The sequence below is a fragment of the Scardinius erythrophthalmus genome (assembly GCF_964197995.2).
Source record: "Scardinius erythrophthalmus genome assembly, chromosome: 20".
NCBI lineage: Eukaryota > Metazoa > Chordata > Actinopteri > Cypriniformes > Leuciscidae > Scardinius > Scardinius erythrophthalmus.
Window position 1 is genome coordinate 33,441,494 of NC_138240.1, and position 72,089 is coordinate 33,513,582.

The 72,089-nt window shown below is 38.1% G+C and overlaps 1 protein-coding gene across 1 annotated transcript; it reads right to left on the bottom strand.

Moving 5' to 3' along the window:
* Nucleotides 1-3,155: 3,155 nt before the first annotated feature.
* On the bottom strand, nt 3,156-47,729 carry fgfr1a (fibroblast growth factor receptor 1a). Its single transcript, XM_081348665.1, has 18 exons — nt 47,042-47,729; nt 38,120-38,304; nt 27,473-27,730; nt 27,291-27,374; nt 26,657-26,829; nt 23,969-24,092; nt 21,479-21,669; nt 17,907-18,051; nt 13,055-13,245; nt 11,527-11,672; nt 10,654-10,775; nt 9,259-9,369; nt 8,806-8,996; nt 8,593-8,715; nt 7,196-7,266; nt 6,966-7,103; nt 6,768-6,873; nt 3,156-5,272 (listed from the first exon to the last, which is right to left on the bottom strand). The coding sequence occupies exons 2-18, from the start codon at nt 38,223-38,225 to the stop codon at nt 5,093-5,095; spliced, it is 2,460 nt and encodes an 819-aa protein (XP_081204791.1). The 5' UTR covers nt 38,226-38,304; nt 47,042-47,729; the 3' UTR covers nt 3,156-5,092.
* Between the last annotated feature and the right edge of the window lie 24,360 nt (nt 47,730-72,089).

Sequence of the window (72,089 nt, forward strand, 5' to 3'; positions counted from 1 at the left end):
GTAAAGCAGTAAATATATGTGGGTTTGTCCTCATCTAAAGTATTCAGGGAATAAACAAAAATCTCTTTCATGAGACCTTCATTTAGAGAGCGATCTGGGTCTGTTTGAAGATTAGAGATTAAATGCCCTCTTTATCTACAAACCCTACATTTCCTTTTCAGAGAGTAAAGATATCAGAGACTGTGATAAAGCCCCTGAACTCCTCCTCTGTTTCAGACAGAGAGATAGATTGGTCATGAGCAGATGCAGATGGCCTAAATGAGGTGAAATATTTATGTTGCTTAGTTAAGAGGGTTTGAATTGATGTTCGAATTACTTTTCAATTTACGAACACTACACTTTTGTTTGGGGTCGATAATATTTCTTTAAAGTGTTTTTGAAAGAAATCTCTTATGGTGACCACATTTCTATATGTGTTAAAATGTCATTTATTCCTGTGATCAAAGCGGAGTTTTCAGCATCATTACTCCAGTCTTCAGTGTCACATGATCCTTCAGAAATCAGTCTGATTTGATGCTCAAAAAACATTTCTTATTATTATCAGAGTTGAAAAAGTTGTGCTGCTTTTTGTGGAAACTGACACTTTTTTCAGAATTCTTTGATGGATAGAATTTTTTTCCCTCCAATTGTAGTATTGACTTTGTTACCAAAGTTATTGTAAACAAATTGGCTAGTTTAATATGTTTTATGAAAATATAAGTTTATCAGTACCTAAAAACCCATATTTGGTCCCAAAATATTTGCCTCTTCTTGCAACCTTCATAACCATTCTGGCATTTTTTAAAACAAATTGTTATTTAATTTTTGTTTGTGCATCTTATTTAATGCTTGAAAACAGAGAAAACACACTCACCCTAAAGACTCTCCCTGTGTTTTGACTTTATAATCCCTGAATAATTAAAAAAGCAGTCTATCCATTAATAAATCAACAAATGCACATAACTCACTGATTACTACATTAAAACTAATAGTTTGCTCTGCTTTTCTTGGCCACTCAGAGTCATTTTCACCCCAACATGTGTACTTGCCCTCAGCGTGACATGTAATGTTTGGAAGTACACAACTTACATTGGATTCCCTTCAACTTTTGTGCTGAAGGCTGAAATTGTGCTGACGTTGTTGAGTTCACACTTACAGGCTCAAGCACAGCTGTCCTGGACCATCTGCCCAGAGTGAGATAATACGATTCACTTCACATCCTCCACTTCCACCTCCGCTATTAACACTCCCGCTCTCGCTTTCACTCAGACAAGAACATTTAGATGATGCTGCAAGGATTTCTTGATGGAAGAGACAGATGCCTGACGTCATTTCCTCGTGTTGTTCTGTTGAGACTTACTTTCTTCCATGGAACACAAATGGAGAAATTTAGAAGAATATTCTTGCTGCTCTTTTCCATTCAATGAAAGTGAATGGCGACCAGAAGCTGTCAGGCTACAAAAAGGACAGAAAGCACCAATAAAGTGGTGTTCCACACACAAAGCTATCATGGCTTGAGAAGATTTGGAATATAGCGCATCAGTCATGTGAAATACTGTTGTGATACTCTTTGTTGTAACAGGCGTTTGTACGTTTTTACTTAAATTGGAACGTAAAAGTCCACATTAGAGGTTTAGTAACTAGTTAGTTTGTAATGTTGTACTTAATTTGGTTGTACACCATGAAAGTCACCATGAAATCAAATTCGATGGAATATTATAAAAATGCAGATCATTATTTTATTTTTACATAAATTTACCTTTGTAGTCCTTAATCAAAATAATTTCCCCTCCCTCTTTCAAAAACAACATCTCTTCTCTGATGATGTGTTTACTGGTGTGAGGGCGGGGCAACCTGTCACTCACATGAGATCCACCAATAGCAAACCACAACCATCCAATCAATTCCCCATGGATAAAATCCAGTCCCGCCCAACATTTGTTCTTGTTCCAGAAGACATTTCACTCGGATATACGATCTCATGAAAGTGCTTATCTATAGCACGAATTATATTTCTCGTATCATTTATATGCCAAAACGAGTTTTTGCGTACATATGATACGCAGTTTTCGCGTGCATATGATATTACGCACTTTATGGCGTGTAATACGCACGCACTACTCACCCCTAATCCTACCCAAGGGGTTTACAGTGCGTATCATTTGAACGCAAAAACTCTTTTTGGCGTATAAATGATACGAGAAATATAATTCGTGCTATAGATACGCACTTTCATGAGATCGTGTTGGATATACAGTACGTCACAATATGGCAACTTCCTTTTCGTGCCAACTATAAAGCAGAACGTAGTTAGCAGGTCGTAAGCTCTCCATAAATTAATGTGTGGTTGCATAATATTAAGTTAACCTTCAATGATCCAATGGAAGCCTTCAAAATCCTGAGCGGAAGTTGTGTTGAATTCCAGTTTATCCTGTTAAGGCTGATTCTAACTCATGTAACTTGCGATAAAAATAAATTTCCACTGAAACGATGCTTAATCATGAAATAATGTAATCAAGTATTTTATATGCAAATAACATTTTCAATCTATGGAAGCTTGTTTCTGCCAATAAATAATTCCTTAAATTCCTTTTTTTCTCCCAATTGTGAGTTTTATCTCGCAATTCAGACTTTTTCAGTGTTATAAACTCACCATTGCGAGTTATAAAGTTAGAATTCGATTGAGAAAAAAAGTTTTTTCCTCAGAATTGGACTTTATTTCACAATTTAGAAAAGAAGTCAGAATTGAAATCTGTCAATTTAAATTGAGATAATTGCAAAATTGCGAGATTTAACGCAATTGCGAGAAAAAAGTCAGAATTGAGAGTTTATATCTTGCAATACTGACTTTTTTCTTGCGATTCTGACTTTATTTCTTGCCATTCCCATAGAGCAAAAGTGTCGGCCCAGATCCCGCACACGTGGATTCCATACGGCCCAGATGTGGGCCGGATCTGGGCCGACATTACCTTGCCGTCTGGGTTGCGAGTTTACATTTTGCAATTCTGAGAGAGAAAAAAAGTCAGAATTGCAAGATGCAGTTGTGAGATAAAAAAGGCACATACATCTTTTAAATTGTTTTATTCTGTGGCGGAAACAAGCTTCCATACCAATCGGTATTTGAAATTAGTAGCAATAAATAAATACTGATACAAAAAAACCCCCAAGAAATGACATTTATGATTGATTGATTTTATTTGGCAAGCACATGGAGGGCGCACACAAACGTTCGCCGTTTAGATCGGGTTCGTGTTGAACAAGTCTTTTATTCACAATGTTCTCTCTATTAAAATGTAAACAAGTGTAAATGTCAACATATCGCCACGTCTAAAGGTAATTTGTCAGGTAATCAATCTGTGTATTTATTCCAACCATTACTTCAGAAGGCTTCTGTAAATATTTAGTTTATACGTAGGGTTACGTTTCAATTAAGTGTAAAAATATTTAATAGTGCGTGACTTTAGTGGCCCTGTACGTCGCAACGAAGTGCGACCAGTCACCAAAGAGCAACGCCAACATTGTGCCAAACAGCTCCTTCTGTGTAAATGATGATTTTAAGGTAAACGTCATTCGGTTTCAACTCGGAATAAGAATTCAACACAAGCCGTTGCATATCAAATAAAAGCTGATACATTTATTGATGCATTTGAGCTATAAATTTGGCGTCGACTAAACCGTAAAGCAACGGTCCCAGTCGTAATGCACGCCTTTGGAGAAAACAGACTCGCAAACCAGTGTTTCTAAAGTCCATATCTGTTGACCCGCGTTGTCTCTCTCAGAACAAAGCAATGTTCCACGAATTAAAATTTACTACAGCCGTCTCATAAACATCACAAACAATGTTACATTTAAACCGCTGTATACTCTGCGACCTTCAACCGTATTCTTCAAGCGTGTAAATCAAGGCTGGTGTTGCAGGAGTAAGCTGGGACTGGGAAGCGAGCCAGTCGCCACTGCTAACAGTCATGCATTTGTAGCGTAAGATGGGTCACACACACCGCTATAAATAAGGAGCTAACGGTTACACTCGGCTTTCAGCAGGAGACGGCATTTACACTCCGAGCTATGCATTATAATATTTAATCACCCCAACTAACCTGCAGTCAACTTCACTGTAAACACAATTTATGTTGTAAACTCGTCAGCAAGAGTGATGTTTACAAGCTTCTTTATGCGTTCGTGAACAGCATTTATTGGATGTAATCCTTGTAGAGGAACATAAGTGATCTGCAGATCTTACACACTGTTGATTTTAACATGCGAAGCGAAACATTTATAGCATCTCTTATTTTGGCCGATATGGAATTCATCGAGATTTATCATTATAAAACGCATCGACTCGGACTCGCTTTTAAGACATGAAGAGGAAAACCTTATGAGCCTTTTTAATACGTATATTTCTATAGCTTAAGTCTGACGCTGTATAGCAGCAGTTCTGAGCCACTTCTGCATCAATGATACGCCACAGCAACAACATTACGAAACAAAACTGGCCGTCGATCAGCTCTTAACAATAGCATTTCATCTACAATTCTCATGGTCACTTTCACAAAAACTACACTTCAAAAAGTTCTAGATAGACGCATCCTGGTACAAAAAAATGCAACAAAACTCAAATCGTGTAATAAAAAATAAGGGTAGAGTGTAAATATATATTCATATTTATACATTTCTAGATGTATTTACAAGAAAGGCTGTGAGTTGCCCGTTGTTAAAATACATTCGGGCAGACCGCTTAGTGGAATACATTTTCTTAAGAATTTGGTCTCGGAGGCAAAATAAAGGTCCTTGTTTAACACCGATAGAAGATATAAACACTCCCATCGTCCGTCGATCCGTCCCTCGTTCAACCACGGCAAGGGTTTCTCTACTACAGATGACAGACGCGGATATTTCATACTGAGAAGTCTGGAGAAGCAAACACGCACCACTTTCTGCTCAAGTGCCCTAGGACAGGTAAAGGGGTCAGTGAACGGCCGGTTTGTTCTCTTCCAGCCGGATCATTGCGTGATGTCCATCCCAAGCGCTTCATCTCTGAAGTGTGTGTGCTCTGTGGCAAAGCGTGTTCTCTGTGAGTTCATCCAGACAGTCACACACTGAAGAGTGAGGGAGCTCAGCGCTTTTTGAAGGCCACCCCGCGGTTGGGGTGCGGGGGGAATTTGGGCAGGCAGGGCTCGTCAGCGCCGGGGTCGTGAGAGAACACCGAGTCTTCGCCGGAAGAGCAGGTGGAGCTGCGGGTGTCCGGGAAATTTGGAGAAAATTGATCCAGAGACATAGACAGGTCCAGATACTCCTGCAAATGTAAAACACCCACAAAATGTATTATTTTTGATATTTTTCTTACCATAACAACCACAATTATCATTATTATTATTATTATTGAATAATAATAATAATAATAATAATAATAAACATTTTAATTGTTATTCTATTTAATATAAATAATAATAAAAAAAATAATCAACAACACTAATGTTGTTGTTCTTGTTTGATTATGATTATTATTATTATTAATAATTACTGACCAATAATAACAACAATAATTATAATTATATTATTTTATCTTGTTAATTCATTATTATTGATATTTTTAATTATTGAATAATAATTATTATTATGATTGTTATTGTTGATTTATTATTAATGACTGAATAATAATAATCATCATAAAAAAACAAATAACGTTCTTGTTTATTGTTATTATTATTGTTATAATTTTTAATGTTTTATTATTGATATTGTGGAATAATAAAAATTATTATAATTAATTATAAATTACTGTATAATGATAGTTATAATAATAATAATAATAATAATAATAAATTATTATTATTATTATTATTATCATTATTATTTGTTAATGTATTTTATATTGTTAATAATTATTGAATAATGAATTTTGATTGTGACAGCATAGCTCTAGGTGTATTAAATAACTATTGAATAATAATAATAATAATAATATATTAAAAATAATAATAACAATTATTTTATTTGTTAATGTATTATTACTGATATTATTATTGAATAATTATTATTATTATTGATGATAATTAATATTAATGATTGTATAATAATAGTAATAATTATTATTATTAGGTAATGTATTATCGGTTTATTATTAGTAATAATCTGAATAATCAATAATAATAATGTTCTTGGAGCATTGTTATTATTTTTTACTGATCAATAACAATAATAATGTTATTATTATTATTATATACTGATATATTGATATTAATTACTGAACAACAAAACCAACAATAACAATTATTTGTCAATGCATTATTATTGATATTAACTATTGAATAATAATAATGATAATTATTAACTATTATTAACTATTGAATAATAATAATAATAATGATAACTATTAATTATTATATTATTATTATTATTCATGGTTGAATAATAATTATCATTAATGTATTATTATTTGATTATCATTAATGATTGAATGACTAACAACAACGACAATAATTCTTAATCATTAATTAATTAATTAGTATTATTTAATAGTCACAATTATTGGAAACAATTATAATAATTAATTAAAATAAAATAATAATTATTTTCCAATTCATTGAAAAAAAAAAAAAAACTTGTTTTAAGCACAGCTGAAATGTCACGCAATGTATTGAAAGCTGATTTGTGGATTATAAAGCTGTTCTGGGCTGCGTTTCCCAAAAGCATCGTTAACCAACTCCGGTCGCCAGTTCCAGTGAACTCTACTGGTTCCGATGGAAGTTTGGGAAACGCAGCCCTGATCCGCTTCTGCTTCTGCTCACCTGACAGGACGTCATGGAGAGCGTGCGGTCCAGATCCTCCACCAGCTGTTTGAACGTGGGTCTCTGAGACGGGACGGCATGCCAACAATCCCTCATCATCATATACCTGCAAGAGGAACGTCATAAGATCATCATAAGATCTCCAGCACCATCATGACAGAAGTCATATCATATCATCACTACAATCACGGGTCTTACAGTTCATGGGTGCATGTGGAGGGCCGGTCCATGCGGTGGCCTTCCTTTAGCAGTTTAAAGAGTTCCTCGACTGGGACACCTGGGTACGGTGAGCCGCCCAGAGTAAAGATCTCCCACAGCAACACCCCGAAAGACCACCTGACACGCAAAGACACCATCACAATGACCATTATTAACAGACAAAGGCATTATGTATCAGAGTGTGTTTGAGAGAATATCTTCAGACGTACACGTCGCTCTGATGGGTGTAAATGCGGTCGAACAGAGCTTCAGGCGCCATCCATTTCACTGGTAAACGACCCTGTGAAGAACACAAACACTTTATTCACCAACTCATCACCTGTTCGAGATTATAGATCAGCATTTGTGACAATCCTGCAGAGAGGATTTTATAATTATGGCTCCAAAAAAATCAAGACTATGAGAATCATACTGTAGTCAATTTTATCCCTTAAAACTCACCTTTGATCACCAAAATGACATATTTAATTTTTTTTTTCCTTGAAAGAAGGAATGCCTTAAAACATCTTGAATATAACTCTACACCCTTGCCTCATTTAGTATAAGCGGTTCTATGAATATGCAAATGATCCCCGCCTCCACTCACTCACACCAGCTCAGAGATCCACTGGTTGACCTGATTGGTTACAAGCAGGGTTTGAAATTAACTTTTTCACTCACCGGCCAATTTGGCAACGAAATTTTTAAGTTACCGGCCATTCAGAACTTCTACTAGCCAAAAAAAGAAAGAAAAGAAATTAACCAGATAAACTACGTCACAACTTTTATATATATATATATATATATATATATATATATATATATATATATATATATATATATATATATATATATATATATATATAAAATTGGGATTTCATACATTAATTTCGTATTTAAACAAAATCCTGTCATCCAGCAATCTCCTCCCTTCCTCTTTCATCCTCATCCTTTTCACCAAAAATGTGTTTTAGGTGGACAGATCAATACAGTACAGAGAACATAAAAAAAATTATTAGGATTTTGGAAAATAATATATTTTCTGTTAACCAAATGCTTTTTAATCTTCGCTATTGCTTCAATGCAAATGAACAAGCGCGCCATTATTTTTTTGCGAAGTGACGTGTGTGTGTTCAAGTAAGCCAGATATGAGCAGATTATGCGTAATACACTGTATTTAATATATCATGATGACTTGCACGTTCAGTATTTGAGTATAAACATAAGTAATACGCCAAATTGGCTAGTGATTTGACAGCGTTACCCGCCACAGTTGATTATTGTTCATTTCAAACCCTGGTTACAAGGTAGTTTGTGACGTCAGAAACACCAGCGATTTCAAAGCGTGTTTTTGAGACTGTCTTTGGTTCACTGCAGTTTTAAGGAGAAAATACTCAGCAATGCTGTTGACTTGTGAATTTACACATGGTCTGTCTTAAAGCATATTAAAAACACCACATAGACATATAAACAACATTAAAAGCTTGATTTTCACCACAGGGGGACTTTAAAATCCAGATAGCATCAGATAGCACTCACTGCGAGAACTAAAAGCAGTGAAAGACCAGATTAAAAATTGTTTTTTAATAAAGTGATTTTTCTGATGTGTCTCAGTCTGAAATCTTACATTGGTGGTTTTCTTGTAGTAATCAATATGATGGATGTCCCTGGCCAGGCCGAAGTCGGCTATCTTCATCACGTTATCTTCAGTTACCAGGACATTACGGGCAGCCAAGTCTCTATGAATGCACTACAACAGTGAAAACACACATGTACATTACTCAAAGGAACAACTATAAAGACACCATTTGACTGCGATGAGAACAGAAGAGATGGCAACCTTCTTGGACGAGAGGTACTCCATGCCACGAGCCACCTGGTAGGCGCAGGAGATCAGGTCTTTGATTGACATGTTCTCCACGGGCACCTGGTCGGGGTTGTAGCAATACTCCATCCCAGGTGGACGGCGCACACGCAGATACTCTCTCAGATTCCCCTTTGCAGCAAACTCCACAAGGACGTAGAGCGGACCTGACAATGGCCACATGAAACATAATCAGTCTTTACCGGAGAGGCCACAGTTTTTGATACACTAATGTGCGATTCAATAAGGAAGTTAGGTTCAATTAATCTAGCCATGTGAAATCATAACAGCTGGACTGATGACAACCTTTTGAAGCCAAAAAGCAGTGAGCCTAACAGATTGATTTTGAAATGTGATTTACGCCCGTACTGCATTATCTCTAAATGCTTCCCTCCGCCCGTCCGCCTTCTTAATTCACCCTTTACTCACCATCTTGTGTGCAGGCCCCCAGCAAGTTGATGATGTTCTTGTGTTTGCCAATAATCTTCATCATTTCCATCTCGGAGATGAGATCTGACAGGTCCTTCTCTGTGGCGTCGGCTATAAAAGCAATATTGATGAACACACACATACCTTAGTACGACAGATCACGGAACCTTCAACCTCTATGCCGTGAGGGACAATCAGGTTATTATATTCATGCTTTCCTTTTTCATATATTTTCCGGTGTGGACTTGAAACCAACTTAACATTCAAGACAATGACATGAAAAAGCATTCAGAACATAATCGGATGCATTTCCCAGCTATACTAAATTCTCAGTGGAAAATAATGTAGCATAATTGATTTTATTGGATAGTAAAAAATTAGTCTATGCCACTACTAGGATTTTCAATAGAATAATGTGTATTGATGAACTGTGTACAAGTTCAGAAACATTGATTAATTTTTGTTTAGCCGGTTAATTCAGTTAGTGGTTTTTTTTTTACCATTTATAATGCGGATGAGATTAATACTGTCTATGTGTGATACATTAAAGTTCAGTGAGTGAGTCAAATGTGAATGCATTGAATAAATCAAATGGATAATGAGAGTCTGGGAGTTTGTTTCACCAAATCATCCACAGAATCGGTTCATAAGAGTCATTCATTTGTGAATTAGCCTACTGTACAGTGGTCACGCTCAATGCTTGCTAAGGCTCCCAGTTGCTTAGCACTTAAGACTAAGAGAAAACTTTTTTATTTATAATGTATATATTTGTGAAAAGGAGTTCAGTAAGGAGGTCAAAAGTTTTAGAAGCTCTTAAATCATGTACAGTTCAAAGGTCTGAAGAGACTCGTGTGAAATCATAGAGGAGAAAAGCCAGTCAGAGTTTGTGGCAAAACCTTTTACAGTGCTTGTATATTGTTGTATTTTACTGCATATGTTAATTCATACTCAAGAAAGTAGAACTGAAATGACAATGAACAGTTAAAACTGAAAATATAAAAATAAAAACTAATTTAAAATATTAATAAATACTATAACAGTACATAAATAAAACTAAAATAACACAGATGCAGGACACGTCAGCACACACTCCTGTGTGGCCGATGTTTGCCAATGTTTCCGGGCATTGACTCGCAAGGAGAGGACAGGAAACAGACAGACCCTGAATCAGAATAAACAAACTGCTGTGGTACGGTATGTGACACCAGAGCTCAAATAACATGCTTCAGGGTGAAGGTGGAATACAGACGAAAGCTCAGTGGACCATCAGATTCCTCATGAGATACTGAATTCCAGATACTGAATTCCATTTGCTGGCATATTTCCCTTTTTACACCCCACACACACACACACACACACACGTGTCAGCTAACAACGGTGGCAGAAAACACTTACATTTGAGCATCTTGACAGCCACTTTGGTGACACGACTGGGTTTGTCTTTATCCATTCCCATAGCCTCGGCCATCATCACCTGCCCAAAGCATCCCTCTCCAAGCGGCTTCCCAAGAACCAGCCTAACACACACACACACACACACACAATATCAATCACTGACACTGCACACTTCGCCAGGCCATTTTTGTGCATATATTAGGGCTGCACAATTTTTCGCAATTTACATGAAATCGCACTTAAACTGATTCGGCTTATCGCGATTGTGAAATTGCAAAGGCTGGGATTATTTGTTATGTGCAGCTTGTCACTGATGTACGGCTCTGTAAACGCTGCTCCATCTGAAAGCACTGCGAGTTTGAGTCGCTTATAATGTGCATTTGAAAAAAAAACACGCGTCAAACATCTTTCAAAAAATTAAAAGCGTTTATGAAACTCTTGTCCAACAAAAGACAACATTTAATAACATGCTTTTACTCCAAACTCACTTCATAACGACAGTTGAGCTCCTCCCTCTGTGAGATGATGTGCTTCTTACACAGAATAAGGCAGTCGTGTGTTTATTAGTCATGTTTAATCAATTAAAGCATTTCAATCTTCTGTTTATTCAGCTACAGTGATAGGGGTTTCCTGGAATGACGTGTGTTATTGTACTTCTGTGGCGGGGCATATTTGGCGTGTGTGTGTGTGAGATGCCCTCTGGTGTTCAGATGGATATGTGGTGTGTGTGCTGTTTAGCCGTTCTGCACTGACAAACTGTGCAGAAAATAATCGCAGACTTTACCAAATCGCGTGCGGTTTCATTGCGATTAATCGTGCAGCCCTAGCATATTTGCATCTTTAGTTAATAAATGAGTACAAAGTGTGTGTTACCTGTCTCTGTGTACCTCCCAGCGTGGGTCCTGGGGCAGTTCGTACTCGGAGACCCCTGAGAGCATAGGAGAGCCACTGGAGGATAAACGCGAGGGCCGGACCAGCATCCCACCAGAGTGCATAGATGAGCTGGAGTCCACTGACACCTGCACGGAAATACTTACAAATTACTCTCCACACAACACAGCAACACAAATACACATATAAAGACTGTGGTCTTGTGCGCTCAAATGGGTGTATGCGAGTTACTTGGTCAGGGGGCATCTATAGACACAGATGCAGAGAGACGCACTGATATTAAGAAATCAAAAATGAGCTCAACAAGAAAATAGTTGGAGAAATGAGAAAAGAAGTTTTACATTGGAATCCTGCACAAAATCTTGAGTTTAACTTAGGCATTATATTATTTTAAACAATATGATAGCTTCGTAAAGTTGGGGTCAAATTTGTCACATTGTTTGGCGAATTTTTATGGGCCAAATAAAGTCATTTCAATAAGAATCAACGCAATCCAAAATTTTGCGTGAGGGCGAAATATTTCCCCATGCTGGTCAAACAGATTCACAGCTGCTTGGTTTGAAACTGACTTTATACATCGCTGCAGGCGAAATCCTTTCAATCCACATGATTAGGAATTTCACAAGGGTGAAAGATTTCCTATGCAATTTTCCTCGACGGGTTCAAGTTGGGCACTGCTTGGTTTGAAAGCGCTTCAGACATCTAGACTACTGACAGACCTTTTTTGCCCATGAAATTTCACAAATGCAACTGCACCTTAAGGAACAGAGAAATTAAGTCTTCATTTACAAAATAATCTTGTTTTTACATGAAAACGAATGCTTTAAATGAAAGAGACAATATTATACCCTTTTACAACGTTTTGATTTTGTTTTTGGGCTCTGCTAGAATAGGTTTTCATGCTTGAATGTTCAAAAAACACATTATTTTTCACATATTCTTCATTGTTGCAGCTTCGCTCTTCCCAGTCTGTCGGTAACGCTCTGTTTAGTTCCTGTCTCCATGAAGCCCCTCCTTCTGAAAAGCACACTGTGCTCTGATTGGTCGGCTGGATCCGTGTGTTGAGATTGGTCGAGCGCTTCGAGTGTGTTCAAGAAATGTCCCGCCACTTACCATAACCACCAGTTTAACACACTACTAACTCACTCAACCAGGCCCCGTCCCTTAATTCTGCGTATGAATTATTATAATGAGGAATTTGTGACGTGTTCGTTCCCGGAAGAAACTCAAGACTACAATGGAGGCGTTTTTCAGGAAGTTCAGAAACACTGATATAGAGAATAACTGGAACTTTGCAGAGCTTTTTCATGCTCAAACAGCAACATTACACACTAAAGAAATATGAACATGTAAAAAAGCATAACAGGTCGTCTTTAACACTATTATAGTTAAATATCCCCACTATCAAATTAAATACTACAACACCCCAACATCAACATTAACATAGAAACATCATATTTCAACATGTTCAGTGGTAAAGAGATCAAACCCCCTATCTACTTTCTGTTACCTGTCTGCGCAGAGGGATGCTCTTGGCCAGCTTGTGAACCGCCAGCTGGCTGTTGAAGTCACTTTTCTTGGTGGAGCTGTGCATTTTGGCCAGCACGGCGGTCACCACCATCACACAGATGAGAAAGAAGCCCACGCAGTAGATCAGCACCTCCAGGTAGGTCTGGTTTGGCAGTTGAGTCGGGGGAATGGCTAGATTATGAAAGAAGGGAGCAATGCAAGGTGGCAGAAGGGAAGGGAATGAGCTTGCTGAACGCTAAAGGGATGATGTGTTTATTTACCTTTGTGTGCTAAGAATGACAAATCAGCCTGTACCAGCAGAGCTTGAATGTTTGACAATCACTGCAACTGACCCTTTGCTAAGTCCCGCCTTAATGTTGCCATCCGCCATGTTATCAGGCAAGCTTTTGGAAACCAATGTGTTCGAAAAGCTTTTAATGGAATTTTTCATAAATATCCCAAGACGTTGTTGGCGCTCTTATAATAGTGACTCTAGGTTTTTATTTATTTATTTATTTATTTATTAATATTCCCTCATTCCCAAATGACCATGTAACCCATCAGTAAAACACCTAGATTGGCTCCAAAGTAAATGAATATGAAGTAAATTCATTAAATAATTATGGAAGACCATTTCCTACACAGATTTAAAAAAGGGACTTTTTAAATCTCACAATTCAGAAAGTTTATACCTCACTATTTTGAGTTAACATCTCTCTCCCAACTTAATATCTCGTAATTCTGCCGTTTTTCTCAGAATTGAGTTTATTCTGACTTTATTTCTCACAATTCCGGGTTTATATCATTTGGAGTTAAAATCTCTCGATTCAGACTTTCTTTCTCTGAATGTGTGCGTTTATTACATGTTGTTTTAATACGGCAACATTACGCAAGCTGGAGGGGGGCTTAGCAAAAGGTCAGTGGGAGAGAATATTTCGCACAATGACTCAATATTGTATACATTCCTGCCAAAGTTAGAGTATCTGCCTGTTTAAGAGGCTTGAAATATCATATTAGCAGGAGACCTTTTTTAATGTACATTTATAAAACCACAAACACACTGATGCACACACACGCACATGCACATGCACAAAACAAAAATCCTCTAAATGGAGATGTCGTTGTTCACGTGAATGGTGAATTGCAATGAACACAAACTCCTTTTGTAGCATCATAATTACTTCTTTCATGGATCAGGTTTCATGGCACATTCTTCTGCTTATGTGACTAGCAGGAGAAGGAAACCACTGCTCATGATACTTGGCAGCCCTCGCTACGAGATTAGGCCAAAAAACTGCCTTATGTAAACTCATATGAGACATTAAATTTGCAACACAAATACAAATGTAAATTGAGAGGAATGGCTTATCTGGGTGGGTAGACAAAATCTGAGCGGGTATGCATTTCAGCAAAGTATAAATGGAGAGCTGGGTTATGGGGTAAAATTACATGAGAAGTCTGGCTGATACAGATATTTCCTATGCTATTTGGTTGGCGTTTGTCTGCCCCAAGGCTCTGGTTCTTTATACAGAGTTTCTTTCACACAGTTCATGCACACAAAAGATGTTATTGTATCATGTATACATTTCACACAACAATGCACATGCAAATGCATCTCATTGACTTCTCTTTGCCTTCTCTTTTAATAACTTAATGAACAATCAAATATATTGTAGCGTGAACATAAAGCTCAAATGGTCTTGAGTTATTATATTTACATAATGGTTTATGATAAAAGTAAGGCCCACAGTTTGCTGACTGCAACATGCAAATGCAAGAAGATCAACATTCAACATCCAGAATTAAATCTTATTCTCCATGTTGAATGTGTTTAAGGCTTTGACTGGCAAGCATCTTGATAAATCGAATCTATTTAAACCGCGAATAGATTCACCTTCTAGGTGAGGTATTTATCAAACCCGAGCCAAAGAGGAAATGATGTCAGCATAGTGCTTATGCGTAAAATCATGCTCTTTGGGATGCTTGTCCAGTGTTCAGGCACAGAGAAATGTTAATTGGAAACAGGTTAATCTTGAAAAACTAGGAAAAGGATTTTATAATATAAAAGAGTAAAATGGAAACAAAGCTTTGCCAAACCACTAGCCACAGTGTCCCATCTGTTCTCAGTTGTTATTTGATATACATTACATCATTTATTTTGCAGTGAAACTACAGCTCTTGTTCACAAAACATCTTTAAATTAGGAAACATTTATGGTGCACTCAGTAATTTTGCACTGGTCGGTATTTACACATACACCGATACCTAGTAGCAGGGATGCGACACTGTGTGCAACATCAATAGTTTTCTTTGTGGTAGGGGTGGGCGATCCGACGGCTTTAAATCGTTCGTGATGATCTACTTTTCAAATGAATCGCAGAGATTGTGATCTTTTATGTTCTCATAATAATGTTACAATACAGCAATGACTGCCTACTAGATGGCAGTGCTGACTAGCCAAATTATATCATGTGTCTTTCATGCGTGGTGATGCATTTGGGAAAACAGCAGTAGGGCTGTGTGATGAATAGAATTTTAGTTTTGGTTTCGATTTTGGCTTACAACACTTATGAAAACGTGATAATCAAGATAAAATGATCATTGTGCCGCATGCACAAGGCATGCGGTGTGCTTAAAAGCCTAAACTTAACGTCCAAATCAATCAAACCATGTAACGTGACTGTCATAAACTGCAGTCTACTGCGGGACATGCTTTATTTTTAAAGAGACTGATCCCCACACGCTTTCTGTGTGCGCTGCGAGAGCAGAACACGGACGAGCAAAGTATACTTGTGGTTTCAGGTGTGCGCCTAAACGGTCAAATATACACAAAAATAGGTCAAAATGTCTGTATTGGTGAGTATTTACATAAAGACAGTCAGTTTTAAGTGAATAAACAGTTGAGAAAGAAATAGAAATCGGATGCGTGTCATCATATTAGATCCGTGCATTCAGTCTTAAAGCCTAATGCAAATAACTGCTGCTGTCTGTCATTAATGTTAAACAAAAGACAGACTAAAGCACGCACTGCTCTTGACAGAATAACTAGTGGTTTAAATAAGAATCAATTTAATTCATACAGTGAAGATTATGCAGTGTTTTAGACTCCAGGTTTAATGACTATTTTGACAACATTGTTTAATGCAATATTGTGTTTTAAATTGTGAAAATAGATAAGTCCATAGGCTTGTTCCAGTCTGGATATTCTCAATAGTACATCTCAAAATTGGGAAGATTGTGATTTAGATTGTGGATCACGTTTGATTGTTATAAGATTGTGGTATGAAATTTTGGGAAGATCGCCCACTCCATTTTATTTTACATTCCTGTTTTACATGCATGTCCTATGTACTTACTATAACTAGGTACTAACCCTGAACTTAACACTAAACCTAAACTTAACTTAAACTTAACCCATTTTAAGTAGTTCACTTTTTGTATTACGCAGTACTTTCTTGTGTAAATACACCAAGAACACGTACTGCAAAATAAAGTGAATTTAGTGAATTTCTTTACAATGCCATTATTTATTTCGCAGTCGACCACAAATAATTACAGAAGTGAATAAACACCATGGGGTTCCCGAGATAAAGTGAGTAGTATTTGGCTGGTCATGTGACCTCAACATGACGCCCCCATGAGCCGACCCACTACAATTAATCAGCTTACATAAGGCCACTATTATGAGCCTTCAACTAATATTAGTGTAAAAGATTTTTCTAAAATTATGTTCCTGTCTTCGAGTAAATATATACTTATGTGCACCTCTAAATTCAATTGTGGTCAGAGACAGTGGGAGGTTTGGCTTGGCTTGATTCCACTTTTATAAAGAAGGACAACAAACATGTCATTTTGACATGCTTCAACTGACATTTCAAGTGTCAGTCAACACCCAGATGAATAACAAAACCACAAAGCAGACACACAGGGGTTGAAGAATGGTGCGGTTCACAAAGAATTGTTATTTGCTATAAAACCACTGTATTGCTTGTAATGGAAGTAAATTAAAGAGCTAGTGTTTACTAGCACTGACAATATCTTAACACTCATGTTCTGTTTAGAGACATTGAGGCTATTTTAATAGCTTAAAGAAATATTGATGGCATTCACGTTAAAATTCTCTTACAAAATACCAAAAATGGTTTATTTCTTTTATTGATTTTTGTCAAATTGCACCCAAATCTCAATAACTGCACTATATTAGACAGTCAAACTGTCTATACTACATTAGAAGTGTCTCCACAATAGTCATATTTATGAAAAGTGAATGTCCACTTTGTGCGAAAAATGGTGGTGGTATTTTGAGGTTTCTTGGACCTCAAAAATAAAAGTCAATTTCAACAGAAGATTTTTATGGAAACCAAAATTCAACCCCCAGTGTGAACTGCCGCTGTTAAGCCCAAAGTATACTTCAGTTTTGACGCAAACGCTTGGCGTATGTATACAGCCTTTCAAAGTACACTCCATTTGATAGCATGTGCGATAGAAACTATTATCCTCGTTCAGTGCTTCTCTAAAAATGTCTTTGTACTCGTTTAAACTGTGAACGGGTATGAACATTGTTGCATCTCCATTAGTTTGTTGTCGTTCCACGTCAGCGGTGAAACAGCGGCCTAGGCCAGTGTTGCCGCCTTGTGGACAAACTAACTAATGCAAAAATCCTCAATGCACATGTTCAAGCTGAACTTACATTGTATGTGCGGTTAGAAAAATCTGACTATATGCTGACGAATAAATTTGCATCACGCGCACAGAACGCATACTCTAGTCTACATGTAAACAACAAAATATACTTTGGGCTTTAGACAGGGAGAAACATCAACCAAAAAGAGCACCACAAGAACCACAGATACCTTTATAGACAGTCAACCATGCAGAGTGATGGGAGTGGCCGATAGAGTTCCCCGCCAAGCAGGTGTACTCTCCAGAATCCTCTAAAGACACATTCCTGATCTGCAGTACCTCCATCTCCTTATCCGTAGTGTTGACGCCTGCCGTCTAGAGAAAAGAACCACAGGATGAAGCCGGAGAGCTCCAGGAAAACCCACCAGATGAGAGAGAGAGAGAGAGAGAGTTTTTGGCTGAAGAACGGTAAAGATTTGACATCATGGAGTAAGAGAAGGGTGCTGGAGAAACACCCTTCACCGTCCTTAAGGAAAGCAGGACAGCTCCATGATCGGAAGTGGATCCTTCGATGACCCTGCTGGCAGATTGGTGGTTAGCTGGAGAACGGAGCACGCGGCTCCACCCGCTACAGACCCAACACCTGAAGACGAGGGTGACATCCACCCGCCTCCATCTCCACATGCACAAGATGGGCCACATGGAACATTACCCAGCAGAGACTGAACACAATCGCTCTCACATATGCACGCATTCAGAAAAGGAAGCAGTGGCATTCAGATTCGGAGATTAGAAAGGCTAGTCAAAGAATGCGTGAGAAATATGTGCGAGTAAGGATGTCAAAGGCACTGGCACTTTGCTTCAGGCGATGCTATAATACCTATTGAACAGCACTATTAAGAACATTTAGCCATCTACAGAAGTGGCCAGTGAGTCCTGTAGGCTGGAAAGGATAAAAAATAAAAGCTGGGGACTGTTTAAAAGGCTACACTAAGTCCGCAAAGCACAGCTTTCCCAATTAAGGTTTTATGCCCGCACATTAATCGTACTTAACATGATTAATCGCGATTAATCACAAAAAAACATGCAAGTTATTAGTACAATTTCTCGAATCGATTTGTTAAAACAATTATTGTTACAACTGCAATTATTATAATTATTTATTATTAATTACAATTATTATTAATACAATAAGTAAAATGACTAATGTCCTTGTTATTCTTGATAAAACCACAAGCTGTTATAGCGGCTGTTTACTACACATTATTTATTAGCAGTATGCAACCAAAAGTTTGAAACCCAATAGTCACAGATGAATTACCTCATTAAGCTTTTCAAGTATATACTTAAACTTGATAAATACATCAAGGCTATATGCCTTACATTTAATTATGAGACTTATATTTACATGTAGAGTTTAAAATAAAGGAGAGCATGTTAAATATCATTATAATTTTAGCTGTGACATCAAAAACTGTGAAATGCCAGTGGTATTTATGAGGAAGAAAGAGAGACTGCAGAATTTAATAGTCATGGAAACAAAGCAATAACTGAAGAGAAAAATAGCAGGTAAAGAAAAAGTCCTCGAGCGAGGTGAAGGAATTTAGACGGGCACATTCTCAAGGTGCCACTGAAATGCTTTTGAAGTGCAAGTAATCTTCAGAGGGCATGAAAAACACCCTTATTAGGAGGGCAAAGTGCTGCACGGAGATGGAGAGAAGGAAACGTCCAGTGTAAACACAAGCCAAAATACTTCCAGTTGCTCTGCTGGGATTTTCCATGGCGTCATTTGCGGCACCACAAGGGGCACCGCAGAAAACAAAAAAGAACGACGAAGTGGGAAGATGTGTTACGGTCACCTAAGAGCCCGATAACCGCTGTCTCTCTACCTCCGTCTAACATCTACATCTGCCTCTTTCTGCACTGATGTGTCTCTGTAGCAGGGGGCGTGCGTTACCTTGCGAGTGTTTAACGACGGTGAGCCATGCTGATTGGTTGGCTTGTCCTATATAATTGGCCACTTTACATATATACTCCCCACTTTCTTCTTCTGTCACGTTGTACAGCGTCAAGACCTGTGTGTTCGAGCTGTTGACCCCAGAGTGCTGCGGAGGTCAAACATATGTCAGAGGTCAAGCACAGTCAAACATTAAGGTCACTGTGATCCCTGCGGTCACTGAAGGACAACACCTGCCATTACAGCTCTTGTGAAATGGATTATGACAGCCTGCCAAGAATGTGGCTCATATTTTTTCCCAAAAGCTGTTAGTCCTGCTCCATTTGCTGAGGTGCTCCATCCATAGAGGTGAAGTAATAAGGTTAAAAACACACACTTTTAACAGCAACAGAAAAAGTAAAGAACTTTAGACAAGACTGATTTCTGATATTTAAAGGAAAGTTCCAGGTTACAACTAAAGTGCTATAAACTGTATCAGTGGCAGCATCAATTACCACAGGGACACATAATATATATATATATATATATATATATATATATATATATATATATATATATATATATATATATATATATATATATATATATATATACACACAGTATATAACCGTGTAATTTTTGGAGGAATTTAGTTTGTTTATTCCATAGACTTAAACTGTCAGCTTCTAACAACACTTTTTGTTAATTTTTATTTTAAACAAAATGTAGGGTAGTGTTGCTATTGTGAACTAAAACCAAAATATAGCTAAAATTAAATTAAAAACAAATATTAGATTACTAATTATTAGAGTATTAGACAAATTATTCAATTCTGAAAGAGTACAGAATCCTCCTGATCAAAACACATGCAAAAAAGGAGCAGAAACAAGCGATAAAACCATTGCTTTTGCACGTTGTAGTGTTTGAAAAAACAACAACAACATGAATATCTCAGCTTTTTGTTCAAAATGTTGTTTTTTTATGAAACTTACCCACATACAAGTGTTGATAAAGAAATAATGCATACAGCTAGAATATTTTTTTTTTTTTCTCTGTTCTTTCTTTTAATATTTTTTAATTAACTATGACGTGCATTCATATTCAACCCGACAAGCAATGAATGTTCATCTTCCCTATTATCATACAACTCTTGGTCAATTTTTCTTAAAATATAGAGGACCGTCACTTTGGAATACTATTCCCGGTTTTATTAAAACCAGCTCATCATTGTCAGTATTTAAGTCAAGAATGAAAAGACACTTGTGTGATTGTTAAAATTTTCTATATGTGTGGTGTCTTAAATAGTCTGCCATTATTGTGATGATTGTTGTTATTTATTATAATAATTTGGTGTGGTATTAACTGGAAAAACCAGAGGGGAGGTCTCATTATAAGCCCTTGGGGGTTTCGTACCTCTCCTGCATAATCCATATGAATTGTTTAAATAGCTATTTGTTTTATTCTTTTCTGTTCTTGTTTGTGCGAAATAAAAAAAAAAAAAAAAAAAAAAATATATATATATATATATATATATATATATATATATATATATATATATATATATATATATATATATATATATATATATATATTGCATGTTCAGATATTCATACAACAAAATATTCCAGCGGCCATTAAAGTTTTGTGAAAATGATCAAAAAAGCTGGCGCTGGCTGGCAACTAAAAAAAAAAAACACACTGGCAGGGAAAGAGTTAAATTATTTGACTCTTGATGAAATATTATAAACTTTGAGGCGTCACCACATTATTAGTATAGACAAAAAGACAGTTTTGTCCAATGGACAAAATACCTTGGTGTTTGACCAAACATTCAGAGCTTGACTAGTAAGAGGAAACGGATTTTACCTTCAAGATTCGAACGTACGGCAGTCCGTCAGGGCCGACTCTGCTGCCGTTCACCTCAATGTGCTTCAGCCACTGGATGTGTGGTTGAGGATCACTGAAGACTTTACACTCAAACTCCACGTCACTCCCCACCACTGCGGTACGGTTAGCAGGCAACCCGGCCTGGAGGATCGGCCTGTGTGGTGAACGCTCTGTATCACACACACACATTTATGTCAGTGAGGTTGAAATAAGCCTGATTAACAATTTTTTTAAATTCTTTTCCCCTCTTAAAGAAATCAAATGTGAATCTGTATAACGGCAAATGGGATCTTCAACAGGGCTCGACAATAAGGACTGCTCGATGGCCCGGGGTCAGCGTAAACGTCGCTCGGGACAGTTGACACAGCTGACACTTGCCCGATCGGGCCAGTGCTGCATTATGAAAGTTTATCATTTGCACTTGTTTTTAAGACTTGTCAATTTAAATATTCAAGCGCAAGAAGACACGAAAGAGATCTAAATTCAATAGTGTAAGAAGTTTTGTAAGCACACACATCTGAAGCGTGCGTCCAGAAAGCCGTTTCTCAGACAGCGTGCGAATGCTGAAATGGAGCTCTCGCTGAATTGACGTCTTCTTGCGCTTGAACGGATACATTCACACAGAATTACATCGGAAAATGCCAGTCTCGGTGAGTATCCTAGTAAATGTAGTCTGTTATATCTTAAAGTGACATAAACAGTTGAGAAATAAAATGCATGTGTGTCAGTATCTTCTTGGATCCGTGCAGCTCTTAAAGTGACAGAACCTTAATGAACCTGCAGCTGTCTTTGTTTTAATGTTAATCAAACAACAAGGACAAATAAAAAGAATCACTCACTGCTCTTAACTTTTGTAAATTTTCTATATTTAATTTATACAGAGAAGACTATTCCATTTTACATTTGATTATTCATTTTCTCTACATGAAAATTACTGTTAGACTTCATGAAAAGCAGTGTTTATTTCATTTGTATGTTCATTCTATTGTATTTGTGATATTGCTCGTAATTTGATTATTTGTTCTTATTTTATTGCTGACCGTTTGCTTGTCTTTAACAATTATATATATATATATATACATATATACACATATATATATATATATATATATATATATATATATATATATATATATATATACATACATATATACACATACATATATATATATATATATATATATATATATATATATATATATATATATATATATATATATATATATATATATATATATATATATATATATATATATATATATATATATATATATATATATATAGTTAGCAATAAGAGTTAGCAGTTTTTTAATTTATTAAGGTTATGGGTCAAAAAACAACAAAAACAATAAATAGGCCTAACTTTTTTTTATTTTAATTATTTACTACTTCTTTGTGGTGGGCCAGTGAAAATTTTGGCGGGGCAAGTAAAAATGTTAACGACTGGGAAAGTTGAGCGTTGAGCCCCGTGTTCATTAGATGCTAATATCACAGACAGAGCCTACAGGGAGCAGCCAATTTAACATGCAGACTAAAAAATCATTATAATTGCTGTAATTTGGTGGAAATGAGTGGAAATGTTATTTTAAGCCACAGCCCATCTCTCAGGCCTTCTGAACATAAGGCAGCAAGTCTATAAATCTACAAACAATCATAAAAAAATAGAGAAAGAAAAACGTACGAGTCCATTTTATTTTGATACAAATCGCACATGAACTCACATCGCAGTTACATCCTCTGAACTCATAAGTAGGAACTTCTCAAGTGGACTTGATGCCGTAGATGTGTGAGTGTTGTGTGTGTGTGACAAATTCAAATGGTGTCTTCTCATGAATGTGTATGTAGGGTGCAAATGATGTCACAGCAGCACTGATTTATTTGCTACTTAATGAAGGCATCCATCAAGTCCATGGCAGCCAATCAGTGTTTGAATTACTTTATTCCAAATACACTGATCTCATCTTGAGCCACTAACCACGACTCTTAACTCATCCACTGCATCACGTAAACACTTTGTATTTGCAATGGATCATTTAACACACACCATCAACAGAGTACACGTGCCTGTCCTTGACGAGCACGTACACACAGACACTCGCACGGAAAATGTAAAGCCAGCCGTTACTTCGGTTCATTTCAGGGAAGTAATGGTAACCATTAGTGGTGCTGCGCCAAAGCATTAGCTGCATGGTGAACAACACCCATTTGCATCTGATTGACTCAAGTAAACATTGCAGTGCTTCAGCGACCCTCCCTTGGGGATCATTTGCCTGTGCTAGCTAAAAACGTAAATCGATTTAATCAAAAGGGTTTGCAATAAATCACTGCAACTGAGCTGGTGGGGAAGGGAAGATCAACACAAATTTGCCCACAACCAAAGAATAACAAAAAAGTTGGGCTTGGGTGAAGAGGACATTTACATCGACCTAACTTTTAAAATGTAGAGGGAAGACAAGAAACAAGACTGACCGACTACGTCCAGCTGGTAGGTGTGATTGATGCTGCCGTATTTGTTTTCCACCTGGCAGGTGTAGTTGCCTTTGTCTGACGGTACCACCGACTCCATTATGATGGTCCACATGTGCTCCCGAACCTGTGCAGTAAAAGAAAAATATAAAAAAAAAGTGTACAGATTCTGTGTGCGCCTAAATGCAATCAAATTTACCACATAATGTATGATCTATTTAGAAAAATAGTGTCGGTTTACACTAAGTGCAGAGGCTATTTACACTAACTCCACCCACCAATGTCTGGTTGGGACAGACAAAATTACAAAAAACGCCTGTGGCCTGTTATCAGTACTAGCGTAGTTCGAATCCGCCTTTTGCCGAACTCGTTCTTCTCCCTTTTCCAACTGCATATCAGATTGAAAAGGCTTTTATTGTCAATAAATATGAAGAAAATATGTGAAAAGTGCCTAACCATTAATAATAAAGTGTTTAGGGTTAGGGGATAGGGAGGGCTTTATTGTCCCAATAAGGTGGCATTTATTTAATAAATATAATAATAGTATCTAACTAATTTAATTTACACTTTGCTAAGAAAATACTGCCATTTTCATTCAATGTAAACAGCCCTGCCTTTGCAAAATTGCTTGTACGGAGGCACAGAAGTGAATCTGATCCAAAAGTCTTAAATTAAAGACTTCTATAGACAAAATCTTCTTGCAGCTCAACATCTAAAAGCAGAAAACTGCTAAATGCATTAGAGGGCTGCTTGTCTTTTAAGATCATTTCTATGAAAGGCTGAGGAAGTTTAACAGAGCGAGCTGGCAGCAAATCCCCGTCAGGTCAGTTTAACATCAGTCAGGCACAAGAACAGAGCCGTGGAGAACAGCTTGTTCCATGGCGGAGAGTGGGAAACGGGCCGATCCCTGTCCACGGACACAGAGCTCTTCTCAAGCCAAGAGCTCTATAAACCGCCAGCAAACATCAAACTTCAGTCTATTAAACAACATACATCTGGTAAGCAACATGGACCTCCACAGTGGCGATTTTAATAAATACATTTTTTTTTTGTATTTTGTATATATTATATTGTATCAGCATATGGCAGAGATTGACAACATTTTTGTTATTTGTGAATTATGTACTATTTGTCTGTTTGACACAAAGAAGTACACAATTCTAATGTTACGGTACTAAATATTGATATTTTGTCCTCTCATTTTGTGTTCTACATTGAAATATGAATGTCATTACAGGTTTGGAATGACATAAAGGTGAGCAAATTATTTTAGGGTGAACTAAACCTATAAAAATCCAGCAAACAGAGCATGTGTTCTCTGCAGTAACAGCTTGATGAAATGAGCTTTAGGTTGGGCAAAATTAATAAGAGCTTATAGGCCTACAGAACCCCAGATGTGAGCTGCTACACTCACAGTCTGTCTGACTTCCTTTTCACAAACACTTAATGTAAATGAACAATTGTGCCAGACTCTTGTTAAACAAAAGAAACCACGAGAGACTGGGAAGAGTGCAGGGGGGAGGTTACTACCAAAAACTGCAGCAGGGCCCCTCAACGGAAGTCCTTCACACTCCTGGAGCTCAAACACACGTTTGGATGCATTTATGCACACATTACTATCCCTATGATATGGTACTGAGTCTGTCTCCACACACAAACACACACACACACACACACACACACACACACACACAAAAGAAAGCATATTTCTTATAGTATACTCAAATGTCTGTATAAAACCATGTCAATGCACATGTTACTGTGTGTGCGTGCATGTGTGTATGCATTGCAGTGGCCTCAAACACACTCCAGATGGTAAAGTGTGTATGCGGTGAGGGAGAGGAAGAGGACTAATATCTCCCAGCTGGAAAACACCTTGATGAGAAACACAGGTCCACAATGACACGAGCAGAGAACTGCGGAGAACACCACTATAATGTCATGTAGAAGGGAGAGGAATGGAATACATTTTTTTTTTTTTTTGATCTGTAGTATTTTTTTTAGAGAAATATTTAAACCCACAAATTAAAATAACCTGTCATTATCTACTGATTCACATTTTGATTTTCTAACAAGTGAGCTGTGGCCAAATCTCACTCAAAGCAGTTCTCCTAATGACGCGTTGCTAAGAAATCAATCTAAACGTTACTTTGGGTTTGTTGACATTCCTGATCAACATGGTTAAATGAGTACAAGGACAGAGCTGGTTTATCCTGGAGTTTATTCTCATCTGTCTGAGCACAGTTATGTAAAATAATGAGCCAAGCAATAGTAGGTCGCCTCCACCAGAAACCCACGGCTCCAATGTCTGCCTCCAGGCACGGTTATTCAACCTCTGTCATGCAACAGTGAGGTGTCTGGAAGACAAATCTGTTGAGGAGGAGGTGCCCTTTTAACCTCCAAATCACAGCAGCTGGGAACCAGTTTGTGACGTCAGAAAAACCAGCGATTTCAAACTGTGTTTTTGAGACTGTCTTTGGAACACTGCAGTTTTAAGGCGAAAATACTCAGAAATGAGTATTGAATTTATGAATTTTTGACTTATGAATTTACACATGGTTTGTCTTAAAGCATATTAAAAACAACACATAGACATATAAACAACATTAAAAGCTTGATTTTCACTACAGGGGGACTTTAAGATTAAGACATGGAAAGCATCTCTGAGATAGAATTGGGATGTTGTGTCACCTTGAAGCCTCCTATTCGCTGGTCTCTCTTAAACTCTTTGCCGTTCTTGAGCCACTTGAGAGTTGGTGTAGGGTTACCGTTGGCCTGGCAACGGAACTTGACAGTTTTGCTGGCGGGAACCGCGTGGAGCTTCTTCTCCATCTTATCAGGGTGAGCCCAAACAGGAGCCATTGCTGAGGAACCGATAGAAAGTACAAAAAAATAAGACTGAGAAAATTGCTATGAAACTACAATGTGAACAGTATCAGGAGGATGACCATCGTAGAACACTAATCCAAAGCAACGATACGAGCACGTTCCAGGAGAGTGATTGTACTAAGGTGACCTCAGATCAAAGTGTGCAAGATTTGGGTGTTGGTGGATGGTTTCGCTCCTTTTGACTGGCTTGATAGTGCCCTTGGGACTCAAAGACTAATCCATCAAAAGACATGAAGACTTACAGTCTAATAAACTAAAGCTCGGCACATTCCATAAGACGGCTGTGGTTTATAAAACAAAAATGTGCACTATTTCCTGTTATAATTCCTGCTTTGAAGGACAATCCTAACAATATTGATTCGCATTGACATTTGCATATCTTTGAGTCAGAGTTTCAAGCACAGAGAGTTTGACTAAGACAGCAACGGTGACTCACGAAGCAGCTTCTGGTCATTTGATAGCTTGGCCTCCTCTGAGGAAGACTCATCTTCATCATCATCTTCTGAGGATATCAATCCATCTGACCAAAGAACAGAAAATCAGGTTATGTTTTTGCTGTGTTTGTGAACAATACAAATGTCAACCTATCAGCAATTTTGAATTAAATTGGTTTCTCACCTGTAACGTTGACATTGAAGTAATCTGTATGGTTGCTGTTGGGTCCCTGAGCAAAGCAAGCATACAGACCAGAGTCGGCCGGCTCCACTGTTTCGATCTCCATCTGGTCGCTGCGCAGACGCGTGTGCTCTCCGTCAACCAATGGAAAATGGTCCTTAGTCCAGGTCACTTCCTGTGTCTCCTCTTTACCTTTACAGTTTAGCTCCAGTTTGTCCCCCGGATACAGAGTGTATGGCGTAGGATCAACCAGGGGTTCCACTAAGAACAAGATGAAAAAAATAATGAGTTATGTTAGGTTGTAATATAATTCAAATTCTTGAAAACAATGTACTTAAAAAAAATCATCATATCGAATTCTAAAGTTCCAATCCAACCATTAGGTAAAACCACCAAACTGGCGACCATTAGGATGACCTCCAACTTAGTTAAATCTAACTCCAACGTCTTAAATCTACAAAAGGTAAGATGTTGGGTTGTTTCAAATATTAAGCATTACAACACAAAACTAGCCACACATAATATGCATCACTATTACTAGGGATGTGCACGAGTACTTTTGAAGTGACACCAATGATTGATAATGTGAACAATGATCGGCCATAATGAGTAACGTGACTTTTTGCTGAATTTGAAATTCTGAAGAAAAAAAAACCCCAACAAAAACAAGTCAAATAGGGATTTTTCTAGAAAGATGGAGTGCAAATGGATGCAATATTTTGACATAATTTTGTGTGTGTGTGTGTGTCCATTCAAACGCAAGAAAATGCGAAAGAGGAATAAATTCGGTGTTTGAACGCTGTCACAAACTCGCCCCTCTCTCTCTGTTCGAGCGCAAGTCCCAATTTTCGTCGCCTCTTTCGCATTTAAAATCGCTTGAATATGTAAATTGGGAAGACAAAACACGTCTCAATTATAAACTTTCACTCTATGATGGTTAACTTAAACTTATCAATTAATCTGCGAATCACATGCTAGCCAAACCATGGGGCAGCTGGTCCGTACAGATCACGGATCAACTGCGATCAGTTGCATCCCTAATAATAAAAAGGGGAACTCCGGTCAATTTGAACATTGAGCTCTTTTTTTGTAAATTTGGAGTGCTGTCAGTACAGAGAACAACGACAAAAATCGGTGTTGCCTACATCGTATTATCCTCTTTTTAAAATTTGCACCCTGTTGACTTCAATGGGGCAAGTTTTAAACCTGCATTTAGCCTCTTAACATCCTTGATGTGTCATTACAAGTGCACAGCTATGTGAGTGATTCCTTCAGAGTGAACACGGGTGAATCTGACTGCAGTAGATGTGAAAGATATTAATAAAAATGATGTTTATTCAGCCAGCGCACATACCTGTATTTACATCCTGTTTTCGGTCGAAGTCCACAGTAGTCGATTATTGAGTTCACGCGCGTGATCATAGGTACTAAACCTATGCGCGTGAACTCGACAATCGCTATTGTTTCGCTATTGGTTCGGAAAAAACAACAACATTGAGCAAAAAATGCGTTTTTGTCACAGACTACATCCAGATCAGATTCAGATCGATGATCAAATCACAGATGGAGTAGATCGAGTCCATCAACACCCCTAAAGCTTCACAGTCCTAAAGCTCATCCTGGGTCGGCATTTCATTGAGTAACATTAGGCAGTTCTGATTTATAAGCTGTTTAATGTTGATGATTGCATTATTTTACATATGCATCTGCTAACAAATGATATCTCTTGTTTCTGCTTCTTTTTCATGTCTTTTACTTTTTCAGAAGATGTGTAATAACGCCCCCTAGCTTATAACAGTGAAAACAAGGAAAGCAGTCTTTTCCGTCAATGGCGAGGAAAAAGTTAAGAAAACATTTGAGAACTTAAAGTCCCCCTGTGGTGAAAAATCAAGCTTTTAATGTTGTTTATATGTCTATGTGATGTTTTTAATATGCTTTAAGACTAACCATGTGGAAATTCATAAGTTAACATTATTGCTTGGTGATCAAAGATGAGTTTTGAGGGATAAGATTATTGACTACAAGGGGACTTTATGAATGTTAATGAATGTCTCAGAATTTATCTAAAGAAACTTCTTTCTTAAAAAGATTTGTGCGTGTCAAACCCTTGAACATTGTTGCAATTGGCATCCTATAGATGAGCAGAAACACCTTCTAACGTCTATCAAAGATACCGGCTCAGTCACTGCTAAATCAAATCTGAGTTGGAATTAGTCAAGGGCCAATTGTCAGGCCAATTCTGAGATAGAGCTCAAATTTGATTATGGGATGCAAGGTCGGGGGCATTGCCTCGGATACCGCCACCTGAGACGACCCGTTGCTCCAGGCGACCAGTGGCGGGGGGGGGGGGGGGGGGGGACTAAATATAATTACGCAGATTCATTGTCCATCAACATGTCATTCATTCATCTGCACCTTTCAAGCTATTGGCTGTGCACTCTTAAAGGGGAAGTGCTTCTTGTGGAGCAGAGCACTAGGGGATTATCCCTGTTGGGGTTCCTCTTTAAAAGAATAGACTAATGTTGTCTAAGAGCACATTCTGACAACATATGCTAATTGGGACTCTATACTAACGGTAAGATGAGGTGAGATTTTCACATTTACAAAACAAATGGTGACTGCTTTGCATTCTAATGCTAATTGGATTAATTTCTGTTCAATAATGCATTTGACTTGCGCTGAGGGATTTGAATTACACCAACTGGTTTCCTGTAAAAGATGCACCAGGACTTGATGATTGTTCAAAAAAAGGTCAAATTTCCATGAAATCCTGCCACCTTGCAGAAGACGACATTTACACTATTGTTTTGAAATGTGAGTAAATCTAAAGAAACAATGAGTGGCCTACATCCCATTGAGCCACTTTTGGTAAAAAGTAATTGCAAAGTATAAGTAAGAGAAAACAAAAGAATTTCTTCTGAAAAGTCTGCCAAAGGTGTGCGGTTGTGAAAAAGTATTCAGCGCACATTTCATGAAAAGAAACCACTTTGGAGAAACTGGTATGCTTTTTTCCCCGACACGTTTTTAATAGTAAACGTAACCCAGGTTTCCTCTTGACTAGTTCTGCTGTGGTAACTCCGCCCATCACCACCATTAACTCTGCTAATAAAGGAGAGCGAGCGAGAGGCCTGTAGCAGCAGGTTTTTGGGATGGTATCCATGGTGACCTCAGTAGGGTCTAGTTAAGGTATTTCCTGCTTCGCATGTGTCTAACAGGCTCTTAATCCTGACAGGAACAGGGGGCCAGGGAGGGATCAACTTTCCCCACCAAAACACAGCAGAAAAGAATGAAGGAAGAGACAAGAAGATGAGCTAGTCTAGTCTAATTTAGACACAAATAGAAGCTTAAAATGAGGGCGAGTAACCACAGTTTAAATAAGTAAACACTTTTCAAGGTTGGATTGCTTTTAAAAGTTAATTATATACCTGGAATAGCAAAAAGCTATTATACATTTGCACCCACATTGCTTTGGGAAAAATATTTTAATTGGCCTTTTGTGACAACATGCCCCAACAGCAGGCATAATATGGGGTAAATAGTCACATTTTTGCACATAGTCCAACCATTGTTTTAAACAATACTATAATTAATGCATTTTTATTAATTTTATTGGTAGCACTATATTTTACAGTCCTGTCGCACATGGACATACTATGTACTTATTATAATAATTTCAATAACTGGGTAATAACTAGGTACTAACCCTAAACCTAACCTATTAAATTACCAGTACTTTCTTTGGTAAGTACACGCAAGTGCACATTCTGATTTTTTTTTTTTTTTTTTTTTTACTTTTTAACTGGTTCCCAACCTGACATTTACGAAAAATAGAGACCAGTTTCAACCTTTATATTTTCAACCAATATGACAGCATTCAAAGAAACTAACTTCAACCCTAAATAAGCACTTGACCTCAGTGTCAGTGAGCCAGAAATATTTCACATTATAATTGATGAATTCATATTACAGATACACAACTGACCATAAGTTCATGACAATGAGGTTCCAATTTCCTCTTGGCATTTTGAATTGAGCAGAACAGATGCCGAAAACATTTTGCACCAGTCACCAGAGAAGCTGTTTACTGTGAGGTATCAAGTGAGTATTCCGCAATAATCACACAGGGAGAAAACTATACAGCTGCTTTATGATTTATAGTCATTAATCGACATGCTTCCTTTCCAGGATATTAAATAGTGGCATGTTACCAAGCCATCAGTCACTTCAAAGCACAGAACTCCATGCAATACAAGCTGAGGACATGCACCGGTGTGCGAGCTATACAGTCCAGATGTCGTCTGGCACAACCACTACACTGGAAATAAGAGCATTAAATTGAAGAAAAAAAAAAAACTTATGATGGGGAAACAAATTTGGTGTAGAGGTTGTTTAAAAAAATAGGAAATAAAAAATGAAAGCCAAAGAGTTATATCTATTGAAATCTTTTTTTAATTTTTTTTTTATGAATATTTTAAAAAGGTTTATGTATATTAGGTCTGTCAATAGATGAAAAATTTCGACTTGGATAACATAAAAAAAAAAAAAACGTGATTAATCGCACGCGTATCGTGAAAATAAGCATATACAGTTTATCTTGTTTAACGCATTCTTTTTTCTTTTTTTTTTTGCTATCATTTGCTATATCCAGCAAAGTAAACCACCAGATTGACGATTCTCAAAAAACGAAATTTTGCAAGCCTTTTTTCCCCAGGTAAATTTAGAGGTCTTTCCAAAAGAGGAAACTTGGAGACTCCTAAAGGACACTAAATAACCAAATGAGTAACCAAAGCACCTAGAAGAAAAAAACATTACAGAAAAAAAACTTTCTCCAGCCAAGAAATGTAGTTTGCGTATCATCAGGCCCACACAGTGGTGTCCCGTTCAGTCTGTATTTAACTTGCGCTCTTCATAATCACAGAATATGACAGAGCTGTGTTTTAAAGTGAAACACACACTGGAATGAAGAATAGCTCTTTGTGTAAGTGTGCACACAACGTGACTGCACATTTAGCAGTCACCTTATAACGGTCTTGTTTGTATTATGATTAATTAAACAGCCCTACGTCTAACTCCACTAACTTTAAAATATGCACCCTGGCAAGCCGAGTCACTCCCCATGAAATCTCAAGACTGTTAATCTTCCAGATTCTCTGACCAGATTAGGTTGGATTTAAGTCCACATTTTTGGAAAAGCAACCCAGCTGGAATAGCCATTGCATTTTTTCTTTCCTGCTGCAATCCATTAGGAAAAAATGATTGACATGCCTGAAAATCATGTTAATTATGTTAAATCATGAAAGGGATTTTTTTTTTTTTTTGGGCGAAGGACAAAATGAGAGGTGAGCGAGTGAGACTGATATGGCAGAGAGGCCTTTCAGGATACAAGAGAGGAAGCAATACATGAAGAGAATGACCACAGGGATTTCCTTTCATGACAGAACGATGGTCAAGTAGAGAAGAGGAAAAGATGGAAGTAGGAAGCTAGAGCCAGAGCAACTGCAAAAAAGGCCAGAAAAAGACCAACCCTTTATCTCAGATCTGATCGGCAGGTGATTATATATACAGTAGTCATTTACATTTCATATACATTTGAAGAAAAAGTTCATCAAAGTTGTCCTAAGACAAGAACAGATATTGTTCATTCATTCATTCAATTCATGTATAACTTTGATGAAAGGTTTTGATCCACTTCGAATGTTGACTACTGTGTGTGTGTGTGTGTGTGTGTGTGTATATATATATATATATATATATATATATATATATATATATATATATATATATATATATATATATATATATATATATATATATATATGTATATATATAGTAAAAGTAAAAATCGGCATTGGCGAGTGTATGAAACAGCGTCAGTCGCCCATTGGCCAGTAACAATTTTTTTTAATTCAAACAAATGCAATGTTTTGATAACAGTTACAAATGTGAAGACTCTCTTTACAGTGCTTCATCACAAAAATGTCAGCCTTTCCAATGTAAATATTCAAGTGCTGGAACACGCGAAAGGGAATTTGTTACTGACGCGCTGTGTGGGAAGTTTAACATCTAAAAGCAGCGCCTCTCCGAGAGCGTGTGAAGTTCAGCTCTCTTTCATGCCTTCCTGTGCTTCAATGGACAAATTCACTCAAAACTCTACTCTCGGCGAGTATCCTAGTAAACATAGTCGGTTATGTCTTTAATGAACGCAAACACAAAACGCACGATGTGTGCGTGCATTCGCTCTTAAAGTGACAGTATCCTAATAATCCTGCTAGTGTCTGCATTTTTAATGTTAACCAAACAACAGAGGACAAAGAAGAAAAAAAAACACTCACTGCTCTTGAACTTTAAAAAGGATATGAAGACTATGCAGTGTTATTTATTTGATTAGCCTACTTTATTCAAATTTAGTAGCCGAAGAGCACTGTTTATTTCATTGGTATGTATTGTATTTATGTCAAGTTAAGTAAACTGACTGTTTACTTGTCTTTAAAAATGTAGGCTATTAAATGTATATTAAGCTAGAAGTTTGTGCTGTGGAATCAAACTGGTATAGAGGAATGTGAATTTTCACTGGTATCTATAATGTTGGTGTCATAACTGCCTGTTTTTGTGTCACGGCTGGTAAATTTTCTGAAGTCACCGGCCATTCACAGGTGTGGCAAAAAAATTGTTTTAGGCCCTGTATATATACACCGTATATATAGGAGGTTTAGTCTCAATAACAGATTGAAATGTGCACAGTCACAAAGAATACCACACAAAGAAAGTGGAATGTGACTAGTAAGTGACCAAATTTGATTATTCCTCTGACTATCAGTCCATTACTTGTGATTAACGAAGGTGTGGGCACAGTGTGACAGAAGAATACACACACACACACACACCTCCCCTACCATTAACCTGCCTTATGCTAGCCTGCGTCAATTAAAGCCCACATCAGGACTTGGATGCTAATGGCATTTGTTCACAATGGCCACGGTTGTACAAACATAATCACTGCTTGCCTACACGTAAATGTGCTCATGTACACGCAGGGGTAGGAATGAGATCAGCGTGCCCTGCTGAATCACAGCCATTGTTTCCCCCAAAGTATTTATTCATCTCCTTTTAGATGGTCAGCGTGTTTTACAGAAAGGAAGACTGAGAATGAGAGAATGATGTGGCAAGGATAAGAAAAGTGGCATACATTAAAGAGCATCAATGGACATTAATCATGAACAACAGGAATTAGATAGATGGAAACGCACATATTAACAGTATGTTTCTATATCCTTTAAGTAATTTAATGGGAATATTGGGAATACTATTGAGTGACAAGCAAATCAGTAAATTGTGTTTTTCAATATACTGATTCAAAACTGGTTCATTGATAAAGGTTTGAAGTAGGAAATTAATTTTACATCTATTGTAGTATCTGCGACCAGAGCAAGTTTTACAAATGTAGAGAGGAGTCATAGCCGGAGACTAGTAGTCGCCAACCAAAACAACAAAAATAATGAGCTTAAGTCTTGTTTAACTAATCTTAAAGTATTAAAAACAGTTTTTGTTAATTGAAATGAAGATGCAGTAAAATAAATCTGAAATATTAAAGGTAAACTAACTAATTCAACTAACCAAAATAAAATAAGCTGAATTTGAAGTACTAAAATTACTAGAACTAAAATACAAATACACTAAATAGCTAAATAGAAATATGAAATGACCATGATGATTATAATAACGAAACCTCATAACAAAATTACAAAGACTGAAATGTAACTTAAAATCTAAAAATAAAAGCTCATTTTAAGAATTATAAATACTACGTATTACATAAATACTAAAATAACACTAACAGTTTATAATCATTAACAATAGATAGTTAAATATTAATTATATAAAAGGCATAAAGTATCAAATAAGACAAAGGAAAAATAAAAAAATATTAAATGTTAAATATAAATACCTAGGTTATGATTTGCTAGAATTTTTCCTGCTTTCAATTAAATATGCCTTGGGCTTTTGAAAGTGTCTTCCGATCCCAAAACATTTAAAAGGGTTTAAAGTTAAAATGCTACTTAAGGAAGTCTGTTATTTGTGCAGGTTGTATTCCCACCTAGGGGGAAAAAAACAAATGTAACCAAATGCTGGAGTGTCAGTCACTCATCAACAGCTGAAACTATCATTTACGCCACAGGAGGCCTGAGGGGAGAGAAGGAAAAGTGCTCTCTGTCCTGACAGGAGGAAGAAGGGAGAGGAGGAGTAGAGGAAATGCTTACAGGGTATCAACACGCTCGGCCATTTGGCTGTCAAGCATTAAGTGGGTAAAAGGTAATTCATCAAGGGTCTTCCTCCCTTCATTATAGTCACAATAAAGTCTCTTAGGGAAGTGTTCAAACAAATGGCAAAAAATAAAATATATTATCAAAATAGTCGGATGCATGGGGATAAAAAATAACAACAACGTATTGTTGCGAACCACCAATTTGAGCATCTAGGGTGTTAGATCCGCACTAACTTGAAATATTGTTTAAAGTCTCCCTGTAGTCAATCATTTTATCCCTTAAAACTCATCTTTGATCACCAAAATGACATATTTAAAAACAATTTCCTTGAAAAAAATTATTCATGCCTTAAAATAGCTTGAATGTAAATCTACATCCTTGCTTCATTTAGTATACGCGGTTCTATGAATATGCAAATTAGCCACGCCTCCACTCACACCAGCCAGTCGTACGATAATTATCGTATTTATACAATGAAAAAAAATCCCATAATGTACGATAATTTCAGAATTTTTGTGACAAATGATGGTCGTTGTAATCATAGGGCTTCTATACTCATTTATCTAGCTGTGTACATCTACCGCCATGATTGTGAGGAGAACGTGTACGTGGTGTTACGAATGTCTCTCATCTCACATTACGTCTTCTCGGCCAATCATCGTGGAGAATGACTCTCTCACGAGCACAAGTTAACGTTCCTGCCGCTGCACTTAGTTGTTTCCAAGCTGAGGTTGATAGTTTAGCAATAAAGTAATTTGCAAGTCGCGCAAGTTTGGTCTTGATAAATAGCTGTATTCTGTACAATATTTTTCTTCAAAATACGATAATTTTGAGATTCTGGTATGATAATTGGACATTTCCAATCTGGCAACACAGACAGCAGCTCAGAGAACCACTTGTTGACGATCACACGTTGAACCGTGTTTTCGGTTCACTGCAGTTTTAAGGAGAATATACTCAGCAATGGTGTTGACTTATGAATTTACACATGGTTTGTCTTAATGCACATTAAAACCACCACATAAACATATAAACAACATTGAAAGCTGGATTTTCACCACAGGCGGACTTTTTCGTGCAATGCAAGTTTTCTTGAACAGCACTACAGTACCCACAGGGCTACGCTTCACAGCTCTGCACTCAAACGTGCTTCATTTTCCCAGAAACATGATCTCCACTGTGGAACCGCTCCACAGGGCGGAGTACTTTCTGTGTCTTCTTTTAAAAGCAGTAATTTATAGCGTCTCAGGTAGTCAACTCTTCCCCTTTACAACAAACACCTTTTCATTACAAAAGGAGGATGATGAGACAACGGAGAGGGAGAGAGAGAGAGAGAGAGAGAGAGAGAGGGGGAAGAGGTATCTCTGCATAGCCGGAGGATACAGATGGCAGCTATTTCACACCTCCAGCTCTGGGGTCCACGTTTATTTAAAGCCTTCACAGTCGGCCAGAGCAGAAGTGACCGCTCATTTTATAATGCAACGCAAGGCATTCAGAAGTCTCCCGGGAACACTGTATTTCCGAAACCCAAAAGACGGGGATGACGGTAAGGAAGCACGTTCGGGCCTGTGAGAGCCACAGGCACTCGCTCCGCTGGAATGATGCCAAAGGACACATTTTTCAGGGTTTTATTTCAGCTGCTGTTTTTTTGTGTGTTTTTTTTTTAACCCGTTTGCCTTTTTCACTCTCCGTCTATGACTTGAGCGCTTGAAAGTCGTTAGGGTTTTAAATGGCTATTTTGGATATGAGGTGGAAATGGAGAACAAATGGCATCCAATTGTAAACTTCCACAGCTTTCCCCCACGGCATACGACTGACATACACCAAATTGCAGACATGAATATGGTTTGTGAAAGTGCATATAGTGATACGGCATAGCTATACAATCATGTTGTACAATATTGACAGATATCAAAGTCTAGCTCATTTTAATGAGGACAAATTGTGGAAAACAGTATTTTACTTGCTCTTCAGAATAAGAATAATAACAACAACATGACGAAGATAGATGTTTGATGTACTATGTAGGCATAGTTTCCTGAATATACGCTTAAAAATAGGCCACTGAGATATCGTAATGACGTTCTTTTATATGAACACATCTTAATGGTACTATTGCAAAAGAAAACAAAAACAGCCTGTTTAATTCAGGCCCAGACAGAGGGTGGAAAACAATCACACCTGTTTTTGTTGAAAGAGAGCTTAAGCAACATTAAAGTGGGAGAAAAAAATTAAAATAGAAAAAAGCTGCCATAAACACGTAGGATATGGCCAATTTAAAAACTATTTCAGAGAGCTTAATTGCAAAGTGTCTGAGACATGGTTTATTGTTAACACGTCTTCAACTGAGATACAACAAGAGGACTACAAAAAAAAAACCACTTACTCTCTTCTTGGGTGGCTGGTCTGCAATGGGACTGAAGAGCCTGAGTTAGGAGCATTGAGATCAGCAGCAGCATGGTCTTCATCATCGTCATCATCATCATCATCATCAAGGGTTCTCTACATCTGAAGCCCAGCTCTCCATTAAAACAGCTAGGACATCCGCACTGCGTGTGAGGTGAAGAAAACCTGAAAGCGAAACAATTAAGAACATGAGTAGGGTTGGGTACCGAGACCCGGTTCCAATAGGGAACCGGTTCCGACGTAAACGGTAGTAACCAGACCGAATAAGAACGAAACTTTCGGTGCCTGATTTCGGTGCCTGACGTTTTTTACCGCCCCCTATAAAACATCTCGCGGCACGAATGATCCAATAATAAAACATCTCCAGTAAACCAGCAGAGCGAGCATTAATTTAGTTCGTTTGTTAAATAAGAGGCGATCTAGCGCTGAAATGCGTTTTTTAAATCAAGTGATCAAAGTGCTCGTTGCCGCTGCGATCAGTGGCGCGGATACAGTGTTTTCTCTTGTGGGACACCGCACTGTCACTCGGACGCGCGCTTCGTTGCGGAGATCGATCTATTTATGAGGCGCCGTCTATATGATTATGTGCGCGGAGAGTTTGTGTGTGTGTGTGTGTGTGTGTGTGTGTGCTCGCGTCTCAGATGAGTATGCGCGGAGAGTTCCGCGCGTCTCGTGTGTGTAGAGTTTGCGTGTTTGTGCGTGAGCGACTTTAGATGTGATGTTGAGCATTTCATATTAGTTTGAGCATTCAGCAGTATACATGTATGACTACTTAGTAGGCTTATGTGTATGCAAGGGTTTCATATGTGCGTGAATGAAGTTTGATTTAAAGGGATACTCCACTTTAAAATGAAAATTATGTCATCATATACTCACCCTCATGTTGTTTCAATTCTTTATGAATTTCTTTCTTCTGCTGAACAGAAAGGAAGATATTTAGAATAATATCAGTAACCAGACAGTTTCTTTTCTCATTTACTTCCATAGTATTTTTTTTCCTACTAGCCTATGGAAGTCAATGAGACCAGAAACTGTCTGGTTACTGATATTATTCTAAATATCTTCCTTCCTGTTCAGCAGAAGAAAGAAATTCATACAGGTTTGAAACAACATGAGGGTGAGTATATATATATATTGGTGAGTGGGATAGGTAGGTGGATGTAGGTGTATGTTAGGGAGAGAATCTGTGTATGAATGTGTTGTGTCTGAATGAATTTATGTGTTTTTGTAATGTTGTTATTTATTATTATTTTTTGTTTATGGTTTGTTTTGTATTCTGTATTTGTGTTTATAGGACCCTCTTGAAAATGAGATGTTGCATCTCAAGAGGCTATCCTTCAATAAATTCAAATTCAAATATGATGACAGAATTTTCATTTTAAAGTGGAGTATCCCTTTAAGCCCTAGACGACGCCTATCTATTCATTCTGGTGAAATCACAAAATATAATGGACACAAAGTGTCCCTGCTTGATATACAACCACTGATGAGCATAATCGTAAAATCGTCGCCTGACTAAAGTTCAAGTTCAGCTGCCAGTGTTCCTCTTCGGATAAGTCTAATATTTTAATGCCAACTGCAAATCTTGCATATCAAGTATGAAGTATATCAATATCAAGTATATTTATATGAGGCTATACTGTGTGTGTTAAATATTTCTGCTCAGTGTCAGATATTTCTCTGTTTTGTAAAAGTCATAATATGAGAAGACAAAATTTTGATGTTAACTCAAGTGTTTTCGGCTACATCAGTAGCCTTTTAAACGGCACAATTTTTCATTTAATCAGAAATCAGAAAATCTTTTTCAGAAAATCACACACACACACACACACACACACACACACACACACACACACACACACACACACACACACACACACACACACACACACACACACAGAGGTATTATTTTTTTGATAAAGTGTGTGCGGTTTAGTTTTGTTAAGTACCGTTTCAAGAACCGTTTAAGCACCGGAACCGTTTGAAAAATACCGAGTAGGTACTGGTATCGGATAAAACCCAACCGATACCCAACCCTAAACATGAGCCTTTCATAATGTGGCATTTATGTTAGCTGGTGATATTTTTCTCCACACACCAGTCCATTCTTATGCCAGCATTCATTTCAGATGCAAAAACCATACTAAATTAGTTAAACATACAATAACCTTCTCTTTAGAGTAACTTGAACTGAGGAATTGTACAAATTAGGGACGCTACTGCCGAAATTAATCTTATGGCTTAATAGAAAAGAATCCCTGACAGAGAGAGAATCCCAGTAAAACTCTATAATAAGAGTCACAGAAACCCCTACATGCTTGAGCAGCACAGATCAAAGTTTCTTATAAACAGCCTGATAAAACTCTCCATCCATTTGAGCTGTAACCATGAAGCAGACGAAAACATAACTTTGCTGAATAAGGTCAATACTGGAACAGCGCGTCCTTTAAGAACTCAAGGATTTTAACCTCAGACTTTTCCACTACATCATTGTGTCTTTAATGAGTTTGCTTTAACAAAATCACCTTGAACAGTCAGCTAACGTGGCACTCTTTCATTTTAGTTAAATTATTTATTGAAGACAATGCAAATGTGGAAATTTGATTGCATAAACCTTAAATATTTTTTAGTGGAAAGAACCGTTTCGTAGCGCAGATCTGCGGGAGATCTTACAAACACACGCAAGTAAAACGCACAGAAACACAAACACACTCTTCACAGATATCTGTCAACTCTGAGCTGGTTTAGACCCCAGCATGACCCCTTCACGCCATTTGTCCTAATAGCTATCGGAACTCCTCGTTCAAACATCATTTACACATTTCAACACACACCCCACTACGAGCGGATTGGTCTGAAAAAAAGCACCGTTTCACAATTCATCTGGCAGATGTTTTTCCTTCAGAATGTTTAGCTGTGGCAATGTGTGTGTCTTTGCTTGCATTTGGGATTTTGCTTCTAATTCACAAATTTAAATAAACTGGGGGAAAAAAAAATCTTAATATGGTTAAAGCTAAAGGTTATATGAACCCTAGACTTTCTAAAAAAACTAAATGAAAACTCAACTTACCATATAGTGTGGCTATTCAACATAACACAAGAAAAAAACCTCAAGAAATATCCTGGCGAGTCAGTGATGTCGTGAATCGTTTTTAATTCTCGAGAGAGATCAGGACCCGGTTGCACCAGCTGTGCGTAAGTTACAACTTAGCATAGCTTTGAAGAAAATGGGCAACAACTTATGCACTGCTAAATATTTTTGCATTTGCACCATTAAGCTTAGTTGAAGTGTAACTCTTCGTATAAACTAAACATTTACTGAAGCCTCCGATCTGGAGAAACGGGGAGAGATGTTGGAATAGCAGACAGACTGAACTGCATCAATACCCGACAGACTTCAAGTCTTTAGACATTTATGATAATTCTTACATTTACACTCACTAACATTTTAAGTAAGAGAACATTATGTGAAAAGATTACTTTGTTAGCGGCTCTTCAACACGAACCCATCCTAAAAGAGTGTCACTGTGTGCATAGATCACATCAATAAATGTCTTGCTTATGTTTTTTGTATCAGTATTTATTTAATGATCCTTATTTATTGCGTTTCAAATACAGTTTCTGAATGTTATTTACATAAAACATGTATTGTGTTATTCATGATTAAGTAGTATCGTATTTAGCTAATATTTGGAAGTTTTTACCGTTACGTGAGACAATTACCGTTAGTTACGTGAGAAGAAAAGTTAGAAGGAAGGATAAACTGAAATTCACAGCATTTCAACAGCTTCTGCTCACATATTTGAAGGCTGCTATTGGATCGTTGAAGGTAAACGTCATATTATGTGACTATGCATTACTTTACAGAGGGTTTACGACCTACTAGCTATGTTCTGCTTTAAGAACAAATTGTGCAACTGAATAAAGTACAGAGTTAGTTACAAACTAGCTAGTAGTTACTAAGCCTCTAGTGTGGGCTTTATGTTCAAATTTAAGAAGAAACTTACGAACGGCTGGAGCAATCCTACCTAGAAGCATCATGCCTATTCAAACTGGACACATGCCATTCAAGCCAAGCCAAGTGCATTTCGAATGTAACTTCTATAAATATTAAGGAATACATTTACACTAATTTCTCTTACAGCTATCATTTCTTGCATTTCTCTAGTCTAATATTTTACAGAATAATGCAATGAGATGTCTATCACCTTCACCAGCTGCTCTAATAAAGACAGGAAATTTGGAAAAACACCAAGAAATGAGATTTGATACACATAACATTTTTCCCATTGAGTTTGGGTTGGTTTCATTTTTCAAGCCATGTCTGCAGCTGGAACAAACCAGAAGAACAGATGATTGGAGAGACGGGCAAACGGTCAGAGGTGTGGGAGCTTGTGTCAGACACGGCAAAAGACACTTACGTCAACATACCAATGATCATCTCCAGGGCAAAAACATACAGAAGAAAGCCCACACACATCAGACTACATGGAAAAGCAAGAAAACAAAGACCTACTAATCTAAATCTGCTCTGTTTTAGTAATATACTGAAGAGTAACAATATACAGTGCGAACGAGACATGACAAAACCAGGAAGCTTCCATTATAATCAAGGCGACATGGTGTAAATAAGAGATTAGGCATCATCTTATTGCAGTAAACTATTATTATTATTTGAGGAAGACAGTTCTCAGCTTGTAGTGGAATATTGGCTGCACACAAAACTCAGTATTGCATTACAATATCAAGGGACATTTTATACATTTCTAATTTATTTAATCAATTTCTCTACAGTTTTTTTTTTCTTCTCAAAACAAAAAAAGGTTGAACACAGTCCATGGGAAACTCCCATCAGGACAGGTGAGCTAAGAGGAACCGGATACGATGAACAGCTACGATTTGCAACAAGTATCTTTAAACCTTCAGATGTTAGCTAATCCTTAGTTGATTGCTCTTTAACACATGCTAGTTCTTTTTTTCAGCCATGGTCTGATATATTATCGAAGATAACATGTTTGAATTTCTTATCCTCTGTCTACATGTCTACATCCTCTGCAATATTGCATCCATTAAATGTGTAAAAAATTCAGAACTAAAAGTATATTAAGTACTAAATTTGAGTAAACGTGCTCATTTTATCTCTCGTTTTCTCAGTGTAGTCTTTTTACTGAAGCAACAGGTCAAGTTTACATGGCTGGAACGAAGTACCCTAAACTAGTTTTAACTGTTAAACACATTTAATGAATATGCTTTTGGGGAAACAAAAATGGTATAGTTTGAGAAAATCACAAACCAGAAGGCTTAGTTTAAGACTAAATTACTTGGCTGAGTTTCCGCTGATGTAAATGTTTGAACATTTTTTTTTTTTAAACAAGTTCCTCTGTTTACGTGTACTATTTCTAAGTAAAACAAACAGCAGAACAAACATCCAGCTGATTATATTTAAAGTTTTTTCCACGGTATTCACTTTGAGAGGGAAAGACTTGCAGACGGTCGAGAGAGAGAGAGAGAGAGAGAGAGAGAGGGAGAGGGAGAGGGAGAGGGAGAGGGAGAGGGAGAGGGAGAGGGAGAGGGAGAGAGAGAGAGAGAGAGAGAGAGAGAGAGAGAGAGAGAGAGAGAGAGAGAGAGAGAGGGAGAGCATGGAATAAAAAGAAATCGGCCAAGTCAAGTGGAAGGAGAAGTTAGTACCCTAATTAATGAACCCCAGCATGTTTTTCTCTCTCTGATCATTGGAGGGGAACATGGCGAGAGCGTATAGCAGGCCCAGCTCATTACTACTGGAGCGGAACATTCCAGAGAACAGCATTGGTTTGTGTCGGAGACGGGACGCCTGACCTCACTCATTCCAGTGCCGGTGGGAGCCAGAGCCATAGTTGGCCCACCAAACCAAGAGTCTCCAGACTGCCACTCCATAGGGAGGCTATTAAGGCCAGGCTGATGAACTTTACCTGCAAAAGTCTTTACTAGCCACATTTCCATTACCCTTCAAATTGGGCGAATTGAAAATACACCCAATGGAAACGAGTAAATTTCGCAAAAACTTCCATGTATCGGAAAAAACCTTTACTCTCGCATGATCTAATTTTACTCTCACACGCCAAAACATTTTCCATGATTTTCGATTGTGAGAAGAAAAATGGCATTTTATAACATTGGTTCATGGAAACGCCGTCATTTCGCAATTGTTTTTTATCGACATTTAGAAAATATTCTATAATGTTCTTGAAAAAACGAGATCCCAGATGAGCCCCCAACGAAACTGAATCTGGTGTTTCATATTAAGGACCTCATATTATACCCTAACCTTTCATATGCAAAACAAATCTGATTTAAGACAACTAAGGCAGCCATTTTGCTTTGTCACAGATGTGTTGATGTAAACAAAATAAGGCATTGTAACGCATCTCTCCATTTTGAGACCTAATCTCCTCCTAAAGTTTCATGCTTAAGCTCTCAGACAGTTGTGTAATAGTAACTTTCCTTTTAAAAGTGCTGGGCGATGGTTTACTGTGCCAGCCCAGCCCTGCCAGCCCAGTAAATTAAAGGGCAAAGAATTCCTCTTCTCTCCAAACTCTTAACAGCGTACATCCACCGGAAGAACAACCACAGCATCTCCATCCATTTGCTTCCTTTCATTTCACTATAAAGCGGTCACTATAAGATCAACACAACAAACCAAAACGAGTGTTTAGGACCGTATGCAGAACACGAAGGCTGGCTCAAATCATTGCGCTCTCTCAAATACATCCATTATTATCCAGAAATGCACAGTAAACTAGCTATTAATGCAACTCAAACTGTCAATGCCAATAAATATATTGCAAAATACTCTTACTTCATTGCAAACCAGATGAACCAGTGACCTGTCTGGAGCGGCTAACAGTAAAATCACTGGTCAGATCCTGAGGGACGAGCAGCCATAATGATTTCCCCTCTAATTTAAGTAATTGATGTAATTATGGACTTAAACAACTACATTTTCACAAGGTCGGTTACAGTTCTTCAGTACTGGCTGAAAAGGACTTAAGAAAACTAGCAACAATACCAAAAATACTTTCCAATGAAAGCACTAAAACTGCTGCATGAATACATGGACCGAACACTGAGCTTTATGTTCAGTGGAAAATAGTTTCAGGATTTAAATTCTCAAGCTACTAAATGGTTCTTGCACACACTGCCTGAAAATGTTCATATCTAATTGACTGTAGTTTGCTCACATTTCTGCATCGACTTGCAACAACTCTGGGTCAAGTCTGCGCATGCAGTCGCCAGCCAGCGTGTCGCCATTCATAAACCACTCTGCTTTTCCATCATGTTCTTCACACCGGTGGAAAGGTGGAAACTGTCCGTGAATGTCTTTACTTGAAATTGCAATGGTGACTTAACAGCAGGGAGAGTATTTAAAAGCTCAACTAGAAGAAAGGATGTAAGTATATGCAACTTTGATGTAAAGCTTCAATGATTAGAAAGTTCAAGACTGTGCTGAACAGTCCAAGAATGAAGGGGGGATGTATTTTGCACTACTCTGAAATTATCTAGTGAGTGATGAGGAAGAAAAAGGGAGTGACACTGTGAGGTGGGTGCAGAATTATTTTGCTATGTACAAAGTGACAGAACAAAAGCCCTATAGCACAGCTAACTAACTACGACTCAAGATTGTTGAATTCATTTCTGTAAAAACATACATTTCTTTAGCTGCCCAAAAGACCTATAGCAAAACAAGACTCAAGCTTGTTGAATTAGGCTAATTTCTGTGAAAACATACATGTCTCTGCCCAAATAAAGACATATATGTGACTTTCAGCTAGAGAGACGTTTTTTTTCTGTCTTTGAAATGCTGAAATGATTTTAGGATTTAATGCGTCTTGTGTCTTTTAACAATGTGTGTGTGTTTTTTCTGAATTATCCTTCTGCCACGGTGCCATCCAAACTCATACCTCAGTATAGTTATGTTGTTTGTCTTTTTTTTTTCTTTTTTTTTTACTGTGGAAAGATAAACAACTGCAAGAATAAACCTGCCTTCACATCAAGATAACATGCAATTATTTTGGGAAAGGGAATGTGCAAAATCTCATGGATGAAGGGCCAATAATGCATGAAAACATTGATTCACAAAATAATACTAATAATACTAATAATTAAAACAGTGCAGGGGCAAAATTAAAAGTAACTGTCAGGGTCCCAAATAACTAGGGGGGAAATCATTCTTAAGTAACCTAATAGCTTAGAGATGTAACAAATGCTGAACACAATAACACCTTTTCCACAGAAGCAACTAAGTGAAACAGAAATCCAATATCTTAAGCTAAATATGCTTAGATATTCCAATCGATTTTTTTTTTTTCGCTGTACTGTCCTCCTGGATGGCTTCAAATATGAGATGATGTGCGAGAGGGCGCGTGACAGTAGGCTACAGGCACGCGCATCAACTCGCTCTCATAAAAACATCAGATTTGGGGCCATTTGATGATTAAAGCTAATGAGATCCCACAACGAAGGCTACTCATACGAAAACCGTAAGAACAATAAATTAAATAATTAATTAAATAAATAAATAAATAATAATAGCTGGTCAGGCTCAATAAAATACATTAACATTTAAACAAACTGCCCAGTCAAAATGACTTTCCGTCAAAATACATTTTAAAGTGATTTAAAGAAGGGCCTCTTTTGGATTCTGATTCAAGTAACGTTGCAAGATGAGTAGACAAAATGAGAGAAGAAAACGAAAAACACAGCGTTTCTGGAAACAACTGTCATCAAACTCTTCCCAACAGTGTTTTTATACTGTCCTGGCGTTTTTATGAAAACTCTACTAGTATTATTCAAATAAAAAAAAACAGCAAAGCATGTGTATTTGATTACAGACTCTAGCAAGAGTCCATTTACAGGCGTTACTCACCTTTTTCTTTCTGAAGCAAATCCTTTCTGAAAAGAGTCAATCCCAGATCAGATTTAAAAGTTCATAGAATACAGGCTCCCAAAAAGAGTCAATGGACGAAACTCCACATTTCTTCCTCTGTAGTAAGTTTAGCCGTTTTTAGTTTTCATTAAACCACACGGATGTTACTCGTTCGAGTCGCCTGAGTGATAATCGTTTGAAATCAGTGAAAATATTCGGCGGAGACGCGTGCTCGTACTAAAGATCGCGTGAAGATGATTTCGTTAAGTATCATAACGTTTAAGACTCGCTCATAACACCAGCAAACCGATTTTCGACCGTGTTCGTCCGTTTTTCTTCTGAAAATCCCACCCGTGAGGATTCTGTTTTGTTTGCGCTCGTGCGACAAGGAGGTAGAGGGGAAAAAACTTTTACCCCAGTCGCTACTTCGGCCGAAAGTCAAAACTAACCAAAACGATCAAATGCGCTATTACTTGAGTCGCAGTCCTCTGTATAAATCGGTTTAGCTTCGGAAAACTAACTTCACTTTTGAGTGTTTGTACTGGTTTGTAGATAGTCCGTATCGTCGTCGTCCTCCCCCAGCACCACAGAAGATACAGCTGCGAGATTCCGCACTCATGGATGGAGGAGTGTGTGTGTGTGTTCAGAAAGACCTGACTCCCCCTCCATCACTCCAACACCTCAGGACTACCAAACAGCTCGCCCAGTGCATCTTGGGATTGTAGTTTCTGTCACACTGAGACTAAAAGAAAAACAATAAAATTCTACATTTCTTTTGCATTATATTACATTACATTATAAAAATAGAGACACAAGAAAGTTACAGACTGGTTAAAGTCCCCATGAAATCATCACCCACATCAAAAGTTGTTTGGCTTTTAGTATGAATATGTTAGCCATACTGTTGTCTATAAGATAGTGTGATCCAAAAACAATGACAAAATTCGCATTTAGAATTTTACAGTCTCTCACTTTTTCCAATATGGATGAATGATTTTGATGACATCACTCTGCACTTCTAGCCTGGCTCCGCCCTCCTACGTACTTCCGCTCAATTTTCATTTTCCTTCAGTACTTCGTCTGGGTTTGCGGTATATTCTTGGGTTTTCTCCCAATTTTTTGGCCGTCCAATCAGCGAACAGAGGGAGTGGCTGAGAACGATGACGTGTCGTGCGCTAGTTTGATTTGTAGGGTTACGTCACGACCAAAAGTTAGCGATTGGTTATGGCAGATCCAGTAGTTTTAAACTTCAACAGAGTAACCGCCTTCAAGGAAGTTAACGCTTGTCAATGGAGTGGCCAAACTCTCTGTACAAATGAAATGTACGAGAGTCTGTTAGGACCAGGCTACTGCACTTCAGCTTCTCTTCAGATTTTCTGTCCAATCAAATGCTCTCTGGAATCTGAAGCTCCGCCCCCTATACTATAAATATACGCTGAAGCTGTGGCTGAAATCGGTCATAGCTCCGGTCCAGAGACACGATAGCACAGAGCTGACCATATGATCGAGTCGCCGCAGACCAGAAAACATATCGAACCCATTTGAATTCTGCACAGAATGCTGTATTTTAAAACGATATGAGGGAGATTAGGAGGAAACTGCGGCTTTACCGACTCGAGCTCAACGGCTCTGGCTGAGCTGTGATATAAACTTAATGCTATTGGCTATTTTTAAAAAGGGGAGGAGCTGATCGATATGTCCCACCCACATTGAATAATGCTGCGCATTTCAAGGCACTTCAGTGGGCCTTTAAGATTTGTAATGTTCATGTTATGCATCAACTGCCCATTGAAATAAATACGATAATATTCTAAATGCTTTAAAGATATTATTAGATAAATGACTGATAAGTCTCCTTTCTTTGTCCTCCATAGATAAAGCTGTTCCGTTCATTCTTTATGTGTGTATGCATGTGTGACAACAATGTCCACACACCCCTAACACGGTTTGTGTTTGCATAGTGAAGATGACCACAACAAAGTCAAGAGTTTGCAAACGTATTATCTCAACAGCAGGAAAAGGTTCGATCAAGCTCCAGATAACATCTCCTCTTTTATTTCAAACTTCAATTAGTTCAAGAGTACTTTAGCATGGAAAACATCCGTGGGTCCAGGAAGCATCAGCTTAAGTAGCAGTGCACCCATTGTTGGGGGTCGGTCGATGTGTGGATGGGGGGTGTACATTGTCCTGGCTCCTGATGAGGGAGCCCAACTAATGTTCTCTACCTTATTGGGCTCAGGAGAGAACATAACAGCTTTGTCCTGTGTATTTTTGTGATTGACCTGGGTAGCAGAGATGCATCTGTCAAGCTGTATTAAAATATATGATTAAAATACAAAAGTAAACATTTTATAAGGTAAAGATAGAAATATTGCTATAAAATAACCAAGTTAAGTGTGACATCTACTGTTCTAAGAACCAACAAAACGGTTTCTTCTGAAATTTCAATTTAGACATTGTTTATTTGTTTGCCAGTGTTCTGTTCACAGTTGTAAGGTTTCACCAGAGGGCTTGAGGTGACAATTTTCTCTCTACTAAAACATTTATTGGGCCAATTTGCCCTCCAAATAACAGCAAAGTCCAAGAAAGAGACAGCAGACGCCTGTGTGACACACTATTTATGTTCCAATAGGGCCTCAGGACTGATGTTTTTCTTTTCTTTTGACACAATGTTTTATTGAAACATCAGTTACTTTAACATGATTGTTTTCCTGGTGACAGAGGAATGACTATATAGGCCTATGCCTACTCTACATTAGACCATTAAAGTGGTTTAGTCATCCCCAACCCCACTTATGAGACCAGATGCTGGTAAGACCCAAAAGATACATTTCCTGAAATGAAGAAGTGTTCTTCTGAGCTTATTTTCCACAATGGCAAAGCCTAGGAATAAATCTATCTAATTGTCTGCTAGCCCCCCTCTTGTTCTTCAGGCAAGCAAGCAGACAGCTGAATCTGAAAGGGTCCCATTGACTTACTAAAGGGGGCTTATCACGAAATACAGCAATGAATGGAGGTGGCAATGAGGTGTGAACCAGTCTCAGTGAGACTAATGAGGGTTAGACTGCAGGAAAGAAGTGGGGGAGGGGTGAAGACAGACGTAAACAGAGAGATGGAGAGAGAAACGTGGTCAAAAGCACAACCTCATACGAGAATCACTCATACATAATATTATTTCTTTGGATAACTGGTCCTGCACCATTGGTGGTACACGAATGATACCTTCAATCATGCATCTTGGTGTGGAAAACTATGCTAGAACTCAGATTTTCACCAGATGGATGATAAAATGGATGGAAAAGTCTCTTAGGGAATTTTCACACTTGGTAAAATTTCTTGGCCCGAACCAGAGTTAGATTGTTTTCCCCTCCACCTTTTGGGTTCTCTTCACAAACGGATAGTGTTGCTTTTCTTACTTTTGGACTGGTTTTTGACCTTTTTGTTTTGTTTCCAAAGCATCAACAAATGAAGGGCACTTGCATCCATCTGCCACAAACATTTTACAAAGCCTCCATAGATCTTCTTTTTCCGTTTAAGTGCTTGATGTACTATTTAAAAAAACCTATAATTGGCCAGTTCCTCTGCATTTAGACCAGACACTATTTACACCTGGCATTAAAAAGTTAGTTCACCCAAAAATTTAAATTATCCTATAATTTACTCACCCTCAAGCCATCCTCCTGCCAAACAAAATCTGAGTTATATTAAAAAATATCCTGGCTCTTTCAAGCTTTATAATGAGAGTGAATGGTACTTGTTTTTTGAAGCCCAAAAAAAAGTGCATCCATCCATCATAAAAGTAATCCATACAACTCCAGGGTTAATAAAGGCCTTCTGAAGTAAAGCGATGTGTTTTTGTAAGATAAATATACAAATTTATAACTTTATAAACTATAATCACTGGCTTCTGGTAACGGCCGGACGTGAGTCGAGTTCCGGCACAAGAATGACCTCTGACCTGACGCATGACGTATTGACAAATGTGGAAGCGTAGTGGATTGGCTGTTATCGGAAGCCAGTGATTAATTATAGTGCAGTTTTGAATTCTACAGGATTAATGGTAATTCTGTGATGGTCCACCTAAACAAAGCCGCCATGACGCCAAACCCCCTGTTTGAAGAAAACCATCATGTTTATTTCTGTGACAATGAGTTCAGTTCTTATCAGGATCAACTAAACGCTGGATTTTCAAAAGTATGTGAAGTTCACCAGTGCCATTGTTGCAGTAAGCATGCACAACATTCTGGAATGAATAATTGATTAGATGGATGCTGGTCTGTTATTGTAGGGACATCAACTTTACATTTTCACACCCCTGAACATGTTCCGGAACAAAACAAACTGTGATTGGTTGCTTTACATGTCTTCAGATGTCCTCTTGGGCAGTCCTTGGCCAATGGAAGCTGTGATGGAGTCCAGACCTTCTACCATCAGTCTGAAGGTCTGGCTATGCTTAAACATTTTGTGATTAGATCACTGAAACCACATATGAAGGTTGTCAGGAACGCATGAGACCATATTGCATGTGCAGTGTAAAAGCTCATTTGTCCTGAATGTGTCCCAGACCGCAGTGAAACTCCCACTCCCACAATATGTGATCATACTGGAGCATGTTGGAAAAAAGTGCACCAAAACAAGTGATTCAGACTTTGCTGAATTGTACCAAAGCATACAAACTACAGTCAAAATCATAGCTGCCTTCATTCTTGCGGGAGATGTGCTTGTGGACTGGATCACTGAAAATGCATCCTAATACTAGGTGTAAACATGATCTATGTCCTGCTAGTCAGGAACACAATTTGACCAAATCATACAACATCAATAGCGGTTCACTTCTGTGAACGGTTGTTCACATCAGCATGGAACTAAACTGGAGTTCATATGAACCGGACCATATAACCCTGACATCAAATGTGCTAGTGTGAAAGGAAAGTGGATCTCGAGACATAGAGTTTCCCACCACTAATGTAAACAACTGAGGATAGGTAAGACTTGACTCAGTAAGTGATCACCCACAACACACTAGGCAAGTTTTGCAGAGGCAAGCATAATTCATAATTTCTTCAGAAAAATTAAAAAATCTAGTTGTAAAAGAAATCTTACTTACTGGGCAAAAGCAAGTGGTTCAAAACTGTTGTACTTTACAACCTTTTTACGCAGCACACAAAGACAAAAGATATCTGGAAGTCATATAACGATGATCTAATTCTCATATCTGTCATTTATTTCTAATGCCCCCATATGTGTCTTTGATGCTCAAAGTGAACTCATTGCAGCTTCATCTTTTGATAAAGCATGTGTGTTCAGCATTTGCCTGCTAAATTATGCTGGCATTTCTTCAATAGAATCTGTAAATCATCTTGACTGTCAAAAAGAGACGCTGTGTTTGAATGCAAATCCTCTCTCTGAAGTAAACATGCTTTAAAGAACAATGGGATCCCTCATATTATTCAGACTTTTTATAGTGTAAATTCTTCTTATGTACAAAGCTAGTCATTGTTTGGATATTTCTTTTGTATATATCTTTGAGAACCTTTTAAATGGATTGTTTACAGCTGTTTGACAAAAATCAATTGAGATTATTGATCACCAACACCAGACAATCCATTTACAAGTAAAAGCCTGTCTGTTCTCACCTCACAGCTTTTCCCTGTGATAATTACTGATGCTTTTTAATCAAAGAGCTTTACAAAGTCAGTGAGAGTGTTAAAGGGATAATTCACCCAAAAATGAAAGCTAGCCCATGATTTACTCACACTCAAGCCATCCTAGGTGTATATGACATTCTTCTTTCAGATGAATAATATAAAAAAATGTCCTGGCTCTTCCAAGCTTTATAATGGCAGTGAATGGATGTATATTTTCATATAAGTCCATCAAAGCGCATCCATCCATGATAAAAGTCGTCAAGTCAAGTCAACTTTATTTATATAGCGCTTTTCACAATACAGATTGTATCAAAGCAGCTTCACAGTATTAAATAAAATAGTACATCAGTGTATGTTTCTGGTGTAAAACATCCACGTTTGGTAATGCAGATCAATAGCACTGTTGAATCGATTAATCAAATTAAGTATCCCCAACTGAGCAAGCCAAAGGCAACAGTGGCAAGGAACCGAAAAACTCCATTAGGTGACCTAATGGAGAAAAAAAAACCTTGGGAGAACCCAGGCTCAGTCGGGGGCCAGTTCTCCTCTGGCGTTTATGAAGTAGAGACCGGATTTAACTGTAAGATTAAAATATTATATGAATGCCTGGCTGAAGAGATGCGTCTTTAATCTAGTTTTAAACTGGGAGAGCGAATCTGAGCAACGAACAGTATCAGGAAGGCTATTCCAGAGTTTTGGTGCTAAATGTGAAAATGCTCTCCCTCCTTTGGTGGATCTGGATATCCTAGGTATGACCAGAAGCCTCGAATTTAGTGATCTTAAAGAGCGCGATGGATTATAGGGCGATAGAAGATCCGTTAAATAGACTGGAGCTAAGCCGTTTAGGGCTTTATAAGTCAGTAGCAATACCTTGTAATTAATACGGAACTTTATAGGTAACCAATGTAGTGATGATAAAATTGGTGTTATATGGTCAAACTTTCTTGATCTAGTAAGAACTCTAGCGGCGGCATTTTGGACTAACTGTAGCTTGTTTATTGAGGATGCAGGACAACCAGCTAATAAAGCATTACAGTAATCTAGTCTCGAGGTCATGAATGCATGAACTAGCTTTTCTGCATCAGAAACAGATAGCATGTTACGTAATTTAGCAATATTTCTAAGGTGAAAAAAGGCTGTTTTTGTAACATATGAAATATGATTTTCAAAAGACAAGTTACAATCTAATATAACACCCAGGTCTTTTACTGTAGAGGATAAAGTAACAGGACACCCTACTATGTTAAAGTTGTATTGAAGGAGGTTTTGTGGGCGGTTTTTTGAACCGATAAGTATTACCTCTGTCTTATCTGGATTTAATAAAAGAAAATTGTGCGTCATCCAATCTTTTATATCTTTAACACACTCTGTCAATTTGGATAATTTAGCGTTTTCATCCGGCCGTGATGAAATATATAGTTGAGTGTCATCAGCATAACAATGGAAACTAATTCCATGTTTCCTTATAATATTTCCAAGTGGCAGCATATATATTGAGAATAATAGAGGGCCTAACACAGATCCTTGCGGCACTCCATAGTTTACTGGAGTTATAAAAGTGCTCGACACAACTCTGCGGGGGTTAATAAAGGCCTTCTGAAGTGAAGCGATGTGTTTGTGTAAGAAGAATATTCATGTTTAAAACTTTATCGACTAATGTAACTAGCTTATGGCAGACGGCCTACAAAAGTCAACTTAAGCCATAAGAGTAACGCTTGACGATTTATGATGTAGGAGTATCATGAGCTTTGACGCCTCTCGTGGTTCAAACAAACAGGGCTGGGCAACAAACTCACGCTCTTCTGACATTTATCTTTAAAAATTGTTGTTTTAAACTTCTAATTCGTGACTGGTGTTTTGTTTTGCTCTATCCTCTATCCTACATTGCGTGTCAAGGTCAAGGGTCACTCTTTCGTCATAAATCGATGCGTACGGCCGTCTGCTGGAAGTTATTTTAGTCGATAAAGTTTTAAGTTTAAATTGTTGGTGATCAATAATCTCAATTGATTTTGGTCAAACAGCTGTAAACAACCCATTTAAAAGGTTCTCAAAGATATATACAAAAAATAATCTAAACAATGACTAACTCTATAACACTATAAAAACTCTGAATAATATGAGGGATCCCATTGTTCTTTCAAGTAAGGCTAAAATATAAGCCTAAATTGAAGAACGAACTGGTGCGACATAATTTCAAATAAAATCAGGCCAAAACAAAGTTTGTTTGGTGTTCGTTTCGGGATTTTGAAATACCTTGCCAAAGTAAACTTTCAGAAAAAGTTTGCTCCAGCTGGTAAACACCTTTGAATTTCAATTGGTCCGTGGCGATGATGTAATAGGTAGGTGTGGCTTTGAGGCACTGCCATCTTTGTCGTGGAAATCTTCTCCGGTTCATTTTTTTTCTGTTCAGTCCGTTAAGGTCAGATGTCCGTGAGTAAAAACATGAACACACTGGAGAGCAGCTGCACTGTAAAAAGTGAACAGTTGGATCAACTTAAAAAAATTACTTCAATTGGTAACACCTAAAGAAATTAAGTTTTCTCAACTTAAATTATCACGTTTTATCGTGAAAAAAGTGATAATTTAAGTTGAGAAAACTTCATTTCTTTAGGTGTTACCAATTGGAGTCATTTTTTTAAGTTGATCCAACTGTTCACTTTTTACAGTGTGTATAGTAGAAAATAAAGATGTAATTATAATTGAAAGAGACACTGTCAGTAGCTGCGTTTCCATTACCCTTCAAATTGCGCAAATTAAAACTGCGAATTGAAAATTCTCCCAATGGAAATGCGTCAATTTCGCAAAAACTCCCATATATCGCAAAAAATGTTTTTCCGCTCACATGAGGTGTTTTTTCAGGCAGTTCAAAAAAAGGAATATTTTGTAAAACTGTAATGGAAACGCGGCTACTGTCTTTTAATTTTTCAATCTTCTGTATTAAGTGCTATATAATTAAACTAGTGCTGTCAAATCGATAAATCGTGATTTATCGCATCTTAAGATAAAAGTTTGTGTTTACATAATCTATTTATGTATAAATATTATTTGTGTGTGTATGTGTGTGTCCATGTCTGTGTATATACACATATACACACACACACAGATATATATATATATATATATATATATATATATATAGTAATATACATACACATATTTTATGTAAACACAAACTTTTAGTTTAGATGATTTGACAGCACTAAAACTAACATGTTGTGTGATGTGACTTTACTGGAGTGCGCTTTACTTATATAGCGCTCAATACAATACAGATTGATTCAAAGCAGCTTTACAGTGATAACAGGAAAATTATGCATTTCGGTGTGATTATGATTCAGGCTGCATCACAAGTCAGAATTCAGGTCGGGATCGGAAATATTCATCCAGTTCCTTCTGCTTGAAGATCGGATTCATCATGCCGGTATGGAGCTGAAGCTGGCCAAGTACTGTATGAACAATATGAAAGTGAAGCTTGCCTTAGCAAACATAAAAAATCGTAATCTAAATACTGTGACCATGCAGCACGCAAGGGTTCCAGCTGCAGTGGATCATCAATGCCAAGCACCACAAAGCATTTCAAACGGCCCACAGACATTTTTTCCGATCCTCAGAACATCCTCAACATTCGACATGTGTTGAACTCTATGGAGGCACATGGAACACATTTGCTGGTCAGGTCTTAAGTTAAGCATTCACACAAGGTCTGTCTTGTTAACTGCATGAAATATACAATGCGTATCTGAGTGTATACTATAGTATGTGGGTGAATCATACTAGCCTGTTTATCATCTGCGCAGTTAAAGTGAGATGTCTCAATGTGTTGGTCTTTGAACTCAATAATTTATCCTTTGTGTAACACCCTGGGTTTGATTTAGAGGTGTAGAGGCCACAGCTAAGGCTAAAACTTTAACCCCAGTACAAATGCAGCAATGGTTCTTTGGTCAAAATCACCTCAAATTAATTGCTCTCTTCCAAGTGGTTTAGGGGAGGGTTGTCATTTTAACAGCTACACAATGATGTATCGGTGCATGTTATGTGGGGGCTGAAAGTATAGGGTCCCTGTCATGTACAATAAGCTGGCATTGTATATGTAGAAATGACTGGAAGACTTGAGAATACATGGAGCCTTTGCCTGGAAGGAGAAGGAACCATAGAGACAATAGTTCTGTTCCAAAACCTAATGAGCTGCCCTGCTTTCAATTATCTACATAAGAAGCTGCCTTTAAAGCACGGGTTTCCAATTCTGCTCCTGGAGGCCAATGTTCCTGAAGAGTTTAGCTCCAACATAACTGCTTGTAAGTTTCTAGTGATCATAATAACCTTGATTTGCTGGTTTAGAGGTGTTTTGTTTAATTAGGGCAAGAGATAAACTCTGTTGGGAAGGTGGCTCTCTAAAAGCAGAATTGACCCTTCACATGGAGTTTGAATCATAATCAGCCGAATCCGCCATTTTTGTCCGACAAAGCAGTCAGGAGAGTTAGTAGATTAACGTTGGAGGATTTGAACTTTAAAAGCGGAGTGTACTGATGTCTTTCCACGGTTAAAACAACATTCCTTCTTATGTTCATTCATGTATATTTGATGCTATAAATGAACTAGAAGGAAGAGATGATCGGTTCACGAGCAGCTTTAACTGAGGCGCCACAGCGACCTGTCAGACACATTAAAGAGCCACAAAATGGTATTTATTGTTTACATTTCTTTAAAAATGACAAAATTTGAAAGTTGAGACTTTGTTTCATATCAAAAGTAACTTGTCTGTCCTGTCTGTCAGTGCATTGTCAGTGTCCTCTCTGCTCCGCAATGTATTTTTCATTGCGTGAGAACATGGGTCGTGGGAGCGGCGTGGCTTGTCGGACATAGCAACAGTAACTATAGGGGCGGGTGAATGGTGTGAATGGTCAATTGGACACCCCTGCTTCAGAGAGGCTAGCAATAGCAAGTTAGCTTTGAAAGCCCACACTCCCTTCAGAACATCTACAAAGCCACGGCTCCTTCAGAACAGAGATGCCATTTTGTAATTATCTAGTTCTGGCTTGAAACTCTAGATGGAGCAGGCAGGCTGGTAGGTCTAACTCATTTGGTAGCGATCATGTCTTTATCTACACAGCACAGCTGATTGGTTGATGTTGCATCAGCGGCCAATGAGCTGCTGCTCAACATTCAAACAAATACCAGTAGTGTTTCTGTTATCAGTCTGCAGCACCTTCCCCAGCTCCACCTGTAGGCCTATAGATCTGCGATGGGGGTTAATTCATAATTCATGTATGTTACATGTACAGCAGCAGCAGCATGACTTACATGCTCACAGCAATGTCTGTGAATGTAATGGCAGTAGCAAGTCTCGGTACTTGCTCAGCAGCAGTAGCAGCATTGCAGATCTATTCCGCCAAGACCAAATCCACCAACATTGCCATATCCATTGCTATGCCAATCTACCGAAAGTTGTCATGACAGATTTACAACAGTCCATCTAAAGCATGTTTACATTGAAAAACTATTTCAAAAACACACACACGAGCACTTAAAATGCTGTCTAACTAGGGAGCTCACAGGTTTTGGAACAGAGCTAGTGAGGTCTAGTGAGTGTGTGTGTGTGGGAAGTGAGCTGTACACACACCCTAGAAGGAACTTTGAAGAGCGAACACACACAAGTCACGAGCCCCCATAAAGCTGCAATAAAAAGAGAAGCCTTTGTGTTATTGGAGGTTTATATAAACTCTGCTCAGACGTTTAATGATTGACCGTTCCATGGGACCTCTGCATATCCTGGTTGTATTAGAAACGTAATAGCAACAGCTCTCACTCACTCACACAATCATGGTCAGATGACAGTCACAATTTTTTGCATAGGACTAATAAGACAGATGTCTTTGTCTTTTCAGGGACAAACACCTGCCACTAAACACCCATTCCTTTATTTCCCTTTAAAACACAGGCTGTTGACTTCTGCTTTGCTTCACAAAGACTCCGTCCTCCAGGGCTATATGCCCACTCCCTCCTTTATCAGCATAAGGAAATTCTGCAGGCACCAGTAAAGACAGAAAACCTCTCATCCGTGGAGATTAAAAAAAAAGAAAACCACACAGTGTCACAAGCCGGAGCTAAGAGGGAGAAGATCCCTCTCTGAACAATGGGACAGCGGGATTATCTTTGCATACCGATTTTCATACTCAGCTTTTAGTCTCTAACTGCTCCCACGGTCTCGCTCACCTTTTCCGGAACAATTGAGAATGATTTTTGCTGAGAAGATATATCACTATTATACTGGATACACTATAGAAATACTGGATATCACTATTAATTCACTTGATATTCAACAATATTATTGTGATGTTGACATCACTGTTTCCTCCAGAGCGGATGTATAGATAAATGAACTAAATCAATAACATTTTCACAACAGAAATGAACCATCACTGAACTTCCTTAAGCTGGACTATGACACTATTTTCTTCTAGATCTGCTGTACGGCCGAAATAAACTTTGTTGCATTATTTTCCTGTTATCACTGTAAAGCTGCTTTGAAACAATCTGTATTGTAATGAGCGCTATATAAATAAAGGTGACTTATGTTATTATGAACAACATCTCAAAAAACATACTTGAAGCTTGAAGAGATAGTTAAATGATGTAAAAGAAGACTTATTGACGGTGAATTATTGAGGAATATCCTGAACACTTCCAATTTAATAAACGTAAAAAGGCGTGGTCCAAAATAATAAAAAGCACAGTGAAAGAGAAAGAAGTGCACTTAAGTGTACTGAATGAACACTTGAATAGTAATTTAAAAGTATATTTAAAAAAAAAAACTGTACTTGCAGATAATATAATATTAATGAAATAAAGGGTTAAATAAATTAGTTACCGAAATTTTTTGTCATTACATTCAACCATTTCAAAGACAACAGAATGTAATTATGAAATTACATGTAAACTGTTCTATTTCACAAAGGGATGTGAATCTTTTCATGGGATTCAATTGTTTCAGTTTCAACAAAGCTATCATGTGATTTCAAAAGACTTATCAGGCACATACTGTGCAAAAGTCAGATGGACTTTGGCCAGACCCCAAATTTTACTGTTGGAAAATCACATATTTTAAAAGATAATATTTATTTTATGATACAATAGAGGGACAAAGAACATAATATGGGGGTTACATAATAAATGTTAAATGTGTTTTGTTCATGGGCGGTGTTGTTGGGATCTGGATGAGTTAACTTGTGCCAAAGCAACGTTGGATGGAACCACCTCCACTTGTGATAAAGCTCATGCACCTGTCAACGCCACATTGTGCATTCCGTCAGCCTTTCTGTGTCTTTCCGGCATGTTTGTCTGTGTCTTTGTTTGGGATAGATTAAGCAGCTCAATGAGTGTGTGTGTGTGTGTGTGTGTGTGTGTGTGTGTGTGTGTGTGTGTGTGTGTGTGTGTGTGTGTGTGTGTGTTGGGGGTTACTTTCAGCTAATGTTTGAGGACAAACTTGTCACCAAGAGTGAGCTACAATGGTATCGTAATCATTTGGATTTTTTAAATTCTAAAATGCAAGAAGTTCTTTAAGGCGGCAAAGGTTAAGGTTTTGTTTAGAGATATTTATGATTAAAGGTAGGGTATAGGCAATTTGTTTTACACACACTTTTTGTTATACTGGTTAAAACTCACTTCACATCCTGATAGCAATCAATAACAGAACTGGTCTAAATATTAAAACAAGTACATATCTTTTGTGGAGGTCTCAGGGCCAAAATATTTTTTGTCCGATCATTGCATTCATTCTGTGCGTTCATACCATGTTGTAACCATAATTACTAGATAGCAACCCGTGACGTTCTACCCAGAGCTGTTAACGTCCTCAGACTCGGATATATGCGTTTCTTTGTCAACACTATCAACGGCGAAATGAATCTGCAGCAGTCAGGTGGTACAAGTAGACCTCTGTAAGTTGTTTACGTTCATTATTATTGTAATGTTATGTGCTTTTAGACATGAGGTAGTTTAACGCCATCTCTCGTAATGCTTTGCTGTATTCGTTCATGTGTTTTGAAGGAGGCGTGGCTTTGGAGACGCTCTGGTGGGATCGCATGCTTTCAAAGCTAGCTTTCTATTGCTAGCCTCTCCGAAATGACCTACCCTACCTTTAACTAGATGTACCGCATCGCGGTACAAAATATGACCGCCGCTCAGACCTGCACTGGCTTTCCACAAAAATAAATGACGTGGAGTAATTTGGCTGTATTGCGTGTTTATGTATATACCTAAAAAAAGTAGTAGTATGTGCATGTCTGTCTGTGTGTGTGTGTGTGTGTGTGTGTGTGTATGTGTTTGTGTATGTGTGTGTCTGTGTGTGTGTGTGTGTGTGTGTCTGTGCGTGTATGTATGTGTGCGTACATGTGTGCGCGTGTGTGTTTGTGTGTGTGTGTCTGTGCATGTGGATTTGTATGTGTGTGTATGGGTGTGTGTCTGTGCGTGTGGATGTCAGTGTGTGTGCATGCTTGCGTTTGTTTGTATTCCTGCATGTGTGTGTGTGACAGTATCATCCTAAACCAGCAACCCTTCGCTCAACAGCACCATCTACAGGCCGATGAGTGTACAGTCACTAAATGTGCACATAAATGAATTTATTTTATACCCCCCCATGGATGAAATTCTACGAAACTTAGCAGAGGATACCCCCAGAGGATGTCAAGTTAATCATACACATGAAATATGGTGCAGTTCTGAACATCTCCACTGAAGATAGGGGCGATTAAAGCAGAATAATATTGCATTTTCATTTTTTATGGGAGGGGCGCAAATCACAAATGAGTGATTATGGGCTAGGTTGATGTGGGCCCTTAAGAGCAACATACCATCAAAATTTCTTCATCCTCGGTGCCACGGTTCAGGTAGTTATTTAGGAAAAACTGCATTTTTTTGGGTTTGGGGGGGCCCAGCGCGGGGGGGGGGGGAGTGGCCCCCGGGGACCAAACGAAATTTTTCCGTAAAAGTCTAGTAGACCAACATACCATAAAAATTTTCTTCATCCTCGGTGCCACGGTTCAGGTAGTTATTTAGGAAAAATTGCATTTTTTTGGGTTTGGGGGGGCCCAGCGCGGGGGGGGAGTGGCCCCCGGGGACCAAACGAAATTTTTCCGTAGAAGTCTAGTGGGGCTACATGCCCACCAAATTTCATGTTCCCCGGAGTTTCGGTGTCCCTGGTATCGTTGACGAAAAATTTACAGGGGGCCCCAGCGCAGGGGGGAAGTGGCCCCCGGGGACCAAACGAAATTTTTCCGTAAAAGTCTAGTAGACCAACATACCATAAAAAATTTCTTCATCCTCGGTGCCACGGTTCAGGTAGTTATTTAGGAAAAAATGCATTTTTTTGGGTTTGGGGGGGCCCAGCGCGGGGGGGGGGGGGGGGATGGGAGTGGCCCCCGGGGACCAAACGAAATGTTTCCGTAGAAGTCTAGTGGGGCTACATGCCCACCAAATTTCATGTTCCCCGGTGTTTCGGTGTCCCTGGTATCGTTGACGAAAAATTTACGGGGGCCCCAGCGCAGGGGGGAAGTGGCCCCCGGGGACCAAACGAAATTTTTCCGTAAAAGTCTAGTAGACCAACATACCATAAAAAATTTCTTCATCCTCGGTGCCACGGTTCAGGTAGTTATTTAGGAAAAACTGCATTTTTTTGGGTTTGGGGGGGCCCAGCGCGGGGGGGGAGTGGCCCCCGGGGACCAAACTAAATTTTTCCGTAGAAGTCTAGTGGGGCTACATGCCCACCAAATTTCATGTTCCCCGGTGCTTCGGTGTCCCTGGTATCGTTGACGAAAAATTTACGGGGGCCCCAGCGCGGGGGGGGGGAGTGGCCCCCGGGGACCAAACGAAATTTTTCTGTAAAAGTCTAGTAGACCAACATACCATAAAAATTTCTTCATCCTCGGTGCCACGGTTCAGGAAGTTATTTAGGAAAAACTGCATTTTTTGGGGTTTGGGGGGGCCCAGCGCGGGGGGGGAGTGGCCCCCGGGGACCAAACGAAATTTTTCCGTAGAAGTCTAGTGGGGCTACATGCCCACCAAATTTCATGTTCCCCGGTGTTTCGGTGTCCCTGGTATCGTTGACGAAAAATTTACGGGGGTCCCAGCGCGGGGGGGGGGAGTGGCCCCCGGGGACCAAATGAAATTTTTCTGTAAAAGTCTAGTAGACCAACATACCATAAAAATTTCTTCATCCTCGGTGCCACGGTTCAGGTAGTTATTTAGGAAAAACAGAATTTTTTGGGGTTTGGGGGGGCCCAGCGCGGGGGGGGAGTGGCCCCCGGGGACCAAACGAAATTTTTCCTTAGAAGTCTAGTGGGGCTACATGCCCACCAAATTTCATGTTCCCCGGTGCTTCGGTGTCCCTGGTATCGTTGACGAAAAATTCAGTAAGGTGACGGAAAAAAAAAAAAAAAAAACTTTGACAATCCCTATATGACCGCTTTCGCTAGCTACGCTAGCGGCGGTCATAATTAATCAACATTAGATGTTTATGGTGTACTGTGTGCACATTAAGTAACATTTAGTGTGAAATAGAAAATAGAAATAGAAAGAAAAACATAAATCATGTATTTTACACAAATTGGTTTATTTCAAATTAAAGCAGTTTTTCTAACCGCACAAGAATTGATTGTAATGACACCAGCGTGATCTCACACTTTAGACAGGCCTTATACATCACACTTTAGCGTGCAGGGTGTGGGCTGTTGGCTTCAGTTTTAGAACAAGGAAAATGACAGGGGAGCCTTTTACACCATTTCCCCCGACAGAATATTTTTAAAACTGGGAGGATGACAAAAATGAAAAGCTTTAGATGTTTTCTGAAGGAGCACATAGCTGGCTGCAACCCAGGTCTTAACCGCTCAGGATACTTCTGACAGCAAAGTCAGTTGTGTGGTGTGAATACAAGAGTTGGCAACAGTGAGTTTTTGTTGAATAGGCTTTAATGTGCTGTGGCATGTCTAGTGTTAAGATAAATAGTGCAATGTCTGACAAAACAGTTTTCTGAGACGGGAAAACTTACAGTGTAGGTATTTTTCATTTTTGCTAAGGAACAAAAATGTCTTTAACAAAAAAAAAAAAGATCATAATGTCCACATTATGGGCCATTTAATAATGCCTCAGTGTAATGCAAATCATTTTAAGATGCATTACATTACTTTCATCAAAAGTAAATATACAAAAGTAAATGCGCAAAAAAAAAATACAGACAAAAAGCAAACTATTCTCTCCTCTCCAACCAAAGAGGTGGAGATAGGGAGTAAACATGCATCAATATCATGAACACATCAACACCAAAAAATGAAAACTGTACCCATGGGATTTCCCAATGTAGGCCTAGGCTATAATTCTACTCTCTAAGCGATGATGTTATCTTCTCTGGCATGTATACATTTTCCTGAGCTGAGATACGACCCTCGTGACCTAAAATGAGTTCAGAGATGCTGATGTTAAAGGTGCAGTGTGTACATTTTAGCAGCATCTAGTGGTGAGGTTGCGAATTGCAACCAACAGAAGTTACGGTGGCCGTCAGGAAAATATCGTCGTCTGAGACAGCAAAGAATAGCAATTAGGTTTCTATTAAATTAGGTTTCAAAGATAAATTAAGAAATTATGTTTATTTAATTATTCAGTAAAATTATTTTATTGCGATAATAAAACATAACGGTTCATTATATAAGGTCTTTATACGCCACAAAAACAGTTATGTGTATGATATTGCATTTCTGTCAACAGATCCTCCGAAATATTACACAATGCACCTTTAAGCACATATATATATATATGAGCCGAAATTTTGAGCTAGTGAGATTCATTTCCAACTCAATGAAAACTTACCATCTTGTCTTCTAGCTGGTGTTACAAACCTTAGTTATTGGATAAGTTTGTCAAACAATATAATGGGGGGGGGGGATTTAAAGGAATTCACCCTACTGTATTCAACAAGGTGTGTGCCGCTTCACATAGCTAGAGCATTTTTTTTTTTTGCGATCTGCTGCTTTTTAATTATTTTGTATGCAAAGAGGAAGCGTGTTTTGAGTACAAGCGTTTAGTTTTTAAAGCAACACTAAGTAACATTTTTTACCTTAAAATAATGTTTCCAAAATGGTTTCAGTGATTCATCAAGTCGTAACGGGGTGAAAGGCACTTCTGGATTCGCTTTGCAGCCCTATATCAGCTATAACCACACTATGGAAGTTTGCCAAACCGGGTCGCGTTTCTGTAGTTCGAATGAGACATAAGAAAACTACAATTTGACTTGCTTTACGTCAAGCGTTACAATAGTCATTATTTAGTTTTTCTTCGTTTCTGATGTCGCAATACATCATGCTTTCATGAAATCATGCAACATACTCTACCTTGTCTGTGGACATCGTTCATTACAAAGCCGGTGCTGGATTAAAGGGCATGTTGCAGGTTAGAGTACCCAGTGAGCCAATGTATAGAAAAATAATGTAGGAACTAGATTTAAATATAAACATATACTTATAAAACGCTATTTAGGCTTCTGGAGTCGTTTTTGTGAGGAAAATTTTACTTCCGCATTTGAAAACCGCCGAACCAGAAGTGACGTCACATGAGGTAGAGCGGTCAAAGTAAACAATGGATCGCAATGACAGCTCGGAAAGCTGGGGGAATTGTAGCCTAAATATTTACTCGTATGATATATATAATTCATATTTAATTGATATATATGATGATATCCTATAATTATGAGCCTGATATGAAGCCAAGTGAGCAGGACAGGCCAGGTTTAGACAGAACAACGGTGAGTTGTGGTGTGAGGAGAACAGGGCGAGAGAACAGTGTTAGCTTTAGCCGACGATATGTAGCCTACAACACTATGATCAGATCAGAATTGTACTAGGGCTGGGTACCGAGTTCGATACTTTTAGGTACCGACCGAATTGCCTCGATACTATCGAGTATCGAAAAAATGACATGTTGTTCGGTTCCAGATTTCGATACCTAAGGAGTTAACTCGTCAACGTCAGTGCTCAAACAAATACATATGAAATGCACAACGACACACATAAAGCTGCTCACGCACATACACGCAAACTCTACACACACGAGACGCGCGGAACTCTTTGCGCACATACTCATATGAGAGGCGCGCGAGCACACACACAAACTCGCGCACATACTCAATGAGACGCGAGCACACACACAAACTCTCCGCGCACATATTCATATGAGACGCGAGCACACACACATAATACCTTAAAGATGGGGAAAAGTCGATCAAAAGTGTGGGTACATTTCTCCAGCTCGATGCCAACAGCGCGCGATGCAGTATTTGGGGTAAAATAATTGCTGCATGACCGGTACCGCGACAGATATGATGAAGCCCTTGACAGAGCACGGAGTAAACATAAGAGCAGAAAGTTGCTCCGTCTTTGACTGGTAAATGAAGAGATACCTTGTTGATCACTCTGACAGTGTTAATATTGCAATAAATAATAACCTACTGAATGTAGCCTACACTGCCGTTCAAAAATGTGTTGGTTAGTCAGAACTTTTTTTTTCCAGTAAGGATGCATTAAAGTGATCAAAGGTGACATTAAAACGTGTAGCCTAATGTTACTAAATATTTCGTTTTTAAATAAATGCTGTTCTTTTGACATTTCTATTCATCAAAGAATCATGAAAAAATTGATCATAGTTTCCAAAATATTAAGCAGCAAACTGTTTTCATATTTCTGAAGGATCATGTGACACTGAAGTAATGATTTTGAAAATTCAGCTTTGACATCACAGGAATAAATTACATTTTGAAATATATTCAAATAAGATTTTAAATTGTAATACTACTGTATTTCACAATATTACAAGTTTTACTGTATTTAAAAAAAATCAGCTTTGGTGAGCATGAGTTCTTTATAAAACATTTTTTGTTCCTTTGTGCTTTTTTTGTTCCTTTGTGCAGTGGCTAAGGAGCATGAGTCAAACTGAAAAAATAAAACCAAAGTTTTTCTGAGGTAATGTGTTATGTAATCTTGTTAAAAAGGATTTAATAAAATTGGTATCGAAAAAAGTATCGTTAGGAACCGGTATCGAAACTGAGGTATCGAAATTGGCACCGGATCGAAAGATTTTGAACGATACCCAGCCCTAAATTGTACAGATTATTATCATCATGTATCAGGCAATAGCAAAGCTAGTATTTAGACCCTTACCTGCATGTGTTGTGTGTGTCAGCCATTAGGAGACAGTTTCCAGAGGAAGAGGGACTTAATAAAGGCTTTGAATTAACCTATTTGGTGACGATGAATAAAAAAATGATCACAATCACAACTGTCTTACTGTATAAAAACTTTATATCTAGAAACAGCCAACACAAACATTAAAGTCGGTTTGTACAGATTGAAAATGAATTATAGAACATAATATTTATAAAAATTAAATAATATTTATAATAATAAAAAGTTTCGGCTGCAGACTAATAGCAAACACATAAATGCATTACATTACAAGTTTATGTAGGATATGTTAATGAATTAAATTAAGACAAGGCACATTTTGTAAAACAGATGTACAATAAGTGATCTGATGGATCCGTGACCGTCATGTTTCCTGCCGGAACCACATACTGACGACGGGCCGTCACCGGGCGACCCGATGAATGAGCCGGGACAGTGTGCACATATCGCCGGGATTATAATCATTCGGTCTATAGTGAACGCTACACACAACCGCGTTTTTCAAAGCAGAAGCAGAAGTGAAGTCCCGTCTCTTACCCGGCACAAAACGCACACTGGCACGGAAGATCGCACCGTCTTTTTTCTTATTCGGAAACCTGTGGACTCGATGTCCTGACAGGCCATAATTCACAATCATTTACCACGACGATGATTAATTGAAATACAATAAGCACCGAAAACACAGTGAATCATGACCGATCCAACTGAACATCAACCTATATCTGCACTGAGCGCGAACGCAGAGCCAAACGACTACCTCATGTGACGTCATATGACGCGATGGTGAAAAAAAGCGCTTTTTCAGCACGGTCAAGGAAACGGTCACGTTTTCTATTGAATTTGCCCCCTTATGTCTTGCAAAACAATTTTTAATCCTGCATTTACTTTTCATATGGTATTTTCATATAAGGTTATCATAAAAAAAAAAAAAAAAAAAACCTGCACCATGGGCTTTAACAGCGAGCGTGCGTGCGACAGTCGGCTGCGGGCGGCGAAATTATTTACGACAGCGGTAATGGACAATTCCACTTCCAACCTGTAGGGCGACCGAAGAGGAAAAGTTTCTTAGTGTTGCTTTAACTCTTTCCCTGCCATTGACGGACTTTTCTGGAATTCTATGTTTTCGCTGTTATACAGTAGGGGGCGATATTACACATCTTCTGAAAGAGTACAGAATCTCCTGATCAAACCACAGGCGAAGAAGAAGCAGAAATAAAGCATTGCTGATGCAAAAGTAAAATAATAATGCAATCATCAAACATTAAACAGCATATAAATCAAAACTGCCTAATGTTACTGAATGAAATGTTGACCCATAAAGAGGTATACGACTGTGAAGCTTTGAGGGTGTTGATGGACTCGCTCTACTCAATCTGTGTTTTGATCATTGTTCTGAACCTGATCCAGTTGAGTCAATGACAAAAACTAGATTTTCTCAGATTTTTTTTTAAAATGTTGCTTTTTTTAATGAAACCTACCTTCCCACACGTGTTGATAAAAAAAAAAAAAAATGGATGACTGGAAATGGACAAGTTGTTTGGTCTCTTCTTTCGTCTCATTCTACTCTTCTGTGACCCACTTGTCTTTTTCTTTTGACATTTGAACAAACAATACGGCTCTGGGTGTGAACATATGCACAGATTTATGCTCAGATTTAACAGACAGTAAATTGTTAGTGCCAAAGGATCAACTGTCTTTTGTTAATAAAGAATTCCAACCGAGGGCAGGGCGGTAGTAGCAATTTAATGCTGATTCTTAAAGAGTACAACTGTAAAAACACTCAAGTGTTGTCATTTTCCAGACTCATTTGAGCTCTCCAGGTGGGTTTGAACACACCTAACAAGACAATGGACTCAAACTACTGCAAGGTTGTAACTTTCCGTTTGGTTTCTGTTCCTTTACAAAGTGACATCGCCAACTACTGGCCTTGCAGCAGAATACAGCGTTTTTAGTTGTATTTGCGGATCCGTGTTAATGGGGCTTGACAATATTGTGATCTGTATGTGAAAAACGCAATGGAAAAACTTCCCTTTTGTTTAAATGTTTTTTTATAATGTTCTCATTTGTTGTCATAGCGACTCATTGTTTGACTGATTTGATTCACCTGTTTCTTTTTTAGCCCTTTATTATCTCTGTGTATTTATAGCCCTCAGGCTATGTTCACACTGTCATCCAAATCTGATTATTTGGGTATCCGTTTGCAGTCTGATCTAAATAATTGACTATCCAGACTGTGTATTGCAACTGTTCAGATCTGATTTGTGTGTCCTGTGGGTTTCTGGGAATATCTGCATTGGTTTCTATGGCAATGACGTTGCGTTAGTAGGCATACACCGAAAACAACAACAACAAAAAGTAATGTGGATGGGGTTTGCAATACAGATTTTTTACTTATTTACAACATGACAATATGTACCCGCCCCACCATTTATTGTAATTTTCTGCTCACCCAGCACTTTGCAACAACACAGTTTTGTTTCTGCAGCATTTTTCAGTATGTTGCCTGTAACAATGTCTGACGTTTATGTTTTACGTGGTGCGAGAAAGTCACATATAAACCATGCAAAATCCGATTAGAGAGATCAGACTGAAATGGATTTCCAGAAATTAGATTTGAATAGGATTTCAAAACACATTTTTTTTTTTAATTGCATTTTTTTTTTTTTTAGCTGTTCAAATTTGCTACAAAATGATCTTATTCCAATCAGATATGCTTCAAAAATTGGATACTCACAGTCTGAACGAGGCTTTAGTTTGAGTCATTTTTTCCCCCAGTCTCATCTATTTTTTAGTAGATTATTTTTCTCTTATGTTCCAGTTTTTCTCCTGTGCATGTTTATTGTTTTGGATTATTGTTAAAGGGATAGTTCACCCAAAAATGAAAGTTCTGCCATCATTTACTCTCCCTCATGTTGTTCCAAACCTGAATGAGTTTCTTACTTCTGTTGAACACAAAAAGAAGATATTTTAAAGAATGTTGGTAACTACAGTTGACAGTAGCCATTGATTTCTATAGTATTTTTTTCCTACTATGGAAGTCAAAGGGTACCATCAACTGTCTAGTTACCAACATTCGTTAAAACATCTTCTCGTGTTCAACAGAAGAAAGAAACTCATACAGGTTTGGAACGAGTGAGTAAATGATGACACAATTTTCATTTTTGGGTGAACCTATCCCTTTAAATAAAATGACTACTGTGTAAAGATCCTGAGTGAATATTTCACGGTAATGGTGAGATTGTTACATTGCTTTATGTGTGAGAGTGTGCTGTGTGTGTGTGTGTGTGTGTGTGTGTGTGTGTGTGTGTGTGTGTGTGTGTGTGTGTGTGTGTGTGTGTGTGTTTGTGTGTTAACAACAGAAAAGTGTGGTGGAATGCATGTGAATGAGACAAACCCATCAAGCATTAGCATACACATTATGATCTGTTTCTTTCTCACTTTTCTTTCTCCTCCCTCATTCATCAAAGTCAGTGGGCTGAAGGAAGTGTTTTGTCGAGTTAACAGGGTAGTCTACAGTCAATGAATGTATGTCATTCAGATACATACCGCACATGTCAGAACAGGCCCACAGCTATGAAGCACTATATGTTGACTTCTTTAAATCACATCAGCTCAGATCAACAGCTTTCAAATATCATTTACATTTATGCATTTTAAGATACATTCAAGATGTTTTTATCCAAGTAACTTACATTGCAATGCATACAAGTTACACATTTTATTCATATCACTATTGATATTATGTACAAAAAACTCACACAACTAATGTGTGAGTTTATGAATGTTTATATGTAAATAAAAGCCTAAATTCGATCTGTTCATCATATAAAGCAATTGAGTCTCTTCAGAAAATTTGGAAAACCGCTCAATTCATATTGATTCGTTGTACAATCTCTTTATGAACTTTTGAAGCGTCAAAGTGGTAGTTGCGTAGCTGTCAATGGTGGGACAGAAATAACTCAGATTTCATCAAAAAGATCTTCATTTGTGTTCTGAAAATGAACAAAAGTCTTACGGGTTTGGAACAACATGGGTCTGAGTAAATGATGACAGAATTTACATTTTTGGGTAAACTAACCCTTTAAGGTATCTTGCTTTGTGAACGTGGAACCCATCATGCAAATAAAGTTGAAGGCATCATCCAGCTCAATTAGCAACAATGCAGTATTGCTGGTATTAGATCACAGTGCTCACAGGGAATCTATTGATAAAAGGTGTATAGCTAATGTATAGCCGCCTAATGCACTACCCTCATGATATTTTCATATCATTCTAATTTAATTAAGTGTGCAGCACTACAACTGCTCAACAAATATCCAGGAGTCTTGACCCTGATATGCGTGTCAGCGAGAAAGTGATGCAGTATTTCCTCTCAATATGACTTAACACAGCTCCACCCCCTGACCATTGAACACACACCTCCCCTAGACCTGACCTTGTCCCTCTGACACCTTCTCCCATCTCCAGTCCCACGCTGGAGGCTGTAAATGAGCACAATCATCAAATGACAAGATGTTTTCAATCAAGGATGAGGATATTCAATTACTCTACCTTTCCCTCCATCTCGCTCCACCCAGTTTTCTGTGGCCATAGATTAGATTACCAGCCACTGTCACTCTCCCAGCCTCCTCCAGCACAGCTCCAGAGAGGCTATTAGGTAATGTGGGTCTTGTCTACCTGTAGAGATGTGTTGTCTGGAAATGTGGCGCTCTTTGAAGTGGCGGCCCATGCACAGCCACTTACCTGATTAAACCTTGTGCAGAAATAACATGCACTTTTACCAAGAATACAAAGAGAGAGAGAGTGAGAGAGAAATGGAAAATGAGGAAAAAGAGAACAATGCAAATGCAAAATTGTTATTTAGTGGTGCTTAAAGGGAGAGTTCACCAAAAAATGAAAATTCTGTCATTACTTACTCTTCCTCATGTCGTCTTTCGTTCAACGTGTGTTCAAGAGAGCACCACGACCCATGCGTGTCTTGTTGACGTGAGACCAGATGTTGTTGCGAAAACATGTTGGATATTAATATTTTGTAAATAAAGTGGTAAATTATGTATTTATTTATTTTTGCACAAAGCACTTACATTGCTTGATAAATTTGAAGTTAAAGGCACACTATGTAATTTTTCGCCACTAGAGGTCGTTTATTCAAAACAAAGGCGTAGCGTAGCTTGATGA

Bases quoted from the DNA above. Each gene is read 5' to 3' on its own strand.
- fgfr1a (XM_081348665.1), bottom strand. From the start codon at position 38,225: ATGATGATGATGATGATGACGATGATGAAGACCATGCTGCTGCTGATC. The intron at 27,375-27,472 runs GTGAGAAACCAA...TTCTTTGGTCAG, and splicing joins CTTCAATGTCAACGTTACAG to ATGGATTGATATCCTCAGAA. The intron at 8,997-9,258 runs GTGAGTAAAGGG...GGCCATTGTCAG, and splicing joins GGGGGCCTGCACACAAGATG to GTCCGCTCTACGTCCTTGTG.